Source organism: Stegostoma tigrinum, unplaced genomic scaffold (genome assembly GCF_030684315.1).
Source record: "Stegostoma tigrinum isolate sSteTig4 unplaced genomic scaffold, sSteTig4.hap1 scaffold_333, whole genome shotgun sequence".
NCBI lineage: Eukaryota > Metazoa > Chordata > Chondrichthyes > Orectolobiformes > Stegostomatidae > Stegostoma > Stegostoma tigrinum.
This window is the reverse complement of record NW_026728261.1, coordinates 1-72,089: the sequence shown is the minus strand read 5'-3', so window position 1 is coordinate 72,089 and position 72,089 is coordinate 1. Positions and strand designations below refer to the sequence as shown.

Here is a 72,089-nt window from a genome sequence, read left to right as displayed (position 1 = left end):
TTGGGAGTGAGAGACAGACTTGCAACAGGGAGAGGGACAGGGGAAAAGGGAGAGGGACGGAGAGAGAGGCATTTGAGATTTTTAAGTATCTGTCATGGTAGTGCCTGGGGATACAGAAAATATTGACCATTTAACCAATATTCCATTACAAAGATTGGGTTTATCTTGTTCCTGACACATTGCTGGCAGTGGGATCTTGCTGTGCCTCATTGGCCTGCAGCAATGCGACTGTCTCGATAATCTCCTCCTGTTAACCTTGCCTGATGGGTCTGGGATTGAAATTTCCCAAATTTTTCCCCAATTCAAACAGAGCCTGGCATTGATAAGGGATGGCTTGTGTGAAGGAGAAACATCAAACCCTCACCTCTTGCCGTGAAATTTCTTTAACAATGCCCTTCCTTTCCAGTTCCAATAATTTCTCCCCTCTTGCTCTGTCCATTTATTTTGAAACCACAATGGGACAAGAAATCCTTCCCTTGGACACAGGTTTCCTCCAGAGCGAGGAGGGGTGGGGTTCAGGCATTGGCCAGAGGCCTGTTCAACAGGCTGCACACCGCGGGGCACATGTGAGTTGTATTTGTTTGTTGTCAAGGTTTGAATTCCTCTGGTGTACCCTGGTTTTCTTTTAGGAGCCTCCAGGTAACTTTTAAAACCTTTTGAAGCCTGCGGTTGAAGAAAGAAGCCTGGGATTTGACACAAACATGTTAATTCTCCTCCCAGTGAGTGTCTAACAGCAGGATTCCCCATGGAGGAAATTAAAACCATAAATGTGAAACTCTTTGCAAAGACTCATTCTCACTTCAGAGTAACATGTGATGTGTGTAGGCCAGGATGAAAAAAAACTGATAACCACATAACTAAAACTTTAGAGATAATGAAATGTGAGGCTGGATGAACACAGCAGGCCCAGCAGCATCTCAGGAGCACAAAAGCTGACGTTTCGGGCCTAGACCCTTCATCAGAGAGCCTGAAACGTCAGCTTTTGTGCTCCCGAGATGCTGCAGGGCCTGCTGTGTTCATCCAGCCTCACATTTCATTATCTTGGATTTTCCAGCATCTGCAGTTCCCATTATCACTAACTAAAACATTATTTGGACATTTTACTTCAATCCCCTGAGTAACTGCGAGGGCATCTCAGTCTTTCTCTCCCTGTCTCCTCTCCTGAACCCCCTCCAGCTTCCTCCAATTGTTTTTTTCAAACAAACAGAAACAGTGGGGGAGTTAGAAATAATTTGCAACACAAAAGTTTTCGATCAACAAAAAAAACACAGATGTAGACAAAAAGACTGAGCGGGAGGGTCCGAGGGATAAAGGGACAAGATGTGTCTTTGTATCTGTGCTGGGAAAGGGAGACAGGGTCTGGGGGAGGGGGCATGTTGTGGGGGAGAGAACTGGGGTCTCCAATATCTCTTCACTGCCCAGCTCCAATCACTTTGTTCTAGAAAGTGCCACCCACCAACTCAAATCCTGGGATGGAGGGGGTGTTTTTTGTCCCAAAGAAACTGATAGCCTCTTCTCTGAATGGAAATTGTGATTTCAACACATTGTGGAGCAGGAAGGGGTGACCTGTGGGATCACACTGTGTATCAATGGCCTGCAGCATTACTGGCACAGAATGCTGGGAAACAGTGCCCCCATTTATCAAACAGAATATCCTCAAATATCAATGCCACAGTCTTTTTAAAAGATAAAGATTACGATGCTCAAGATTAAATCTGGGAGAGCGAGAAAAAAAGATCAGAGATGAGGGGCGGGGGAGGGAAGAAGTGAGAGAGGAAGAAAGATCGAAAGATAAGAGATTTAGCAGGGAGAGAGAGAACGGCACACAAAGAGGTTGGAAAGAGAGAGTGAGAGAGAGATATCAGAGGTGCAGGGGAAAGAGGCAGAGAAAGAAAGAAGTACTTTAAATTTTGTAAATAGCAGGATTGGTCCCTCTCTGTCAATATGGAGCCAGAATTGAACCCTTACCCAGCATCAGTGAGACACACAATCTGTCTGCAGCCACACTGCTGCCTGTGGGATCTTGCTGTGTGTCAAATTACCTGCAGTGTGGCCTACATTGCAACAAGATGCTCAGTGTCCAAATGTTGTTTACAGAGCCTTTGCTATTACATTTTCTTTGTCTCTCTGTCTCACTCTGCCCGTCTCCTTCTCCACGCACCTTCCTCAGAATGGGGTCTTCCTCCCTTTCTCTCTGACCATATTCTGGCTCTTTCTTTCTCTCTTACTTTATCTCTTCCCCCTTTCCCTCTCTCCATTGCCATTCCTCAGTTTAGGGCTTCCCCACTCCCACCACTCTCTCCAGACCGTTCCACCATTTTAGACAGTCAATGCTGCAGTGTGACAGGCCAGGGTTACTAAATGGCAGGGGTGACAACATTTCAGACACAGAGGTATAATTCAGAGACAGTGTTGGGGGGAAAGGGAGATGGAGACAGAGAGGAAAAGCTTAGAAAGGCGGGGATGGGAGTGAGATCGGAGGGCAGTGGGAGTGGGAAGGTGGGGATGTACGGGAGGTGGGGAATAGATACAAGGGCTGGGGGTGGGGATCTCTAGTCATTGGGATCTTGCTGTGCTGTTGTTTGGTCATTCCAACTTTAGCCCCTTCTGGGTGTTGTATATGGGATGGGGAGAAAGGAGGGCTGGGGGAGATCAGGAATCCTAACCCTATATGAAGCTTTGTGAGTCATATCTGTGTTTCAGATGGGGCCACGTGGCAGCAAGCAATATATGGAAGGTACAGGCACCACTCGAATGAAGTGTATTGGCGAGCTGAAGGCAATAGGAGACGGGAGGGGAGGGGTGAGCTGGGTACTCCTGTCCATCCGTCAAACTGTTTCCTCTCCTGCATTTCATCTTGGAATATCTGGGAGAAACTCTGCTGGGACTTATTGTCATTTTAATGGAGAGGTGCGTGGGTAGGATGGGGATGCCAGGATGTGGGAAAGGAGGAGTAGGATCCCACGACCTCGCCCCACTGCCCCATGTCCCAATCCCACCACTTGGCCCCTCTCGGCCTGTCTGTGAGGTCTGGGGGTGAATGGAGGGAATAGTTTCCATTGACTGGGACCTTATTCTGATCTCTGGGAGGAGTGGGAGTGAGGGAGTGGGGTCAGTGCAGGCTCTGGGACAGGGGGAGGGCTCAGCATTAGAAAGGGGCAGAAACTGCAGGGTCTGATGTCCCACCCCCAATCCCTCTACATCAGTGTTCAGGATGAGCTTAACCTTCTCCAGTAACGTGTGGCCATTTTCACATTTTGCTGTTTGTGTGACCATGCACAGCGGGGAGTGTGGAGGTGGGGTTGGGATGAAGATGGGAGTGTTGGGGGGAAAAGGAATACAGCTGAAACAGGTAGAGGTGGGCATGTTTGTGGGGGCTAGGTAGAGGATCTAGGGAGGTGGTGGTGAGGGGTTAACTCCCTTGTTCAGTCTGAGCCAGCTCCAAGTTGAAATGGGGGAGTGTAATATTTGCTGGCGGGTTCAGTGGGGGAGAGGCCTGTTTTCACATTGCAGCCCGTGGAGGGGGTGGGCCGGGCTCCGACAAGGTGTTGAGGGAAACCCTCAGCGGTCCCACACACAGCTGCCGGTGGGATCTTACTGTGCACCACTGCAGCCTGTAGGTCACCCTCACATGTGATGCAATGCTATCCACAGGGCCCTGGGCTGAGTCTGCTGATGGCCTGATCGTGACTGTACTGAGTGGGTGTGTTGTCCCTCTATCACCCCCACTACCTCAGCCGAGACCCACCCCATCTCCCATCACCCCCTCAACCTCCAAAATGTGACATTGACATTGCAGATATCCATGAGACACAGCGGGGAGATGGGAACACATGGCAAACGTGAGGCAGGAGAGGGCATTGCTACTGAAACATCGAGGAAATGGGGGGAGTGAGGGACATTGATCATTCTCGAGCAGGAGACAGTCAACAGAGATGGATCCATGGATAGGGGCAGAGACAGAGACGGGGAGGGAGAGAGACAGGCGACTGGACACTTTGAAAGGTTCATCATTAATATTTCATGTAGAAACAGCACCAATCCCAGGTGGAGTGGGCAAGAGGTTTGTGCCTGGTTAATGGGAGTGGGCAGAGGGGAGCATTGGTCATTTCTTCGTGTTTTTTTACTGCCTCGCCAGAGTGTCAGAGAACAAGCTGGTGGGGACAGGTTAAACTCTGAGTGGGGAGATGGAGATGGACAGAGACACAGGCTCCGGGGAGTGACTCCCACCACTGAGTCTCTGCCCAGCCTCTCAGGAAATAAAGCCTGGGGGCAGTCAGAAAGCATCTGCCCCTTGATCTCAGTTGAAATCTCTTCCATTTCTCTGGGTTCAAACCCAGGGGAAATGCTGATAAAATGGGGAAATGTTGGAGGTCAGTCAGTGGCGGGATTCCCTTTGTTTCTGTTTGTTTTTATTTCCATTTAATTTGATCAATTTCTGTCTGTCTGTTTTTCTCTCTCTCTTCCCCCACATCCCCTCCCAAAAAAACAGGGCACCTCTGTCTCTGTCTCTCTGTCTCTGTGCTGGGGCAGGCGGGGAGATATCTGACACTGAAGCTTGCAGACAGAGTGAGGCACACAGATTCTGGGAGTGGGGATGGCGGATGTGTGAGGGGTTGTGAATCTCAGCCCTGGAGTAAATATCTCTCCTGCCCTTCCCCTCAAACAGAAACACTGGGACAGTCCTGAGGCAGTTTGAGACATCTTCCTGTTCCCCGTTCTCTGGGTTTAAAATCAGGAGCTGTGCTGGTGTTAGGGTGGGGAGGGCGGGGTGAGGTGAGGTGAGGAGAGTGTGAGGTTGTGGGTGTTCAGGCATGTTCAGCAGTGGGATCTTGCTGTGCTGGGTGGGGAATGTCTCAGATTGCTGAAGTCAGCAAGTGGTGAGATTTTGCTGTGCTTTCAGTGCTTTTTAAAAATATTAGTCCATTTTCATTTCTCTCTGTCTTACCTCCACTCCCAAGGAGATTTTATTCAGGAGCTGAAACTCGGGATGATGCAGAGACAGAGAGAATCAAATCATTCTGCAGTGAGGAATCGTCAGACAGGAGCTGGGACCAGAGAGAGCGAGACCGAGAGAATTATAATAAACCATCCCGTGTCCTTGTCGTTCAATTCCACACTCACATGCTCACGGGGGAAATGAATTATGGGGTTCAGGCAGTCTCTGGAGTTTGGACCACAAGGGCGTGAGACCTGGGCTGGGGCTTGGGGGAGACAAAGGGATAAAAATGGGGCTGCTGCACAGTCTGATCCCACAGATTTCACTGCCTTCCTCTGCCTCCATATTCACAGCTTCTTAAATCTCTCACAGCTTTCTATAAATCTCCACCTCCCCCACATCCTTCAAATCTCCCCCATCTGCTCTCCCCCGACCCTCTGATATCCATTTTTCAAATCATTTGCTCTCTTCCAGTTCCATCGTTCAATCTTTCTGAACTCTGACCTTCCCCATTCACCTCTCTCTATACTTTCACTCTCTCGCTGTTCTATGGGATCTTGCTGTTCCTGCCTGACGGTCATTCTATCTGCATGCTCCCTCACTGTCTCTCCATTACCTACTCTCGATGGTATCTCTCTGCCTGCTCTTCTTTCACTCGATTTCTCTCTGTCCCTCTGTCTCTCTCTCTCTCTCTCTCTCTCTCTCTCTCTCCCCCTATCCTTTCCTATTTTCTCCCTGGGATTTCTCTCTCTCTCTCTGTCCGTCTTTTCTTGTTCTCTCCCTCGGATTTCTCCCTCCCTACCTGTCCTTTTCCATTCTATCCCTGGGTTTTCTCTCACTCTAAGTTGCTTTCTGTTTCTCTCCCTGAGTTTATTTCTCCCCCTCTCTCCCACTCTCTCTCTGCCCTTTTTCTTGTTCTCAGTGGGATTTCTCTCTCTTCCCTGTCTGCCCTTCTGTCTCTCCCTGTGGTATTTTTGTTCTCTCTTGCTCTGTCTCTGCCCCTGGGTTTCCTCATTATGTCTCCCTCCCTGGGATCTTTCTGGCTCCCTCTGTCTCTCTCCCTTTCTGTTCCTCTGTCTCTCTCCTCTATCTTTCTCTGTGTGTCCTCCTTTCCCAGCCTCAGGTTTCACTGTCTCTCGGTCCATGTTTCTTTCTCGCTTGTCTGTCCTTCTGTCTCTCTCTGGGGTCTCTCTGTCCCTCTGTTTCTCTCTCCCTATCTTTCCATCTCCCTCTGTCTCTGTCCTACACCCTGGTATCTTTCTCTCCTTTCCCCTCCCCCCGCTTCTCTCTGTCACTCTCTCACTTTCCCTCCCTCCCTGGGTTCATCTGCCTGCCTGCCCATTGGTCTGTCTCCATCCCTGGGGGTGTGCCACTCTGACTGCCTGCATCTCTCTGTCTCTCTCCCTAGGGTGGATTTGGGCCTTGTGCCAGAGAGCAGAGGGGTGAATAGTTGTTGGAGTGGGATCCTCCCTGTTTTCCTCTCTCCCTCTCTCTCTTTGTCTGTCCCCCCTCCTCATGACCTCATTCTTCTTCTGTCTCTCTATGCCTCTTCTCTCTCTCTCTCTGTCACTCTCTCGCTCTGTCTCTCTCGCCCTGTCTCTCACCCTTCTCCCTCCCTCTGTCTATTCCCACCTCTCACTCCCCATGTCTTGTCTCTCCCTTGGCCTGTCTGTGCCTCTTTTCTCCTCTGAGGTTCTCTCCCTCCCTTTCTATCAATGACCTTCTCTCCCCATCACTTGTCTCACCCTCTGATCTTCCTGTTCCCTGCCCCACCTGAGTTTCACCCTTGCCTGCTCTCTCTAAACTGAAAGGGTGGGGGGTTACCTGTCTCAATGAGGGGGGCAGGGTCTGCCTGGGGACCAGGATCTTGCTGTACTGTAAGGCAGTCAGTGAAAAGGCCCCTGAGTGTCTCGCCCTATGCCCTATGATCTCTGCCCCCAGGGTGGGTGCAACGACTTGGTGATGTGGAGGGGGGAATTGTCCACAGAAGGAAATGCAGAGGGCCATTTATATACAGTGGAGTTGTGGTCACGAAGGAACTGGGAGGGGAGAGAAGCTCTATGGCGGGGTGGCAGTTACAAACTGAGCGTTGAAACATTTTGTGAAGGGCAAAATATTTGTGGGGTAAAACTCAAGATGGGGAATTTTGAAAGGGGTTGCAAACATTTGTTGAGGGGACAATATTAGAAGGAGTGCAAAGTGGGGGAGTCCCAAAATTGGGAAGGAGGGCAAGCTTTGGGGGCAATATTGTGGAGAGTAACTGAAATGGGGGAAATAACAATATGAGGGAACAATATTTGACAGGTCGGGGCAAATTACTTATGGGGGGGGAGTGCAATATTGTTTTGGGGAGGCACAGGATTTGGAGATGGGGTACAATATTGTGATGGTAGGGAAAAAGTGGAGGACACATTTCTGGGGAGGTAAAAAGGGGCAAAACGTGGAGGCTGTGAAACATGTTGGGCAGAAGATTTGGGCAGGAGGCAGAAAATGGAGGAGAGGAGAATGTGAAATGAGGATGGTTCAAAATTGCATGCCACAAAATTCTAGGGGTCATTTTGGCAGGGGTCATTTCAGGGGAGCATATTGGGAAGCATACATTTAAGGAAGGTGTTTGATAAGGTTCCCCATGGTAGGCTCATGCAGAAAGTAAGGGGGCATGGGATCGGGGGAAATGTGGCAGATTGGATTCAGAATTGGCTGACCCTTAGAAGACAAAGGGTGGTAGTGGATGGGAAATATTCAACATGGTGCTTAGTTACAAGTGGTGTACCTCAAGGATCTGTTCTGGATCCTCTTCTATTTGTGATTGTTGTGAATGATTTGGATGAAGGAGTGAAAGGGTGGATTATTAAGTTCACAGATGACATGAAGGGGTGTTGAGTTGTGGATAGTGTGGAGGACGGTTCTAGGTTACAAAGGGACATTGATAGGATGCAGAGCTGGGCAGAAAAGTGACAGATGGTGTTGAACCCTGAAAAGTGTGAGGTGATTCATTTTGGAAGGACAAATTTGAAAGCAGAATAAAGGGTTAACAGAAAGATTGTTGGCAGTGTGGAGGAGCAGAGGGACCTTGGGCTTCATGTCCACAGCTCCCTGAGAGCTGCCACCCAGGTGGATAGAGTTGTTAAGAAGGCACATAGTGTGTTAGCTTTCATTAATAGAGGGATTGAGTTCAAGAGCCGTGAAGTTATGCTCCAGCTGTACAAAAGCCTGGTCCGGCCACATCTGGAGTATTGTGTCCAGTTCTGGTCGCCTCATTACAGGAAAGATGTGGAATCATTGGAAAAGGTTCAGAGGAGATTTACCAGGATGTTGCCTGGAATGGAAGGAATGTCTTACAAGGAAAGGTTGAGAGAGCCAGGGCTTTTCTCTTTAGAACGAAGGAGAATGAGAGGTGACTTGATAGAGGTGTACAAAATGATGAGCGATATAGATAGTGTGGACAGCCAGAGACTTTTTCCTAGGGTGGAGGTAGTTGTTACAAGGGGGCATAGATTTAAAGTGAGTGGCGGCAGATATAGAGGAGACGTCAGAGGGAGGTTCTTCACTCAGAGGGTGGTTGGGGCATGGAATGCATTTCTGGAGCAGAGAGTGGAGTCGGCCTCAGTAGGGACATTTGAGTGGCTATTAGATCGGCATGTGGATGATAACCTCAGGTAGGGTTGGAGGTTAGATAGGCCTTGGTTTTCGGGTAAACTTTTGGCACAACATCGTGGGCCAAAGAGCCTGTACTGTGTTATGTTCGAGGTACACTCGAGGGGGTGCCATATTGGAGGGGAGCTACTTGTGGGATCTCACCGAGCTGAGTAGGGTAAGGGGAGGATGGGGGTGCAGGAGGGAAAAGGGAAACAGCTGAAAGAGGGAGAGGTGGGTGTGGTGGGGGGGTGATAGGTACAGGATCTGGGGTGGGGGGATAGGGGAAAGGAGGTTACTCCAGTGTTCAGGCCGAGCCCAGCTCCAAGTTGAAATGGGAGAGTTCAGTGTTTGCTGGTGGGGGAGACCCTTTTTGCACTTTGCAGCCTGTGGGATCTTGCTGTGTGGGGACAGCCTGCAGCTGTTTCTTTACAGTAGCGAGGCTACACTTTCCAAATTCAGATGTGGTGGGGCGGGTGAGGAGGGAGGGCTTCCGAAAGTGGGTGGAAATGATGCAGAAACGTTCAGGCTTCTTCAGTGTGGGGTAAGGGCATTGCAGGGGACAGCAGGTGGGATCCTGCTGTGCAGAATGTCCTTCATTCCTATGTCAGCTCCTCTCCTTGTGGGGGGCGCTGTGGGCGTAGGGGGATGGGCTCCAACAGGTTGTTAAGGGAATCCATTGGAGGTCCTGCATACTGTAGTCTGTGGGATCTTGCTGTGTATCCCCTTTGGCAGCATGTCACCCTCAGGCTGTCTGCAGGGACCCAGGCTGAATTTTCTGACAGTCTGATAGTGGGTGGGGTGTAACATCCCTCCCTTTTGCTGTACGCCCCCACCCGTCAGACACGCCCCTCCCCACCACCTCTCGTCACCCCCTCGCCCACCAACATGTGACAGTGTCATGCCTCCCAGACACAGCGGGGAGATGGGAACACGTGGCAAATGTGAGGCAGGAGAGGGCATCCCTGTCAAAACAGAGAGGAAATAGAGAGAGAGGGAGGCATTGAGCAATTATCGAGCAAGAGAAAGCTCAACAGAGATGGAGACATTGATACGGACAGAGAGAGAGTGAGAAAGGGGAAGGGATGGAAAGGAAAGAGAGAGAGAGAGAGGTGACTGTACCAGCGGAAGATCCACGTCTAATATTTAAGATAGAAACAGCACCAACCCCAGACAGAATGGACATGGGGGCTGAGCCCGGTGAATGGGAGTGGACTGGGGGAGGGGTATTGGTTTTGTTTTTCAACACACCCCCCCACCCCATAATGTCAGAGAACCAGCTGGAGGGGGCAGGTTAAACACGGAGGGAGGGAGAGACACAGGCCCTGTGGGGTCACTCCTCCCACTGAGTCATTACCCAGCCTCTCAGAAAATAAACCCTGGGGGCAGTCAGAAAGCATTTGCCCCTCGAATCCAGATGAAATCTGTTCCCATTCTCTGGATTTAAAAGTCAGGGGGAAGTGCTGAGAAATTGGAGAGCTTTTGGAAGTCAGTCAGCGATGGGACCTCGTTTTGATCCTTGTTATTTTTGTTTCAAAATATATTGGTTTTGATGTGATCAATTTTCATCTCTCTCTCCCTGGGGGATTTCTGAGAGACTGAAACTTGGGCACAGACAGAGGGAGACAAACAGAGTCTGGGAGTGAGGATGGGGGTGTGAATCCCAGCCTCTGGAGTAAACATTTCTCCTGCCCCCTCCCCTCAACCAGAAACACTGGGACAGGCCTGAGACAGGTTGAGACACCGTCCTGTTCGCCGTTCTCTCAGGTTAACATCAGGGGCTCTGCTGGGGGAGTGGGAAGATGTCAGGTTATGAAGTCCAAGCAGCAATGGGATCTTGCTGTGCTTTTGATGCTTTTATTTATTTTTTCAATTTTCATTTCTCTGTCTTTCCACACCCTGCCCCTGAGGAGATTTGACTTGGGAGCTGAAACTCCAGACAATGTGGGGCTGCTGCACAGTCTGATCCCACAGATTTCACTGCCTCCCTTTCTCTCTGCCTCCATACTCTCAGCTTCCTGTACCTCCCACAGCTTTCTATAAATCTGTCTCCCCCACATCCTTCACATCTCCCAGTTCACCAATACCCCACCTCCTCAAGTCTCTCCCGCAACTCTCTCACCCCTTTCCCCAGTTTTTGCAGGAACTGTTTTAACGTTCAGCCTTTCTCATTTCTGAACTTCCCAGTCCACCTCTCTGCCCTTTTCCTTTCTCTCTGCCTGATGGTCATCCTATCTGTGATCATCTGTATCTCCATCACTCACTCTCCATGGTATCTATTTGCTCTCCTCTCCTTCGATTTCTCTCTGTACCTGTCCTTTCTCGTTCTCTTCCTGGGATCTCTCTCTCTCTCTCTGTCAGTCCTTCTGTCTGTACTCTGGATTTATACCCCACTCCCACCTCTCTGCCCTTTTCCTTGTTCTGAATGGCATTTCTCTCTCTTCTCTCTCTCACCCCGTGGCTTTATTGTTCTCTCTCTGCTACTTTCTTTGGGTTTTGTCTTGTCTCTCTCGCTGGTTTCTTTTGCTCTCTACTCCCTCTCTGTCTCTGTCCCAGGCCTGTGCCTCACTCCCTTCTGTCCTCCCAGGTCCCAGTTCTTCCAGTAAGTTCCCAGCTCTCTCTACCTGACATATACCTCCCGAAGGTACAGAGCAGAGTAAGAGGCTTCTTTGTGAGATTAAAGCAGGATGTGAGGTGGTGTGAGAAAAAGCAACAACTCAAAAGTTCTGTCCAGTGGCTCCTGTCTGTCTCTCCCTTAAACAGTCACTCCCTTTCTCTCACACTCCTTCACTCTCTCTCTCTCTCTCGCACACACACACACACACACACACACACACACACACACACACCAGGCCTGAAATCCACATAGATACAAAGCTACTATTCAAACTAGCTACAACACCCTTTCATTCAGACAAGGGAACAGAGTTTTCTGCAGCCAGGGAACCCAGATTTATCCCACAGGGGAACACAACACTTTCACACAAACACAAGATGAGAGTGGGATTGAACTTAACCAGTAGAGTTGGCGAGTTTACTTTGAATGATTTTCTGAGAATGAACATCAATCAGTTTCACAGATGGACATCAAATGATGCCATGGATCTGTTGCACCATTGGGCGTATGTACATTGCACAAATGATCATGTGTTTCTTAAACACATTCACCTTCTCCCTGGCAGTAGCCAAGGGGCATCACAGCACTGTCCCACTTTCTCATCGGCATTTCATTCATAAAAGCTGGGAATTATCTGATTGACAAAAACTGTCTTAAAGGTGGTTAATCTCAGGGCTGTGCCTGCTACTGCACATGGAATCTGTGTGTGTCATTTTGTTTCTTTGTGTCTGTGTTTGCGTGTGTTTGTGGTGTGTGCTTTTGCGTTTGTGTGTGGCTGTGTCTATCTGTGTGTTTCTGTCTTTGCATGACTGGGTCTGAGTGTACATGTGTGTGCATAAATGTATCTGTGTGTCTCCATGGCTGTGCCTATATGTGCATGTGTCTGTGTGTGTGTATTGACGCTGCTGTGGGCTACTCTCTCTCTCTTTGACTGAGCCCCTGCTGGCTTTCACCATCGATCATCCCTGTGCAGTGGCGTGAGGAGGCCAGCAGAGGGGGGTATTGTTTCACTTAAAACACGAGGGAGCAATCGGGATCAGAGGTAACAAAGTGTGGAGCTTGATGGACACAGCAGGTCAAGCAGCATCTCAGGGGCACAAAAGCTGACGTTTCGGGCCTAGACCCTTCATCAGAAAAGTGGGATGGGGAGACGATTCTGGAATAAATAGGGAGAGAGGGGGAAGCGGACCGAAGATGGTTTGCAGTGGGAGAGAGATCCCCTGAGGTTGGTCCGGAGGGAGGAGGGTAACTTCTTCAGGTTAGGTATCCCAGGAAGAGGCTTCACAGTGAGGTTAACATTGTATCAGAGATCATGGGAACTGCAGATTCTGGAGCAATCGGGAGTGAGACATAGATCCCCCTCTCTCTCTCTATATATATATATCCCCCACCTCATTCTGTCTTTGCCCCCCCCTCTCTCTGCCTCTCCTGCTCTCTCACTCCATCTCTCTCCTCCCTCCCTTTCTCTCTCCCTGTCTGATCCTTCGAGTTTGGCCCACCATGAGGAAAGCTCATGTTTGATGTGATGGTGGGTGAACGGAAGGAAGGTGATAAATCTGATGCGAGAAGCAAAATGGGACTATGGACAAACAAAGACTGCGAACATTAGAAGATAGTGAGTGTCAGTGAGCAGCTTATTGTTGAGAATGTGATGCCTGAGAGCCCTGTCCGCTTCCCTTCCATCACTTCACTGAACATTGAAGATAACTCACTGGGAGACAGTAGGAACTGCTGATGCTGGAGTCTGAGATAACACAGTGTGGAGCTGGAGAGACACAGCAGGCCGGCAGCATCAGAGGAGCAGGAAAGCTGCTGTTTCGGGTCAGGAGCCTTCTTCAGAAATGGGGTGGGGGGGGGGGAAGGAGGCTGTAAAATAAATAGAGAGGGGGCGGCAGTGATAGCAGGTACGTAGTAGAGCGATACGGTGGGAGAGAAGACGGACAGGTCAAGAAGGCATGGATAAAGCCAGGAGAGGTGAGTGTGGGTGGTGGGGATGGTCAGTGAGGTGGAGGGAGTGGATAGGTGTGAGGAGCGGGTAGGTGGGAGGAGCGGATATGTGGGAGGGAAGATGGACCGGTCAAGGAGACAGGGATTGGGGGTTGCTGCTGGTCTTGGGATGAGATCTGGTGAGGAGTGTGAAGGATATGAAGGATATACTTCCCTCTCCACCCCTATCTGCCTTTTGAGGAACTGCTGTCTCCGCGATTCCTTCGTGCGCTCCACACCCCCCACTAACCCCACCAACTCCGGCACATTTCCTTGCAACCGCAGGAGGTGCTACACCTGCCCCTGCACCTCCCTCCTCACCCCCATCCCAGGCCCCAAAATACCGTCCACGTTAAACAGATGTTCACCTGCACATCCCCAAATGTGGTTGATTTTATCCGCTGTTCCCGATGTGGGCTCCTCAATGTCAGGGAAACCAAACGGAGGCTCAGAGACCTCTTTGTGGAACACCTACGCTCGGTTTGTGACAAACGACTGCACGTCCCAGTAGCGAACGAGTTCAACATTCCCTCCCACTCCTCAGACGACATGCCCATCCTGGGCCTCCTCCAGTGTCACATTGATGGCACCCGGAAACTGGAGGAACAGCAACAATAATACAGTTCTCTCTGCTGCTTGGCTCTCTTTAATGTACATATTTATCAATTACAAATTGAAGTGATAGGTACAGTCAGTGGGATGGTGCCTTTTCTCACTGGCCCACTGAATTGAGACAATCATCGAAATATTTCCCTGTAACCCCCTGCAAGATGAGTTTGGACCAGCGCTACCTCCAGTCTGTTACCATAGCGACAGGCTGCTTCATTGCTGAAACATTGAACTGAAATGAGAAAATCCTGGATGGATTGATTAATGAGTGAATTTGATTGATTGATGAATTTGGGGAAAGGGATATTTCAGCACATTCTTCAGCTGCTGCCTGAACTTAGTCTGGGTCACGGCATAAATCGCGGTGTTTGTGCAGCAGCTGAGGAGCTGCAGCATGAAGCCCAGTTCCTGCACAAAGCGATCTAGATACACAGAGTCATACCCAAGTGTCCACATCCGGTACCATATAGAATACACCATTAACATTGACCATAACAGGATGAAATTGGCCGAGATCACAAACAGGAAAATGATGGATTTTTTTCGATTTCTCATTTCTGTGTCACACTGACCGTCCCCATTGGTGTGAGCCCGGAGTCTCCTGCGGGCTCTGCTGGTCACTAAAATGTGTCTGACGGTGAAAACATTGAGCAGCAGAATCAGGAGAAATGGGAGAGTCGGGGTTAGAATGTGGTGGAGGAACTCGATTGTGACCCAGGCACGAGATGATTCAACATCGTCTGTTACATCACAAAACCAGGGGGCGTTCACCAGCCAATAGCGAGCTGTGAGCATAAAATACCAGAAAATGTTCTTTAAACAGCTCAGCACAGTCACTGTTCCCAGAACCACAGCCGCCGTTTTCTCACTGCAATATTTACTTTTCAGCTTCTGGCAACAAATGGCCACAAATCGATCAAAGGTGAAAGTGACGGTGAACCAGACAGAACAGTCAGTGGCTGCATAAAGCAGGACGGCGTGGATATTACACACGGGGATGGACCGCATGAAATCAAACTGTGTCCAATAAACAATGGGAATGTGTCTCAATATCAGATCGAGGATAATGACCAGTAGATCCGCCACTGCCATGGCCCCCAGGTAACGTCTGACACATGGAGACAATCCACAATCTTTATAAAGCAGGACGTAGATCGTCACTACATTAACTGTGAGGAAAGAAAGTAAATAAATTATACATCAGCCTGGAGGCAAAGTTACCAGTTTGATTGAGGACCGAGTGACATTTTCAAATGTGTCACTGATTTATTGCGGGGGAAAAAAGCTGAAATAACAAATAGTAATTTCTCAATTTTGTTTATGAAAAACGCAACATGAAACACAAGAAGCACTCCCACCCGAAACACACAGACACACATCCATAAGAACGGATGTTTTCTGGAACATTCCCACCTGCGCAGTCACAGGTCACTTCTTCACAGTTCCTGATACAGAGGGTGAAGACATTGCATTCCTGAAGGATTCTTTCCCAGTTCCTTGAAGACAAACAGAGTATAAAAAATTCTGTCTGTTTGTCTAAATTGTGGTCAATTTTCAGTTGTGAAGAAACATGAACACAGGGAAAATGTATTCACCCCTTTAACTGCCTGAGGAAATTTTGAAACAGTATCTCCTTCTCCCTGGAAAGGGATCATTTCCCTCAGGATCTTATCTTTTGTTCAATTAACTGACATCCAAACTTTCACAAATAAATTCGGTTACAGAATGTTCCGGGGAAGGTCGGTTACAGAATGTTCCGGGGAATGTCGGTTACAGAATGTTCCAGAGAATGTCGGTTACAGAATGTGATGGAGCCATAAAATACCCACATCACAAAGGCCCTTCTGTCCGTCGGTTTTGGTGAGACCCACACAGCCTCGCGGTGGAAATATCTCCCCAAACTCAACACAACTGGCAAACACAAATTAAAGGCGTTGCCAGATCAGCTGAAGAGGTCAGTTATCTCACATTCTCAATCCACCTCACAGAACCAGCCCAGACACCACAAGCCCAGATGGAATATCTGTTCAGCATGGAGCACTGTGCAGACCAGGCTAGTGTCCTGCTCAATACAACCCGGCAATTTGCCCAGAGTGGGACACTGTGCAGGCCTCACCAGTCAAATAGATATCAGTCCAGCACGGGGAGCTGTGCAGACCACACCAGTGCATTGATCTATAACCCTGGATCAGGTACCTCTCCAGCACAGGGGCCTGTGAAGTGAACACCACTGAACTGATCTGTAAACCCGGAGCAGTTACCCTCCCAGCGTGTAGATCTATACAGACCACCCCAGTGCAGTGCTCAGTAATGCTGCATTGAATCGCTGCCCAGTTTGGGGAAACTTGCAGCCCATGCTGGAAGTGACAGGATGTGCAGCTCCCATCCATCTACAGCTCCATATCTCCAATGTGCCATGACAAGGGGTGCCATGGGTGTGAAAATCACTGCTAGAGAGAGATGGTGGGGAATCAGTTTAAATACGAACAAATGGGATGGGTTGGATTTCTAGACAGAGACGGGGAGATTGAGAGACTGTGTCATGGAAGGATGTACTCACAAGTTTTAGAATGCTGACATGTAGACATTTTGATGGCATCTTGCAACATGGGTCAGTGTTTCAGGAATGATGTGTGAATAGAATATTGCTGTGAGTTCAGATGATGGAGAGTTTTGAATGAGCATTTGTTCTGCATTTGTGACAGACAGTGTGGTGAGCACAGTCTTTGACTCATTGGGCTGAATCTAACAATAATTTGTCTCAGTGACATTTCAATTGAGTTTGACAGAAGGATAGTCTGCAGGAGGCCGAGCTAGTTTTCTGATGCTATCTTATCAAACTCCCCTCATTTTCTCCCTCACCCAGCACATGCCATTCCTCTCATTCAATGCCAGCTTGACTCTCCCACCCATCATGGCTGGTAATAGTTCCCATCGCCTGGATGGTCCAGGTATTCCATCCCTGGTGCAGGTGCCATTCTTTAAAAGGCCAATGGGCACACATTTGAACTTTCTTAGTTTGGTGCCAGCCTACACGGTTTACGCCGAGCCTGGCAGATCAGGAGCAATTGCACCAAGATTTATCGAAAGGGACACGGAGATCCTGGTGCATGGGCGAGTACAAAGGAGGACCATTCTTTTAGCAGAGGAAACCACACCACCAGACCCACCGAGCATGGCCTGAGCTCACCACACAGCCCAGTGCAGTACCTGCAGTCTGAAGAAATGTCCAGCAACACAGGGCAACAATAGCCTTCCCCGCTCCGTCAGGATAAACAACACCGTATTCTCACTGCTCCATCTCTCCCTCTCTCTCTCTGCCTCTGTCTCTCTCTCTCTCTCTCTCTGTCTCTCTCTCTCTCTCTCTCTCACACACACACACACACACACACACACACACACACACACACACCACCTCCGCTACTCCCCTACACTGAAAACATTGCATGGAATCAACATTGTCAACTGATTCAATCCGGATTCCAAACCACTTCCCCCTGACCTACACCATCATTAACAGCAGGGCCATACATATTCACCTTCATTCCCTCCTTCCCTTTCCCTCATTCCAGGAGAAACAGCCTGGGATAGGACAGAAAGGGCCAAGCAGGGCGGTGGTGTTCCCCACATCAGTTCCCTCACCCACCTTCCCCCGCCGCATGGGGAGGGCCCTGGAATGAGCCGGAGAGAACCAGGACGACCCGTGTGGAGATTCCAAAATATACACGTCCCACCGACCGAGTAAGGAGCAATGTTCAGTGAAGGGTAATTCTCACTTTAACCCCACTGCCAGTTCCATTCCCACCTGGCACAGCTTAGAAACCGTCCCCCTGATGCCATCTCCCTTTTATATCGAGCCGGTATAAATGGAATCCCCACGGTCTCGGTGGGCAGGAGGGTGGGCTCACAACACATCGCCTCCACCAGCTCCCAGGAAGGGAGAACGGAGTCTCCCTTCTACACCTCCTCCTTCAGACAGCTCAGATACTGAAACTAACCTGTAATATTTACTAGTCTCCCAACTTGTCCTTACATCTTCAATAATCAAGCATTGAAAATCTCACAGAGTCACAGTCCCCATGGAACAACTGAAATACTGTCACGCTCACTGGAGAGAGCAAATACTGATGTACTCTCATGGAGTGACTCAAATAATGAAATGCTGTCCACGGAATAACAGGAATCCTGACACACACCAGATGGAATGAATGAAATATTGACAAACCACAGAGCCAGAGAAATTCCGATAGGCTCCCCTTATTTGTGTAAGTATCAGTGTATTTGTGTGTGTATCTGTGTGTCTCTGTGTGGGGCAGGTCTGACAGTCTCGGTGCTGTTTGATGTGATGCAATGCCACCCTCTGCTGGCCTCCACACGCCACTGCACAGGCAGCAGCAGAGGATGAGGACCATCAGAGAGGGCCTCGGAGAGCAGCGGCTCACAACACCATCCAGACTGATTTCTTCTTCATGTACTTATCTCAATGTCTTTTAAATGGGTAACTGTCGGCACATTCACCATTTTGTCTGGAAGTTTGTTCCATACACGAACAACTCTGTAAAATAATTGTTCCTCATGTCTTTTAAGATATGTGTTCCTCAAAAAATTAAATATCCCCATCATCTTGAAATCCTCCACCCCCGAGAAAAGATTACTGACTTTCAACTTATCTGTGCCCCTCAAGCTTTGTAAACCTCAATCAGGTCTCTCCTCAATCTCCAAAGCACAACTGAGAAAAGTCCCAGCCTGTCCAGCCTCCTTATAACTCAAACCATCAATTCCCAGAGACATCCCGGTAAATCTCTCCGAAACACTCTCCAGATTAATAATATCCTTCCTGAAACAGTGCGACCAGAACTGGACACAGTACTCCAGAAGATGCCTCACCAACGTACTGTACAATGTGAAAATGACATCCCAACTCCCAAACTCAAAGGTCTGAGCGATGAAGACAGTAAACTGAACACCTTCTTAACCAGCCTGTCTATATGTGACACAGACTTCACAGAATTATACCTGACAGTCTAGTCTCTGTTCTGCAACACTACCAAAGGACCTAATTTAAATTGTATCAGTCCTGCCCTTGTTTGTTTCACCAAAAGCAATGTCTCGCATTTATGCAAATTAAACACAATCTGCCCCACCAAAGCCCAGTGAGTGATAGTCCCACCACCCCCCCCCCACACAACACTGACATGTTTTGAGAGACCCTCCCATCTCCAGAATCTCTACAAACTCCGGTCTGCATTTTCCCAAAGACCCTGAGCTTGGTTTGCCTTGTGTGGGCAGGAGGAGATGGGTGGAGGGTGGATTGCTGACCAAATGAGGAGACTCATTTTCTTCAGGAAAGAGGGGTTGCCATGGGTACCCAGATGGGCCCAAGTTTTGCCTGTCTCTTCATGGGGTACGTGGAACATTCCTTTTTCCAGTCCTATTCTGGCCTCCACCCGCTAATCTTTCTCCAATGCATCAATGATATCATCGGTACTGCTTCTCTCTCTCATCTGGAATGAGAAAACTTCAGATATTTTGCTTCCAATTTCCACCCTGGCCTCACTTTCACCTGGTCTATCTCTGACCCCTCCTTTCCCTTCTTTAACATTTCTGTTTCCATTCCTGGGGAGAGACTGGCCACTAATGTCCATTACAAACCCACAGACTCCCACAGCTACCTGGACTGTACCTCCTCAATCCCACTTCCTGTAAAGACTCCATCCCATGCTGTCAGTGCCCCCGTCTCGGTCGCATATGTTCAGATGAAGCCAACTTCAACAAGGGAGCGTCTGACATGTCCACCTCCTTCCTCAATCGAGGATTCCCCAGCTCCGTAGTCGACAGGGCCCTCAACCAGGTCTGACCCATCTCCCACACTTCTGCGCTCATCCCTTCTCTTCCCTCCCGCAACAGCGATAGAGTTCCCCTTATCCTCACCTACCATCGCACCTGCATCCACATCCAGGAGATCATCAGAAACCATTTCCGCCACTTTCTGCAAACTGCCAGCATCAAACTCATATTCCCCTCCCTTTCCTTGTCTGCCTTCTGCAGGGCCATTCCCTCCGGGACACCCTGGTCCAAACCCACAACAATTCCCCACAGCCCTACGGCACCTTCTGCTGTAACCGGTGAAGGTGCAACACCTGCCCATTTACCCCCTCCCTCCCCAGTATCCAAGGGCCCGAACATATCTTCCAGGTGAAGCAACTATTCACCTGCACTTCCCAGAATCGTGTCTACTGCATTTGCTGCTCACAATGTGGTCTCCTCTACACTGGAGAAACAAAGTGTAGACTTGGAGACTGCTTTGTAGAACATCTACATTTTGCCCCCAAGAAAAGTCCCTGAATCACCTGTTGCCTGCCACATCAATGCACCATCCAGCTCCCTGGCCAACATCTCTGTCTCTGGCTTGCTGCACTGTTCCAGCGAAGTCCAATGCAAGCTGGAGGAACAACACCTCATTTTCCACTTGGGGACCCTGCAGCCCTCTGGACTCAGTATTGAGTTCAATAATTTTAGGGCCTAAACTCTCCCATGTCCCAGCACCTCAACCCACACACCAGGCCTTGTTACCACACAGCCTGCCATTCCACACCCCTGTTGTTAGCCACTAACAGTCCCTGTTAACAACTACTCACCCTCCCAGCCTGATTGTTAGCAACTCCTTTGACTGTCCAACGTCTTTCTCTCACTTTGCGCCCTATCGTACTGTTTACTCCCTACCCCACCCACCTCCCTATTTTCGGCAGACAAACTGACATTTTCCCAGCAGCCATAACTTCTGAGGAAGGGTCACGGGACCCCAAACATTAGCGCTGTTTTTTTTTCCTTCACAGATGCTGCCAGACCTGCTGAGCTTTTCCAGCAACTTTGCTTTTGTTCCTCGAATATAGTTTGTTGCTGTGTAACATTTAATGGTTTTACGGGAGGGCAGTCACACATTAGAGGCAGGAAATCGTGATCTGCAATATGCTCTTTTGGGGTTGGAAATTATGCTCTTTGGTCATGTCTGGTGTTCAGTAATGTCTAATCGAGATTCTCTATAGTGCAGAATATGTCTGCAGAGTTTGTTTCGCTAACATTGAAGTTTACAGACATAGTTGGAACTGCTGCTGCTGGAGAATCGGAGATAATAAGGTTTAGAGCTGGATGGACACAGCAGGCCAAGCAGCATCAGAGGAGCAGGAAAGCTGACGTTTCAGGTCTGGGCCCTTCTTCAGAAATGGGAGAGGGGAAGGGGATTCTAGAATAAATAGAGAGAGAGGGGAAGTCACATGGGGGATGGATAAAGGATCAGATAGGTGGAGAGGAGAAGGACAGTTCAAGGAGACAGGGATGAGGGCGGTAGGTATGAGGTGGGGGTAGGAGTTGAGTTGGGAGGAGTGGATGGGTGGGAGAAAGAGCAGACAGGTTACAGGGGCAGGGACAAGCTGGGCTGGTTTTGGGATGCAGTAGCGTGAGGGGAGATTTTGAAGCTTGTGAAGTCCACATTCATGCCATGAGGCTGCAGGGTTCCCAAGCGAAATATGAGGTGCTGTTCCTGCAGCCTTCAGATGGCATCGTTGTGGCACTGGCGGAGGCCCATGATGGACATGTCGTCCAAAGAGTGGGAGGGTGAGTTGAAGTGGTTTGCGACTGGGAGGTGTAATCGTTTGTTGCAGACCAAGCTTAGGTGATCCACAAAGTGGTCTCCAAGCCTCCGCTTGGTTTCCCAACGTAGAGGATGCCCCATCAGGAACAGGGGATACAATATACCACATTAGCAGATGTGCAGGTGAACATCTATTTGATGTGGAAGGTTTCCATGAGGCCTGGGATGGGGGTGAGGCGGGAGGTGTGGGGGCAGCTGTAGCACTTCTTGCGGTTGCAGGGAAAAGTGCCGGGGATGGTGGGGAGTGTGGAGCGGACAAGGGAGTCGGGGGAGCGTGGTCCCTCCGGAAAGCAGATTTGGTAGTGGGGTCCGATTGCAGGTGGCGGAAGTGCCGGAGGATGATGCAATGGGTCCGGATGTTCGTGGTGTGGTACTTGAGGAGAAGGGGGATTCTGTTTTTGTTGTTATTGCGGGGAGGGGGTGTGAGGGATGAGTTGTGGGAAACACGGGAGGTCAGAATGACAGGGTTTACGAACACTTGGAGGGGAGGTTGCAGCCCTTGATAAACGAGGACATCTGAGATGTACGGGAGTGGAATGCCTCATCTCGGGAGCAGATGCGGTGGAGGCGAAGGAATTGAGAATAGGGGATGGCATTTTTGCAAGGAAGGTGGGTGGGAGGAGGTGTATTCTAGGTAGCTGTGGGAGTCAGTAGGCTTGAAATGGATATTGGTTTCCAGGTGGTTGCCAGAGATGGAAACAGAGAGGTCCTGGATGGAGAGAGAGGTGTCAGAGATGGTCCAGATAATTTTAAGGTTGGAGTGGAAGGAGTTGTTGAAGTGGATGAACTGTTCGAGTTCTTCGTGGGAGCATGAGGCGGCACCGATACAGTCATCAATGTAACGGAGGAAGAGGTGGGGGATAGGGCCAGTGTAGCTTCAGAAGAGGGACTGTTCCACGTACCCTACACAGAGGCAGGCATAGCTTGGGCCCATGCGGCTACCCATGGCCACCCCCTTTGTCTGTCGGAAGTGGGAGAAATTGAAAGAGAAGTTGTTAAGCGTGAGGATGTGTTCAGCTAAACAGACAAGGCTGTCAGTGGAGGGGGACTGGTCGGGCCTGCATGGGGACTGCAAGTATGTAGGGATTGGACGTCCATTCTGAAGATGAGGTGTTGGGAACCAGGGAGTCGGAAGTTTTGGAGGCAGTGGAAGGCGTGGGTGGTGACACAGACATTGGTAGGGAGTTCCCGGACCAAGGGGGAGAAAGTTGAGTCTACATGGGTGGAGACAACGTCGGTGGGGCTAGAGCAGGCAGAGACAATTGATCGACTAGGTCAGTCAGGTTTGTGGATTTTGGGAAGGAGATAGAAGCGGGTGGTGTGGGGTTGGGGAACGATGAAGTTGGAGGCTGTGGGTGGGAGGCCACCTGAAGCGATGAGGTTGTGGATGGTCTGGGGGATGATGTTTTGGTGGTCGGGGGTGGGGTCATGATCCGGGGGTGGTAGGAGGAGATTTTAGAGAGCTGGTCCTGGCCTCGGTGATGGAGAGATCAGTGCACCATATTACAACTGCACCTCCCTTGTCCGTGGGTTTTATACCGAAGTTTGGATTGGAGCGGAGGGTGCAAAGGGCTGCATGCTCTGTGGGGGAGAGGTTAGAGTGGGTGAGAGGCTGGAGAGGTTGAGGCGGTTGATGTCTCAATGGCAGTTGGAAATGAAGAGGTCAAGGGAGAGTAAGAGGCCTTGGGGTGGTGTCCAGGAGGAGGGAGAGAAGGGGTCAGTGGAGGGACGGTTTCAGATAATAACCATGAAAGTTGGAAATCATAGCCAAGCAATTCAAGATGTTATTAGTTGATCTCAATGGCACAGAAATGCACTCAACATGCTGTAGTTGAGGCAAGTACCTTGCATTTGTTCAACACTGAAAAATCTTCCCTGTGTAATTCAGTAAAGTTAACCAGGATTTGATAAACCCAAACTCAGTTGATAATTGGCAGGCAAAATGTGACTCAAAATCTGGGCATGACTTAGGTCTTGTGTAATGAGTAGTGCCAATGCCTCTGTGCTACAGCTCTGGATTGGATTTCCATCCTTGAACCTGTGGCAATGTCACTAGCTCTGGACCAAAAGTTCTGGATTCAAGTGCTGCCAGTCACAGAGGTGTATCACGGCCTGTCAGAACAGGCTGATGGGCGACTATGCAGGAGAATAATGTTGCAGAATCAGGGGCCATCGCAGTGTGGTGCTCGTGGCTCCACCTTTGGGCCCAAAGGTCTGGGTTCAAATCCCACAGATATGTCTCATAAAATGTCTGAACAAATCGGTGAAACTTTTTCTAGAATTGTGACTTGATCGAGAAGGAAGCGGTATCAGTGTTGAATTACAGAATTCAGGCCCGGGATAACAGAAAGCACAGCCATTCGTGTTGATTCAAGTAAAACTTGCACTTTGTATGTGTGTATAAAATCATGAAGGGCATGGATAGGGTGAATAGTCAGGGTCTTTTCCCAGAGTATGGGGAGTCAAACATTAGAAGGGACAGGTTTAAGGTGCGAGGGGAAAGATTTTTAAAAAAAATCTGCATGAACTGCCAGATGACATGCTGGAGGCTTGTGCAAACACCATTTTAAAGGTATCTGGATGGGTATATACATTGGAAGGGTTCAGAGGAATATAGGCCAAACAGTGGTAAATGGGACTAGATTAATTTCAGATACCTAGTCAGCATGGACATGTTGGGCCAAAGGATTTGTTCCCATACTGTACACCTTTATGATTCATTCATCCACTTGATCAGGATCTCTTTGTAATCTTGGATAACCTTGCCTGTCTACGGCTCAAATAATCTCAGTGTCATCCATAAACTTGCTAACCATACCTTCTATAATTTTCATCGAAATCATTTATTTAAATGAAAAACAGATGTAAATCCAGCACCGATCCCTGTGGATCACCGCTAATCACAGGCTTCCAGTCTGAAGGACAATCCTCCATGAACGCCCCGTCTCCTGCCATAAAGCAGAAACACACACACACACACACACACACACACACACAGCCATGTCTTTAAGAGTGAGACAGATGCCCTTCAATTAATAAGCAGATGAAGGGTTAGGGTGAGAAGGCGAGATAACTTTTTTTTGAGAAAACTGTCAAGCATAATCGAACAGCAGTGCAGACTTGATGGCCATATAGCTAATTCTGCTCCAACTTCTTATGCTGTCTGGTCTGAAGGTATCGGGAATGTTTTCCCAAGAGAGCAGTGATGGCTGAGATTGATAAATACTTTACTGAACAGAGCCAATCGGAATATGGAATAGGTTTGAGGGGATGAATGGCCTACATCTGCTCCTATTTGTTGTGCTCTTTAAAGAGGAGGTAACTTGCTGTGAGGTAACCCACTTTAAGGAGTCGCCCAATTAAGATTGAGATAAGAATTTATCTTTCTCTTTAATATTGTGCTGTCTGTGGTGTTCTCATCCGCAGGGAACAGTGAAGACTGGGTCAGTAAAGATATTCAAGGCAGAGCTCAACTGACCTTTAATGGACAAGAGAGTCCATTATTGGGAATAAACAGAAAACAGATGTTCAGCCACAAACAGATCAGCCACGATCTTTCTAAATTGAACAGCAGGCTCGAGGGTCTGAATGGCCAACTGCAGCTATTATCCTGTGTGTTGTTCTCTCACTCCACCCCTCAAAGCTGTTACAGAGGGAAAGGAAGTTATAATGAGATAGGGGATCATTGTTCCCCTCTCAGGAGTTACACAAATGGAGCAGTCAAACATGGATTCAGCGTGACATCGAGATATACAGCATCCAAACAGAAGCTTCGGTCCAACTCGTCCATGCCGTACAGATATCCCAAATAAATCCAGGCCCATTTGGCAGCATTTGATTCATACATCTTTAAACTGTTCCAAAACATATACTCATCCTGATAATTTTAAATGTTGTAATTGTAAAAGCCTCCACCACTTCCTCTGGCAGCTCATTCCATAAACACACCGCCCTCTGCATGAAAATGTTGTCCCTTAAGTCCCTTTTAAATCTTTCCCCTCTCTCCTTAAAGCTATGCCCTCTCGTTTTGGACTCTCCCACCCCACGGAAAAGACCTTGGCTGTTTGCACATCTGTGCCCCTTATGACTTTGCAAACGTCTGTAAGGTCACTCGTCAAAGACTTTATTCTATTTTATTATGGGAAATTTTCCACACAGCACCTACAGCCAGAAATGAAATTAATTATGAAGATTATCTGTATTTGTGGTGTTTGTAAAGGGGCGAATGTTAACCAGACTGATAGGAAATCTTCCCTCCTCCTCAATATGTGTCCGGGGAAAATTGAGCTCCGGACTGAGAGGGCAGACTAGATTTATTGCTGCATCTGAAAGACAGCATTTTTGACCGGACAGCATTCTACTCAAATGTCAGTCTATATCCTGTGCTTGTTTTTTTAAACGCTCAAGGATCAGAGTCATTGACAATACAACCTCTACCTGATGATCCGACAATAAATAGCCCTAATGGTGTGTTTCTGAGCTCAAATACACCTCGTTGACCAGTTACACACTGCAGTAGAGGCCCTGCAACCTTTCCCAGCTGCTACACAGCGAGTCCTGGTTCGCTAACAGGAAATGCAGAGTAGAGACAATTATTTATTTTCAGTTTGGAAAGCTGCAACGACTGGAATTCCTCGGGGATGAGTGCGAGGTCATCAACAGTTCACAATCTAGATTAACGATTTGGACGAAGGTCTGACAAGATTGGAGCTCAATTTGCTAGTACACCAGTACAGTCATTCAATAAGATGTCAAGTAGAGGAAGAACATCTATAACGGGCTGTAGACAGGGGATGATAATGAGCAAACTTTCAGCATTGCAAATAAAACAGTACAGTGTGGGTTATGGGAAGTTTGTGTTTTGCGGAAAGGGTAAAACGGCGGTAAATTATTTAACTGGAGGGAGAACACAGAGCTTGCGTGTGAAAGAGGCAGTTGTGGGTCCTGGTACATAAATCAGATAAAGTTAATCTGAAGATGTCACAAGTGATTTGGAAAGGAAACAGAATGGTGCTGTTTCCTGCAAAGGCTGCTGGGTATGATCTTAGGCATATTTCCCTGCATTTCAATAGAACATAGAACATAGAACAGTACAGCACAGAACAGGCCCTTCAGCCCACAATGTTGTGCCGACCATTGATCCTCATGTATGCACCCTCAAATTTCTGTGACCATATGCATGTCCAGCAGTCTCTTAAATGACCCCAATGACCTTGCTTCCACAACTGCTGCTGGCAACGCATTCCATGCTCTCACAACTCTCTGCGTAAAGAACCTGCCTCTAACATCCCCTCTATACTTTCCACCAACCAGCTTAAAACTATGACCCCTCGTGCTAGCCATTTCTGCCCTGGGAAATAGTCTCTGGCTATCAACTCTATCTATGCCTCTCATTATCTTGTATACCTCAATTAGGTCACCTCTCCTCCTCCTTTTCTCCAATGAAAAGAGACCGAGCTCAGTCAACCTCTCTTCATAAGATAAGCCCTCCAGTCCAGGCAGCATCCTGGTAAACCTCCTCTGAACCCTCTCCAAAGCATCCACATCTTTCCTATAATAGGGCGCCCAGAACTGGACGCAGTATTCCAAGTGCGGCCTAACCAAAGTTTTATAGAGCTGCAACAAGATCTCACGACTCTTAAACTCAATCCCCCTGTTCATGAAAGCCAAAACACCATATGCTTTCTTAACAACCCTGTCCACTTGGGTGGCCATTTTAAGGGATCTATGTATCTGCACACCAAGATTCCTCTGTTCCTCCACGCTGCCAAGAATCCTATCCTTAATCCTGTACTCAGCTTTCAAATTCGACCTTCCAAAATGCATCACCTCGCATTTATCCAGGTTGAACTCCATCTGCCACCTCTCAGCCCATCTCTGCATCCTGTCAATGTCCCGCTGCAGCCTACAACAGCCCTCTACACTGTCAACGACACCTCCGACCTTTGTGTCGTCTGCAAACTTGCTGACCCATCCTTCAATTCCCTCGTCCAAGTCTTTAATAAAAATTACAAGCAGTAGAGGCCCAAGGACAGAGCCCTGTGGAACCCCACTCACCACTGACTTCCAGGCAGAATATTTTCCTTCTACTACCACTCGCTGTCTTCTGTTGGCCAGCCAATTCTGTATCCAAGCAGCTAAGTTCCCCTGTATCCCATTCCTCCTGACCTTCTGAATGAGCCTTCCATGGGGAACCTTATCAAATGCCTTACTGAAGTCCATATACACCACATCCACAGCTCGACCCTCATCAACCTTTCTAGTCACATCCTCAAAAAACTCGATAAGGTTTGTAAGGCATGACCTACCCCTCACAAAGCCTACAGGACATTGCTGAGATTCTACCCAATGCACTGTCTGTAGGTATCATGCCCTAAACTAATAAAAAAATGATGGCCTTTGAAACTTTTCAAAGATGGGTCTCTATATAGAACAGAACAGTGCAGCACAGTGTAGGGTTTTCGGCCCACGATGTTGAGCCAGACCTTTACCCTAAACCTAAGGTCTATCTAACCTCCACCCCTACCTTATACTATCACATTTTTACGTGTCTAATAGCCACTTAAATGCCCCTAATGAGGCTGACTCCACTACCCTCTCTGGCAATGCATTCCACGCCCCTACCATTCTCTGAGTAAAGAACCTACCTCTGACGTCTCCGCTATATCTACTTCCACTCACATTAAAACTATGTCCCGTCATAAAAGCCACCTCCACCCTAGGAAAAGTCTCTGGCTCTCCACTCTATCTATCCCTCCGATCGTTTTGTACACTAATATCAAGTCACCTCTCATCCTTTGTCATTCTAGAGAGGAAAGCCCTAGCTCTCTCAACCTTTCCTCAGAAGACCTTCCCTCCATTCCAGGCAACATCCTGGAAAATCTCCTCTGCATCTTTTACAATGCTTCCAGATCTTTCCTGTAATGAGGTGATCAGAACTGAACAGGTTACTCCAGATGTGGCAGAACCAAGCTTTTGTACAGCTGGAGCATAACTTCATGGCTCTTGAACATAATCCCTCGATTAATGAAAGCTAACACACCATCTGCCTTCTTATAAAACTCTATCCACCTGGGTGGCATCTTTCAGGGAACTGTGGACATGAAGCCCAAGATCCCCCTACTCCTCCACACTGCCAAGAATCTTTCCGTTAACCCTGTATTCTGCTTTCAAATTTGTCCTTCAGAAATGAATCACGTCACACTTTTCAGGGTTATAATCCATTTGCCACTTCTCAGCCCAGCTCTGCATCCTATCAATGTCGCTTTGTAACCTAGAGCAGCCGTCCACACTTACCCACATTTATATCATCCACAAACTTACTAATCCATCATTCCACCCCTTCATCCAAATAATTTACAAACGTCACAAACAGAAGAACACCCAGAACAGATCCTTGTAGTACACCACTCGTGACAGAGCACCATGTTGAATATTTCCCGTCCATTACCACCCTTTGTCCTATAAGGGTCAGCCAATCTGCCACATTTCCCCATATCCCATGTCTCCTTACCTTCTGCATGAGCCTACCATGGGGAACCTTATCAAAGGCCTGGGTCAAATCCGCATATACCACATCCACTGCTCCACCTTCATCCACGTGTTTGGTCACCACTTCAAAGAATTCAGTAAGGTTTGTGAGGCATGATCTAACCCTTACAAGTCCATGCTGCATATCACGAATCAAACTGTGCCTGTCCAAGTGATCATAAACTTTATCTCTCAGAGCCCTTTACAATAACTTGCCCACCACTGAAGTCAGACTAAGTGTTCTGTAATTTCTGGGGTTATCCCTGTTCCCTTTTTTGAACAAGGGAATGATGTTTGCCTCTTTCCAATCTTCCAGCAATATAACCATGGACAGTGAGGATGAAAAGATCATTGCCACAGGCCCTGTGATCTTGTCCTTCACTTCCCACAGAATCCTTGGATAAATCCCATCAGGGCTGCATGACATATCTACCTTCAACTTCCTCAGAATTCATAGTACATCTTCTTTACGAACATCCACATCCTCTAGCCTACCTGTTTCACAATGTCCTCCTCTACAATGAGGTCACTCTCAGTTGTGAATACTGAAGAAAAGTATTCATTAAGGACCCCTCCTATCTCTTTCGGCTCTGTGCACAAATTCCCTTTACAATTCTTGATCGGCCCGACCATTCCTCTGTTCATTCTCTTGTTCTGCACATACGCGTAAAAAGCCTTGGGGTTTTCCTTGATGCTATCCACCAAGAGTTTCTCATGCCCCATTATAGCTCTCCTAAGCCCTTCCTTCAGCTCCTTCCTGGCTAACTTGTAGATACCGTCCTGCGATGAAGGCATTCAGTTCCTGGAGGATTAACAGTTTAGGCCTGAGAACGAGAAATGTTCTTGACTATGTAAGAGCTTGAGGTGAGTGTAAATGGTGAAGACCTGACTGATATTTCCTCTTGTATGGGAGAATAAAACTGGGGAAATAATTTTTAAAATAAAACAGTTTCTGAGGAAGGATCACTGAACCTGAAACATTAATTCTCATTTCTCTTCATGGATGCCGCCAGGCTGCTGAGCTTTTCCAGTAATTTTTGTATTTCTTTAGGAATAAGACACATTCTTGTTAACACAGATTAGATATGTATTAAACATATATTAAACATGTTATTTTTATATTATGCAGGCACATATAAACATACCTTTATAACGAGTGCGGTCATATGTGGCTCTGTGTATTACAGCAGCAATGATACATCTGCATGGAGCAGGGAATGTGATGTACGCATATAGTGGAGACAATGTTGAAGGAGACCTCACATGTTCCAGTTTGGGGGTTGGATAGTGTTATTGTGCGATTCAACTCAGAGGAAAAAAAAGTAACCTGCCTCGAAAGCAACAGCCTATTGCTCCGTCTCTATTTCCTTGTTCCTCATCGCATCAATGTATGAGAGCTGAAAATGCACCGATCATCTTTACCACTCATGGAAGATTCATGATGAGGATTAATTGGAATCTCCCACTGCCTGTAGCAAAGGGAATTCAGCCAAATCTAAGGGCTGCAGGAAGTAATCCCGTTGCCAACAACTTGTGCGAACAGAATAAATTTTGAACCAGAATAACATTTGTGAGAAATTTGTTTTGATCATAAACATGTTGTTTTCGCAGATCAAAGGAAACTGCCTGACTTGCTCCTTACACTGACGCTGACACAGTCTGAGCCCTATATCATCGGCCACATCACCAACCTGGTTACATTTAAAATTTGCTGTGACCAGTGGGACTGGAAAAGGAAACAATGACCAGCCAAGCCAGGGAATCATAGACCAGAGAGGCTGACATGAGAGCTGGGTAAGTTGTTGGAGGGGATTCTGAGGGATAGGATTTACATGCAGTTGGAAAGGCAAGTATTGATTACGGATAGTAAACATTGCTTTGTGCAGTGAAAATCGGGTCTCACTAACTTGCTTATTTTGAAGAGGTGACAAAGAAGTTTGATGAAGGCAGTGTGGCAGACATTTTCTATATGGGCTTCAGGAAGGTGTTCGGTAACGTTCCGAATGGTAGGCAGATTAGTAATGGGTAATCACATGGGATCCAGGGGGAGATAGCCAATTGAATTCAAAATTGGCTTGAAGGCAGAGGATTGTTTTACAGACTGGAGACCAGTGACCAGCCGTCTGCTGCAAGTATCAGTGCTGAGTTCCCTGCTTTCCATCATTAATATAAAGGGTTTGGGTGTGAATATCAGAGGCATGGTTAGTGAGTTTACAGATGATATTAAAATGTGATGCAGTGGACATTGGTGAAGATTATCTCAGAGGGCAATGGGACATTGATCAAATGGGCCAATGGGCCAAGGAATAGCTGATGGAGTTTAATTTAGATAAATGAGAGGCTTTGCATTTGGTAAGGTGATGCTGGGCAGGACTTACACAGCCCTGGGGACTGTTGCTGAATAAAGAGACCTTTAGTGCACACACATAGTTCCTTGAAGGTGGAGTAGCATGTGAGACAGGTTAGGGAAGGACAGTGATAGTGGGAACTGCAGATGCTGGAGAATCCAAGATAATAAAATGTGAGGCTGGATGAACACAGCAGGCCCAGCAGCATCTCAGGAGCACAAAAGCTGACGTTTCGGGCCTAGACCCTTCATCAGAGAGGGGGATGGGGTGAGGGTTCTGGAATAAATAGGGAGAGGGGGGAGGCGGACCGAAGATGGAGAGAAAAGAAGGTAGGTGGAGAGGAGAGTATAGGTGGGGAGGTAGGGAGGGGATAGGTCAGTCCAGGGAAGATGGACAGGTCAAGGAGGTGGGATGAGGTTAGTAGGAAGGAGATGGGGGTGCGGCTTGGGGTGGGAGGAACAGATGGGTGAGAGGGAGATCAGGTTAGGGAGGCAGAGACAGGTTGGACTGGTTTTGGGATGCAGTGGGTGGAGGGGAAGAGCTGGGCTGGTTGTGTGGTGCAGTGTGGGGAGGGGACGAACTGGGCTGGTTTTGGGATGCGGTGGGGGAAGGGGAGATTTTGAAGCTGGTCAAGTCCACATTGATACCATTGGGCTGCAGGGTTCCCAAGCGGAATATGAGTTGCTGTTCCTGCAATCTTCGGGTGGCATCATTGTGGCACTGCAGGAGGCCCATGATGGACATATCATCTAAAGAATGGGAGGGGGAGTGGAAATGGTTCGCGAGTGGGAGGTGCAGTTGTTTATTGCGAACCGAGTGGAGGTGTTCTGCAAAGCGGTCCCCAAGCCTCCGCTTGGTTTCCCCAATGTAGAGGAAGCCACACCGGGTACAGTGGATGCAGTATACCACATTGGCACATATGCAGGTGAACCTCTGCTTTGTATAGAAAGTCATCCTGGGGCCTGGGATAGGGGTGAGGGAGGAGGTGTGGGGGCAAGTGTAGCATTTCCTGCAGTTGCTGGGGAAGGTGCTGGGTGTGGTGGGGTTGGAGGGCAGTGTGGAGCGAACAAGGGAGTCACGGAGAGAGTGGTCTCTCCGGAAAGCAGACAGGGGTGGGGATGGAAAAATGTCTCACATTTGTCATGGTTGCCTAATCAGTCAGAGCATTGCGTATAGGGGTTGGGATGGCATGTTGCTTCTGTACAGGACATTGATGAGGCCACTTTAAGAATACTGCGTACATATCAGTTGGCTCTGCTAAAGGAAAGATGTTGTTAACCTTGAGAGGCGTAGAAAAAACAGATTTACAAGGATGTTCAAGGACAGGAGGGTCTGAACTGTAGGGAGAGGCTGAACAATTTGAAGTGTTTTCCCCGGAGTGTGGAGGCTGAGGGGTGACATGACAGATGTTTATAAGATCATGAGGGGCATGAATAGCCTGAATAGCCAAGGTCGGTTTCCCAGGAGAGAGGAGGCCAAAAGCAAAGTGCTGATGTTGAAGGTGAGAGGGGAACGACTAAGAAGGGAACTTCGGGCAACGTTTTCACGCAGAGAGAAGTGTGTGATCAGAAAGTGCTGTCAGAAGTGGTGAAGGTGTGTGCAATTACACAGCTAAAAAAGTATCTGGATTGGTACATGAATAGGAAAAGTTGAGGGGGATAGGGACCAAATATTGGCAAATGGGAATAGATCAGATTACATATCAAGTCAGTGTGGGCAAGTTGTACTAAATGATCTGTTTCTGGGTTGTGTGACTTTCTGATTCCATCAGGTAGATGAGAAGAAATTTGAAAAGGGCATTTGGAGTGGGAATTCTCTTCCCTAGAGGTCTGTGGTGCCTTTGTGTTGACATTTATTCAGAGATACATTAATGTAATAGTTGACAGATGTTAAACAAAACACGATTTATTTCAACACTGTAGTCAAAGTAGAACCAAAAAAAAGGAATTTAGAATAACCTCGCTCTGATGGATGAACTTATAGTATAATAGCTACAGCAAATATAACTAATTAACTGTTCCAGCATAGTAGCAGCCCATAAACAGACACTTTGGTCAGAAATAAAATTCAGAGAAGGTTCTAACATGCGGTTCTCCAATTCAGGAGGAGAAAATAATCATCCAAAGAAAATTCTGCAGTCAGGAGACATTCACTGAAGCTTCCAACTCCATTGAGACACCAATAGCTTCTGATGCAACAGAAAAGCAAAACTCAGAAATTCTGATCTGTGAGAGCTCGTCGCACTCATTCAGGCTGCATTAAAAAAAAACCCAAACCCTCTCAAGACTGTTTACTCAATGGTCTTAACTAGACAGCTTTGTGCCTCTCGTTCAATCCTTCTCTTAAAAGAAACCAAAATAAAATAATATCTTACAGTTACAGCAATGTCACATGAACACATCGAACTGTTCCTTAGGAGCCCAGGGTGGATCAATTCAGCATTTGGCCCTGCTGTACAGCCCCTTGAGTCCCTACATATGAAAAGGAGAAGGCCATTGAGACCCTACAGTCACTTACATGTAAACAGACTGAGGTAACATGACAAGCAAATGGAGCTAGGCTGTACAGACAGTCTACTTCACGCTGTTCAACATGCCTCCGTTGTTCATGGTACACATGCAGTACTTTAATGCAGTTTTACAGTAGTGTGGTGGGAAGACTAATGTTTTGTGCAAAATCACAAGTGGCATCCTCTGAAAAGACATGCTTCCGTTCTCTATGGAGATCAGAATCTGATTGGTCTGGCTAATGTCACAAAGAGGGTATTTGGGCTGCTGTCAGGATTGTGAACAACATAGGGTTCAGTGTAGGGTCACCGATTAATGTGGGGAGAGTTCATTCAGAGCCTGTGCTTCTCTCTGAATCACTGTGGGGCTCTATGTCATTTTACATGCAAAATCCACATGTATTTACATGGGTCACGTATGGGATTTCTCACCCTATCAATTTCTTTTGTGGATATAAGAGTTCATCACCAACTTCGTAATTTTAATGCAGTAATCTCTGATTCTCTCACAGCACAACATATTAAACACTCACTTTCTTCACTCGCTCCTCATGGTACCATCATCTCAGGGATTAGACTGGTGATGACCATTTGTACCGTGTCTGTGGCAAGGAGTTCTTTCATTACAAAAGGGATCAAGCCTATGCACAGTGCCCATAAATACTCTTTCATCAAGGCTGTACATGTGCAGACATATGGTTTTATTCATGTACATGAATCATCTTACAATGAAGGACAACATAACATTTACTTCCCACATGACTGATAGCGCTGCATGTACTAATTTTGGTGACCTATGATCAAGGACATGCAGGCCCTTTCGTGACCACACCACTTCCCAACCTCACATCATTGAATCATTACAAAATGAGATGTATGCTGTTGCTGGCCACATCCAAATAGTTTGTATGCCTTTTAAATTACTGTGGTCCAAACACTGATTCATGTGATACCCCATAACTAGCAGCATTCAGCCTGGAAAAGGGCTCCACTCTCTGTATTGTCTCAACTAAACAATTCTCAATCCATGTAGTATATTCCACCTTACCTCTCAACTCTAATTTTATTCACTCACCTGTGTGCAACCATATCAAAAGTATTCTGTAAATTCAAATACACCGCTCTCCCTGGTTCTCATGTGTGGATACTTCAACTATTATATACATATTACTCAGTCGTACATGCACTGGGCAAAGGATCACAACACACAGGAATTGCCAAAACAAGTTGGAAAGTACATCAACTTCAGTCGATAATGCAGTTTTCTCTATTTTTACATCTCATCACCCATATTCTCTCTCTCTCTATCTCATACATACATGACATAAGTCAAGTTAATGAATACTCCAATCTTTCTCCATGTTTTATCTCTCAAAGCTCCTTCTTTCAGTTTAAATGTATTGTTTGCATTTGGATGTGACACAATTACAACTGAGTGATGAAACTAAAAAAACATCATGAGGAAGGAACTGGCTAGAGTTAATAGGAATAGAATCTTAGGGAAGATGGTGGAGTAGCAATGGAAGACATTTCTGGGGATAAATTGGACCACATCTGAAATTTTTGGATGTTTCAATTACATAAACTGCACAGGTTTACCAAAGATAACTTCCCTTTCCTGAATCGAAGTTGACTCTGCCAAGTCATATCATGATTTCCCAAGTGTCTAGTTGTTACAGCCCTCAAAAAAGGTTCCATATTTTCCTCATAACAGATATCAAGTTGTCCAAAATTTATTTTTATTTTGATTCCCCTCTCACTCCAGTTTTTTTTTATGTGCGTTACAACAGCTACTTCCATTCTGCAGGAACTGGCAATTCCTGAATCTGAAGAATTTTGAATGGTAATCAATAATTCTTTCTCGTAGTTAAAAGTTTTAAATGACATTTGGACAAGTTCATGAACAGGAAACAGTTGGAGAGATATGGGCCAAGCCCAGGCAGGTGGGACTAGGATAGTTTGGGATTATGTTTGACACGGTCTGGTTGGAATGAAGAGCTGTCTGACCCTGTAACTCTTTCACAAGCTCTATTCCCACCTCCAAGTAATCTCTGGGACATACCAGAGCAAAGTACCAAACTTCAGTTCAATTAGTTTTGAGCAGTTCCGCTTTATTAATTCTAATCTCCCACAGTTTCTCATTTTCACAGTCACAGTCCTGTAGGATTTCTGGAAGATTTCCTATATCTTATTCTGTGGAGACAGAGTAATGTATCCCACTCAGCAGTGGGTCAGTGGGGGTTGGGGTGAAGAGACACAGCCTCTGTCAACAAGTGAACACATCGGAGCACTGCACTTAGGAGATGATGGACATGGCACCACTGCTACTTGGAAAGTTCTAGAATCTAAACAGTTCAAGGAAACTGTCATTTGATGGCCATCGACGGGTTATGCTGAAACCACTGACACAAAGCTGTAACCTCCTCATTTTAGAATCAAACTGGCTTCACACTTTGCAACTGGCATAGGTCGAAGTAGAGATAAAAATAAGAATACAATCAAAATATTAATAACTGCAAGTGTGGCCAGAAGAGAGCTGCAACTGGAAAGGAGCAGATTATGATTTAATCAGAAACAGCACTGAGGCGGAAGTGAAAACTGAGGATATTATTGGTGATAAAGGGAATATTGTGATATAAATCAGATCAGGACAAAATGGGCCAATGGTGGTTATGAACACTTTTCTTCCTCCTCGGGTGTTTGTAAGTGAAGGTGAAAAAAACCCTGGAATAAGAGTTGAGTTTGTAACTGAAAGTGAATACAATAGTTTCCTTCGTTGCCAAATACAGAGCTTAGAAATTGGGTCGCTGGTCACAGAATAAATGAATGGACAGAGATAGAGAGACTTACCGGGAACACCAACAATAGCAAGGATGGGATAGTAACCCGCCTGAATAACCATCAGGACAGCTTCTATCCACAATGTTAATGGCGCCCAATTGATAGAAAGATAGTAAAGGCCAGAGGATAAACTCCTGTCCATTGTTGGAACATTCCAATCTATTCCTCTCAGTTTCTTATACATTGTTGTCACATTCCCGGCTGTGGTTCTGAGATTCTGATCCATAATTTGGAACATCCCAATCTGCTGTTCACAGATTCTGATCTCCCTCTCTCTGGAGCTGCTGATCCCAATTGTGTTGAATATGCCACAGCCACAGATACTGTGGGATAACGCATTGGGAGAAACCCCTTATTAATAGAAGAGGAAAACCCTCCAGTGACACAGTTAGTATCCATGGAGACTGACATTAATTCAAGTCACTGAACAAACAGTTCCAGTTAACCCCTTCCACTCTGACACTTTTAATGTAACAACAATACCTGGTTTGGGTGACATTGCCTGCTATTGGTCTCAATGCCCATCTCCAATTCATCTCACAATGATAGAGACAGAGGAGAAAGTTGATACTTTCTCTGCACAGGCTCGATGATTCTGCTGTGTTATCCACATGTGATGACGTATGTAACCATTTTCCTCAGAGCCAAATGAGAGGTTGTTATTTCACCGAAGTCTCCTCCACCACAACAACTGCCAATCCAAACACATCTCTGGCCACAACTGCCTGGAGAAAGGCAGGAAATGTGGGTTTTGCTGAACTTTCCTCTCACTGCACTAATAAATGAACATTTTATCCTTAACACAATATTTTCAATAATTTGCTTCTAAAGTTGCAAACAAATTTTTTGCAGTTTATACAGCCTTTCCTGACCAATTTTTTAGCCTGAGCCCAAAACTAAACATTACATTTCCAATTGCTTTGCTTATTGGGAGTAAAGGGTCAGAGACAATATCTATGTGAGTGATTAAGGAACAGTAAGGAAGAGGGGACAGTGGCTGTGCAGACTGGACAGGACTAACATGATATCGCCCATTAGGCAATTTCTTCTTCATATATGGAATAAAATAAAATGCAGAGAAAGAGACAGAATAAATTTGGCTGAAGGAATGGCGACTGACAAGGTGAAAAAAACACGATAGGTTGCAACGGAACGGAGGAGAAATGATTTTATATACACTGTTTAATCAGCGTATGTGTGTAGACATATAAGATTGTTCACATATGCTCAACACATTCAGGGTTATTATTGGAGATATGATGAACACAATATGGCACAGACGATGTGACCTTGTCTTGTTTGTGTCTTGTTAACATTGCATTCAGTGGAGGGAACCCATCTCCCCCATTCACAACTTTATTTACTCTCATTGTACATCTGCTTCTCTTTCAACACAATTAAAAGCCCATTTGTATTTTGCACCGCATCCCAACACCCTCTGTTTTCTGTTAGCCCTCCTCCACCTCTGGTAAGGTATTAAAAAGGCCATTTTCTGAACCTGTTCAGTTCTGAAGAAGGGCCTCGCTGGACTTAAAGCCTTAACTCTGTTTCTCTGTCTCCAAAGATGCATCTAGACCTGCTGAGTTTCTCCAGAAATGAATCAGCACATTACACCGAAAGCCAATTCTCAAATTAGCCAGACCAATAGATATTTGCAGATCTAGCAAAATGAGCCAGAGTGAAATAAAAATGTTACATCAAGATGCAGAATTGCCTGTCCACAAAGTACATTCTTGCTGTCAGAACTCTACATGCTTTTCAGCACCTGAGGCATGTTCTGCTTAGGGCCTGCCACAATATCTCTGCCTTTCCCTGGCATTTTAGCACTTTGATGTCTCAACTAGAACCTAATGTCTCACAGTGCTCCTGTCTTGCCTGGCTGTTTACTGCAGGCATAAGCCATGCAGCTTATCACTGTTATTACCAGCAGTCAGTCAAGGGCGAGTCAGCAGATGGTCACCAGTTACATCTTCAAAATGCTCCAGTAGATTTGTTGAGCCTGAATTATGATCATCAATCCAAGCTGACCCTGTCCATTCCTGCCATTGGAGGTCAGTTTGATGAAATTCTCAAAAAGTGTTCGGGAGTTTGGGAGGTTCAAGTCCATAGCTCTCTGAAATTGCAACACAAGTAGATAAGATGGTGAAGAATTTTGCTTTCGTGGTACACAGCATCAGGATATGGTCAACGTGGATGTCTGGTTCATAAGTGGCATGTCAGAGCATGCACTGTTTGTACGAGAATAACTATGGTTTCAACTATGAAATGGCCACAACTTGATCAAAAGAGAAAGTGACCATCAAGCAGTTTGAACTGTCAGCTGTCAAATAAATTAAGACAGTTTAACGTATTTGCAGGAGTTTTTAATTTTTTTAAAAAATTCATTCATGGGATGATCACATCACTGGATAAGAATGGCAGTTTCCTTCCCTGTAGGCCATCGGTGAACAGATGGGTTTTTCCAACAAAGGCAATGGATTGACAGTCATCATCACATTCTTATTTCCAGATGGATTCACACCTAGGTCCCCAGACCAGTATCTCAGCCTCTAGGGAAGTGATGGACAGAAGACTAAATAGAAAATATGTACTAGAAATCACACAATGTTTTGGTTTATGTTTCCGTCATGAGATCCATCACTGCTATGGACACCAGGTAAAGAGCTGACGAGACTGCAATGCTCCCAGGCAGAGTCACAGCGGTCACCAGGTTTCATAGCCGACGGGGAAAATGCAAATCAGGGATTATAGGACATGACTCAACCCAATCCTATGTTTGGATTTAAAACATTCCTTTGATTTTTATCCACAAACTGAAAGATTACATTGTTTCCAATAAACAAATGTCTGTAGGAGAGCAACAGAATCTGTCATTGTAAAGGTGTGCAGACCTATCTAACAAATAAAGGGCCATCGAGATCATCACAGAATTCCTACAGTGTGGAAGATGGCCATTCAGTCAATATCAACCCTGCAAAGAGCATCCCAACCAGTCTCACACCCTACCCTATCCCTGCATTTTGCACACAAGATACTATGGGCAATTTAGCATAGTGAATCTACATAATTTGCACATTTTTGGACTGTGGGAGGAAACCAGAGCATCTGGAGGAAACTCACGCAGACAGTGTCTAGGTAAGACAATCTTCGTCAGGTCAGTGCGGACTTGATGGGCTAAGTGGTCTGCTCCCACAGTGGAGGGATTCTATGATCTCCAGAAACAAGCCCAAAACACATGGTTTTTGAATCGACTATAACAAAGTGTGGAGCTGGATGAACACAGCAGGCCAAGCAGCATCTCAGGAGCACAAAAGCTGACGTTTCAGGCCTTGACCCTTCTCTAGGCCCGAAAAGTCAGCTTTTGTGCTCCTGAGATGCTGCTTGGCCTGCTGTGTTCATCCAGCTCCACACTTTTTGTTATCTTGGATTCTCCAGCATCTGCAGTTCCCATTATCACTGATACTATTTTTGATTCTACTGTTAGCTATATTCAAACCAATCAACTTATTCAGAAATTTGCTGGTCGTTAACCAGGAACGTACCAGGAAATCCCTTTTCACATATCATGCAGGTGGATAGTCTTTAGTCAGTGTGAATGTGTCGATGTGTTGTGACAACGTGACTATTTCCAAGCTCTACCTTACACAACTGTTAGTGTGACATTTTATTCACAATACCAGCACCTTTAATTGAGCAGGTATCGGTAACATCTGTACAAACAGCCCAACACCATGGTTTATTTGATAGTGAGAGTGACAGCAATGTTCTTCAACTGTGGTTGTCTGCGAACTCGCTGGTGTGTTAACAGTTTGGATGACAATGAATCCCTTCCCACACAGAGCTCATGAAAGGTCTCTCCCCAGAGTGAACTCGCTGGTGTATCAGCGGGGAATTCGAGTCAGCAAAGCCTTTCCCTCACGCAGAACAGGTCAATGGTCTCTCTCCAGTGTGACTCTGGTGGTCAGTTTCTAGCTGGGATGGATGAAGAAATTCCTTCCTGCAATCTGCACATTTCCACACTGTCTCCCAGTGTCACTGCACTGGTGTTTGGACATTTCAGATGAATCTTCACAGACTCTTCAACACACACACCATGTGCATTTCTCCCCAATGTGAGTGCTGCTTTTTCCTTCAATGTTCAAAATCCTGAGAAAATTGGGTTGTGATAAACAAAGTGACCGTCAGACCTGGATGTGGGCCTGTTTAAATTCTCCAACTGCAGACTATACTTTCAAAGAGAAAGTAAGTAAGAAACCAGAAGGACACAGATTGTGAAACTGAGAAATTCTCTGGACATGTGTACAGCAACACTTGGGGAATATGCTGGATCACCATTAGAACAAATTCATTCATAAATATCCTCCAGGTAAGGGATCCAGTCAGTGTTTGCATCAAACTACCAAAAGAGAGAATTGGGAGAGCCAGCGAGGAAGGACAGTCATTGTATAGATCTGTAACTCCACCTTTCAATCCCTCTGAAAGAGTAAGAGCAGTGCAGAAGTAAAATTGTGGAAATCTGAAATGAAAACAAAAAAAATGCTTCATCAGCGTTGTACAGCACAAAACAATCCCTTTGGTCCCAGTTGTCCACGCTGACCAGATATCCCAAATTAATCTAATCCCATTTGCAAGCATTTGACCTATATTCTGCTACACGCTTCCTATTCACATACCTTTTAAATGTTGTAACTGTACCAGCTTCCTCTGGCACCTCATTCTGCACAGGCACCACCCACTTTCCCTTTAAAAAAAAGGAAATTTGCTGGAAAAGCTCAGCAGGCCTGGTGGCATCTGTGGAGGAGGGGGAAAAAAGTTAACATTTCGGGACCGGTGACACTTCCTCAGAACCCGAAACTCTTCTCTCCTCCACAGATGCTGCCAAACCTGCTGAGCTTTTCCAGCAACTTTGTTTTCTTTTCAGATTTACAGCATCTGCAGTTCTTTTGGCTCCCTTTTAAAGACTTTCCCTCTCAGCTTAAGCCAATGTTATTAGTTCTAGTCTCTAATTCAGGTTAGTTCTTCCCTAACCTGGGAAAACAATCTTGGCCATTCACCCTACACCCACCATAATTTTATTAACCTCTATAAGGTCACCCCTCAGCCTTCAATGCTCCAGGTAAAATAGCCCCAGCATATTCAACCTCTCCCTACATCTCAAAACTTCCACCTCCTGCAACATCCTTATAAATCTTTTCTGCACCCTGCCAAGTTTAACAGCATCATTCCTATAGCAGGGAGACCAGAACTGAACACAATATTCCAAAAGCAGCATAATCAATGTCTTGTTCAGCCTATAACATGACCTCCCAACTCCTACACTCAATGCACTGACCAATAAATGCCAGCACAGCAAATATCATCTTCACTACCTTCTGTACCTGCAATCCACCTTCAAGGAACTGTGCACCTGCACCCCAAGGAGTCTCTGTTGCATAACAGCCCCGAGGGCCTCATCAGTAACTGTTTAAGTCCTGCCCTGATTTGTCATTGCCATAATGCAAATCGCTCACATTTATCTGAACTAAGTGTATTTCTATCACTCCTTGGCCCATCAACCCATTGATTACGTTCCCATTGTACTTGGGAAGTAAACTCCTTTGCTGTCTACTACAACAACAATAATTTTAGTGTCATCTGCAAACTTACTAACCATTCCTCCAATATTCATTCCACATGATTTGCATCAATGATAAAAGAAGCAGTGGACCCAGCACCAATCCTTGCAGCACACTGCTGTTCATAGTCTTCCAGACTGAACCCGCTCCCCGCCCCCCACCATGATCCTGTTTCCTACCTTCAAGCCAATTTTGTTTCAAATAGCTAACTCTCCCTGGGTTCCATTTGATCTAATCTTGCTAACCAGTCTGTCATGTGGAGCTTTGGTGAATGCCTTGCTGAAGTCCATAATAGACAGTGTCCACTGCTTTGCCTTCTTCAATCTTCTTTGTCACTTCTTCAAAAAACTCAATCAAGTTAGTGAGACAAGATTTCCTACTCACAAAGCCATGTCTACCATCCCTAATCAGTCTTTGCTTCTCTAACCACATGCAAATCCTGTCCCTCAGAATCCCCTCCAGCAATTTACCCACCACTGACATCAGGCTCAACGGTCGATGGTCCTCTGGCTTTTCCTTAAAGAATGGCACCACATTAGCCACCCGGCCTTCTGGCACTTCACTAGTGTCAGTGATACAAATACCTCAGCAAGGGGCCAGCAATTACTTCCCCAGCTTCTCCCAGAGTTTGTGGGTAACACCTGATCAGGTGCCAGGAACCTATCCACCTTTATGCATTTTAAGACATCCAGCACCTAGATCTCTGTAATATAGACACTTCTCACGACTCATTATTTATGATTCCAAGCTCTCTCACTGCCATATCCTTCTCTGCAGTAAATACTAATGCGAATACTCATTCACTATCTCAGCCTGCAGTTCCACACAGACAGCCTTGTTGATCTTTAAAGGGGCCCCTATTTTTTCCCTTGTTGTTTTTTTGTCCCAAATGAAGTTTCAGAATCTCTTGGGATTCCCCTTAACTCAATTTGCCAAAGATAGCTCATGTCTCCTTTTTGCCGTCCTGATTTCCCTCAAGTATACTCCTACTGCCCCTATACTTTGAAGGATTGACCCAAATCCTGATGTCAGTACCCAACATGTGCTGCCTTCTTTTTCTTGACCAGAGCCTCAATTTCTCCAGTCAGCCAGTATCCCCTACATTTACCAGCCTTGCCCTTCACGTGAACAGGAACATGTGCCTGGCTCTCCTTATTTTAGTTTTGAGGGCCTCCCACTTTCCAAGCATTCCTTGACCTACATATTACCTCTCCCGATCATCTTTTGGAAGTTCTTGCCCAATAATGTCAAAGTTGGCCTTACTTCAATTTAATGCATATTTAGAATTTTGAAATGTATAAGTTTTATATGTAAACTGATCACATCTGCCTGCATCTGGCATATACTCCTCTAAAGCTCTCTTATCTATGTCCCTATTCAAGTGTCTTTTAAACAATGTGACTGTACCTGTATCTGCCACTTCCTCTGAGTTTGTTCCACACGTGGACAAGTTCGTAAAAATAAAAAAATCCATGTCTTTTTAAATATGTATTTCTCCTCTCACCTTACATACATGTCCCCTTGTCTTGAAATCACCCAACCTTGGGAATAAACCCTTGCTATTCGCATAATCTGTGCCCTCATGATTTTATCAACCTCTAAGGTCACTCCTTAACCCATTATACTCCAGTGAGAAAAGTCCTAGCTTTGTCTGTCTATTTGATAATCAAGCTCTCCAATCCTGGCAACATCCCAGCAAGTCTGTTCTGAACTGTCTCCAGTTCAATAATAATGTCCTTCCTGTAACAGGGCAACCAGAGCTGCACACAATACCTCAAATGAAGCCTCAATGTCCTATACAACCTCAACATAACATCCCAACTCTGAGACTCAGAGGTCTGAGCAATGAAAGCAAGTGTGCTAAACAACATATTAACCACCCTGACTACTTGTCTACATAAACTTCAAAGAATTATGTACCTGAATCTCAGCATTTCTCCGTTTCACAACTCTACCCTGGGTGCAACCATCAATTGTTGGTCCTACCCTGTTCATTTTACCAAAATACAATATCTCACATTTATTCAAATTGAACTTCATCCTCCACTTCTCAACCCATTGACATAATTGATCAAGATCTCACTGTCATCTTAGATAACCTTCACTAACCACTAATTCTCGTATCGTCTGCAAACTTACTAATCTTGTCCCTTAAATTCGCATCCAAATCATTAATATAAATGAGAAACAAAAGTGGCCCCTGCACAGATTGCTGTGGAACACACTGGTCACAGAACTCCACTCTGAAAAATCCCCAACACCACATTCTCTCCGACAACTAAGCCAATTCCGCTTCCAATAAGCGAGCTCTTCCTGAATCACGTGTGATCTAACTTTACTCATTAGTCTACCACGTGGAACCCGGTCAAAGGCTTCACTCTCACTCTGGGAGGTGCTGCAAATCTGACCCAATTCCCCCGCTATTTGTCCATCATTCCTTGAAAAGTTAAATCCCAACTCTCTTCTGAGAATAACTGCTAAATCTGCATCCAGCTACCATTCAGACTGTTCCAGATCCTGGGAACTTGCTGAGTCAAACAAACAATCTTCACATTTTCACCCTGCATTATTTGCCAATTAGCTGAATGTTGTATTCTACGGTTACCAAACATTGCTACAATGGAGAATTATCTCGGCTTCTGTTAGCTCTCTCCAAGCCAGAGACCCACCATAATTTTAATTGACTTATGGGATGTGGTCTTTCCTGCACAAACTAATATTGATTGCCCATTTTTATTGGATTTGGAGAAAGTGGTACTTTCTATGACTGCTGCACTCCATGTGCTGCAAGTACACCACTGTGTTGTTATGATGATAATCCACCCTGGAGCCTCACTACCCTCCCGATTGCAGGAATCATACCTCAAACTTCACTACCCACCTGATCATGCCCTCGAGCCTCACTACCTGCATTACTGCAGGCATTACCATCGAGCCTCAACACGCTTCACATCTCTGGAATCCCTCTCCAGCCTCACTACCTGCCTATCGTTGGAATCCCCCACTAGCCACATAACTCACACCATCTATTCAGATTCCTCCAGTCTCACAAACCACCTTATCTCTAATCTCCTCCAGCCCACAAACTTCTTTAGCTCTATAATTGTCTTCAGCCTCACAAACCTCCCTTTGTCTGAGGTCTCCTCCAGCCTCACAATCTTCCCCATTTCTGTAATCTCATCCAAGCTCACTTTTCCCTATTTTTGGAATCTTCTCCGGTCTCAGAACCCTTCCTGTCTCTAATATCGTCCAGCCTCACAAATGGATGATACAAGAATGATATTTCTTTCCTCTAATACAATCCTTATTTTTATACATCCACTTGATGGCGGTACTTTCAATTTCCTGGGCTTCAGGCCCCTGAATTTCGAGGTAAACCGCATTACGTCTATACCTCACTTTTCTCCCGAAAATACTGACCAATCATGAGTCATTTGTTCTAATATCTCATATTCTGAAATGACTTGACATATTGCTGGGTATCCTCCTATGTGAAGAGTCTCGGAGGTCTACAGCACAGAAAAAGTCTTTGTGGCCCATCCAGCCTGTGCCAGTTAAAAACCACCACCTAACTATTCTAATCTAATTTTCCAGAACTTGGCCCATAGACTCTGCATTGGCATCACAAGTGTGCATCTATATATATCTTAAACGCTATGAGGATCTCTGTGCCTACCACCCTCACAGACAGTGAGGTTCAGTGCCATTGTCACAGCATGATGACATTACAGACAGGAAAAGAGACGAGCTGAGTCTGTGCAAACCAAAGATCCCCCACACACTGTGAAAGACGGGAGGGTGCCTGATCGGAGGCAGAGGAGATTTAACAGAATGGTTTGTAGGGAGAGGGTTTTTAGTTGCATGGTTAGGGCTGTTTTTATTATAATTTTGTGTGACTTAGACATTTCTGGTACATATTGAGAATATCCATCTACAATAGATGGACTTCCTCTCAATCTCTCTCCTCGCCTGGGGTGCAGTAATCTTCAGGTTAAACCAGCCCTATGGTCAGGTAGGACAATGGTGACTTTACCTTAGGCATAGTGATGCCACTGTGCCTCGGTGGTGTAGAGGGGAATGTTGCATGTGGTGGATGGGACACCACTCTGACACTGCTTCATCTGGAGGATGTTACCTTTCTTTAATATTGTTGGGGCTGTACTCATGCAGGGAAGTGGAAAATGTTCCAACACAATCCGGATGAGTGCCTTACACACAGGAAACAAACTGTCATTGGGTAATCAGGTGCTTGGGGAAACTAAGATTGATCTCCTTGTAACAAAGGATTTTGAGGGGACCTTTGATAGGAGGTGTTTACAAAAGATAAACATTAGGACGGCAAAATGTACACTCAACTGGCCATAAAAAAGGGCTACAGGACATATATTAAAAGTCGTAGGAAAGATCTATTGAGAGAATGGGGTAATAAGAAAGAAATTTTACATGGCAAATGGGAATGAGCAGGAACACAATACTCACACACAATGCGAATATCCAGGTCCTGATTGAATTGAGTAATTCTGTCAGAGTTTGGTGTTACAATTATTGAGCTTCCTACCTGAAAGTCCACTTGTAATATCCTGTAACACAAATTCATAAAATCCATCACTGTCAGAGTAGGAATCCACAACATCCCCTCCTCCTGGCCGAGGGTAACTGTGCATTGTTCCTGCTGCACATTATTCCTTGTGGGAGTCAGCAGCTGATTCGAGGGATTTCTATTTGGGTTTCTAGGAATTTCCACATTGGGGCTTCATGTCACTGAACAGAACAACAGGTGTTTGACACAAGGCAAAGAATGGCCAAGATTTAGTGAGATGCAGGCAGCAGGATTTGCTTCCTTTTCTTTCCTTCTGTGCTGCTGCACTGCCACAATGAGACATCAGCTTTTCCGGCCCAATGCAACTTGATGAACAAGTTGTCTCGATTCTGAGAAATGGGCAGTAAGCTTCTCCCAGTCATTTGAAAAAACGCCCCTTAAAAAGGCAGCAATTACGTATGTGTCATGTTGCCCAGTGCTCCCAACAAAAAGATGAGAAGAATGAGGAAGGATCTCATAAAAAGGGATAACAGTCAAGTTCCATGAGGGTTAGAGTTTATGGAGAGATATTGATAAATGGGCGACAAGTCGGCAAATGGAGTATAATTTGGGAAAACGTGAAGTTGCTAATTTTTGAGGAGATGACCAAAGAACAGTGTTATTTAAAAATGTAAAAACTGTGGAAAACTGCAACACAAAAGGGATTCAGGAATAATTGTGCAGGAAGCATGAAGCGAGCATACAGTTGCAACAGGTAATCGGGAAGGGTCATGGGATGTTATCCTTATGTCAAGGTGTTTGCAGTAGAAGAGTTTGGAATACATGTCTTAGGACAAATGTACAACTTGCTGGCAAGACCACATCTGGAAGAATGTGAGCAGCTTTTTTGGTCCACTTATTTGAGCAAGTATATAACTTCACTGGAGGCATTTCAAAGAAGATGAACTAAGATGATCATTGGTTTGGAGGGATTATGTTTTAAGCTAAGACGAAACAGGTCTGGAATATACTAACTAGATTTTTTTGAAGAATGAGAGATGTTCTAATTAAAAATAGAGGATTCTCAAGGGAGTTGACAGGATAAATGCTGAGGAAATATTTCTCATCGTGGGAGCAGATTCTCGATAAGGCAGAGAAGAGAGGGTTCTCTTTTGGAATTGTCAAGCTTAAGGCAACACAGACATGGGTAAGGGGTTTCAGTCGCGAATGAGCTGGAGTGAGGTGGAGAGAAGGAGCATTTTAGAGATTGAAATTTCTGGCATTTGTGATTGAAATGTACGGTAAGATGTTCATCTTGAGACCAGATATGACAGCATTATTGAGAAGGGTGCAGTTCAGCCTCAGACAGTTCCCAATGAGAGGGATGGATTCAGTACAATAGTAAGGAAAAATAATTTGTAATAATAACTGAAGGCAATGTGTTTTACTATCATAAAGTGTTATTGGAGGAAATTTCAACTAATCAAGTAGTGGAAGCATGATAAGCAGTTTTATAACTGAGTAACAGTGGAGCAAAGTGATGGAGACGAGTTCGATCTGAACATTGTAGAATACATGTGAAAGTTAACACAGTGCTTGTGGAAGATCTCACCTCCTGGAAGTATGTTGGTGAGAAACAGCATGGGCCAAGGATAGATCCTGGAGGGACATTTACGACATGGATTTCAGACAGGAAAGAGAGATGGAGTGGGATTTTCCAATGACGGTGAGGTCGAACATTGGTTTTAAACAGAATGGGTGAGAAGGACATAACCGGAAAAGAGAAACAGACAGAACAAGTAACAATATCTGTGAATTGGCATGGGGGAAGAGGCAGGGAGGAGGAGGAGGAGGAGAAATAAGAGTTGGAATATTTGTAGTTTAGTGAGAATAGGGCAAAGTGTTAAGATGAGCTCTGATAAGGCTTGACATGAAACTGGACAAAGATGCAAGTTTAAGCCTAAAACGAGGAGCAACATGCTAAGCAATTTGGTTTGGTGGGCTTGTGGAAGAGAGGGAAGCAGCAGAGGCAGCTGATTGGATTGTCTCAATCTTAGTGACATAGAAACTGCATGTGTCTCCTTCACTTGCTGTTGGAGCGGAGGATGGAGGAGACAGGATGATGGACAGTGTTTTGCAAAGAAACAATGCCTGTGTTAGTGATATTTAAAAATGAGTGAACAAACCTGATGACTAACTTTTATCCAGAATGTTAAAATGTACAACAGAAGTCCAGGTTCAAATCCTATCTCAGCAGATGGTGGAATTTGAATTCAATAAAAAAAAAACTGGAAGAATCAACTGGTTGCCATGGCAACAATTGCTGATGACAGAGTGAAAAAAAAATCTAATGTCCTTCGGGGAAAGAAATTTGCCAACCTCAGCAAGCCACTCAGTTGCAAATCACTGCAAAGTTTCAACAAAAGAATGAAGCTGGGTGGCCCATTTGGCATCTACCAGGGAACGAGGAAAGACAACTGCAGAATCAGCCCTATCGGCCCCCCAAACTCCTGCTTAATAATATCTGGGGGCTAGTGGCAAAATTTGGAGAGCCGCTTCAAAGACGAGTCAAGGAACAGTGTCAGACTCATGGAAACATACCTGGCAAACAATGACACACACCACTATCATTGTCCTTAGTGAAGCCCTGTCCCAGCAGACGTGACAGCACAGTGCTATTCTGACCAGATTATTTGACCTGGGAGTACTCAACATTGACTCTGACGCCTGGAAGTCTCATGGCTCCTGCTGATTACCATGTACCATCCTCCCTTGGTTGATAAATCAGCAGTAGTATTATCGCTAGATTATTAATCCAGAGACCCAGATAACATTCTGGGGACCTGGGTTCGCATCCTGCCATGGCAGATGGTGAAACATGAATTAAATAATGATCTGGAACTAAGATTCTCATGATGACCATGAAACCATTGCCAATTATCAGGAAAGACCCATCTGGTTCACTTATGCCCTTTCCGGAAATGTGCCATCCTTACCTGGTCTGGATGACATGTGACTCCAAACCCATAGTGATGTGCTTGACTCTTAACTGCCTTCCAGGTAATAAACGCTGGTCCAGCCAGCGATTTCCACATCCCAAGAGGGAATTTTAAGAAACAAAAAACTCCATCATGTTGAACAGCACTTGGAGAAAGCACTGCGAGTGTGAATAGCACTAAATGTACTCAATGTCCACATCAGGAGTAGTTTGCAGGAGGATTACCAATCAGGCTGGTCGGGTCCTGAAGGACAAAGCTGCTTGGCTGGGACTGCAGCAGGTGCTGACGCACCAAACAGGGAAAATATAGCTGATCTCATCACCACCAATTTCCCAGCTGCAGAGGCATCTGTCCATGACAGGATTGTTAACAGCAACCACCGCACAGTCCTGTGGAGACAAAGCCTCATCTTAAACTTGAGAATACCCCCCATTGCGTTGGGTGGCACTAACTTCGGCTAAAAGGGACAGACTTGGAACAGACACAGGAGCTCAAAACCAGATATCTATGAGGCTTTGAGAGAGACTGCAACAGTAGCAGACCTTCTCCAGCACAATCTGTAACCTCATGGCCCAGCATATCCTACAGACAGCCATTGCCATTGATCCAGGGGACCAACACTGGTTGAACGGAGAGTATTGGAGGGCACGCCAAGGGCAGCACCAGGCATACCTAAAAAATAAGGTGCCAACCTGGTAAAACCACCAAACAGGACTATCTGCATGCCAAATAGCATAAGCAGCAAGAGTTAGAGCTAAGCCACCCCATAACCAATAGATCAGATGCAAGCTCTGCAGTTCTGCCACACCCAGTCGTGAACAGTGATGGACAATTAAACAACTCACTGGAGGAAGAATGCCAAAAATCCCCATCTTTACCCGACACAGGAGCCCAACCTATCCATGCAAAAGACAAGTCTGCAGCAATCTTCAGCCAGAAGTGCCAACTGGATGATCCAACTCAGCCTTCTCCAGAGGTCCCCAACATCAGAGATGTGAGTTTTCATCCAATTTGATTCATTTCACATAATATTAAAGAAATGAATGAACAGTGCAAAGGTTATGGGCCCTGGCAACACTCTGACTAGTGCTCTACAGCTTGCTAGCATCCAAGCCAAACTATTTCAGTCCTGCTACAGCGCTGGCATCTACTAACAATTTGGGAAACTGCCCAGGTCTGTTCAGCACAAAAACATTGAAAATCGAACCCGACCAATTTCCCCTCAAGCAATCTACTCTCTATCATCAGTAAAGTGATAGAAGGTGTTGTCACAGCAGTATTAAGCAGCACTTACTCAGCAGTAACCTGCTCAGTGACACCCAGTTTGGGCCATGGTGGGCACTCGGTTCCTGATCTTATTACAGACTTGATCCGCAAATTCACAAACAGCTGAATTCCTGAGGTGAGGTGAGGGTAAACAGCAGAGCCCTGCACAAAAACCACTTATTTCCACTTCAGTGACAATGACTGACAGTGACACCTTAGTTTCAGCTCATCTGCTGAACCTCTCATCTATTCCTGTGTTATCTCTAGACTTAACTACCCAAATTCACTGCCAGTTGGCCTCCCACATTCAACATCCCTGCAATCTCAAGAATACCTAAAATTCTGCTGCACACAAGTTCATTTGTACCAAGACCTGTTCACCATCACTGCTGTGCTCCCTGAACCACAAAGGCTCCTATTTATAAGCAACAATTTAAAATTCTCACCCGTGATTTAATTCCTGGCTGTGATGAGCCCTATCTCCCTGCACCAAACAACCTTCAAGACTTCGATAACTCATTTAGTTCCAGACTCCAACAATGCGTTTAATCATCCCTTCACTATTGGAGGCTGTTTCTAAAGTTGCCAGAAAACGTGATCTGGAATTCCCCTGATAAACCTCTTAGGTTTGCTTTCCTTGAGAGAGTCAGGAAAACCTGTAGATTTGGTAACTTTTTGGTCACCTGACCTAATATGGCCTTACGTCAAAAGTTTGTTGATAATATTTTTGTGAAATTATAAAACATGATAAAAATACAAATAGTTTGTTGATTTGGACATACACCATTAGCTCTTCAGTATCGCTAGATGAATGATCTGTAACTTCTCAAATGGAGCATTGTGAGAGCACCTTTATCATACAAACTGCAGTAGCACACGAAAGTTAAACATCACCTTCTCCACAGGTAACAGGGCTTTGGCAACGATCGCTGGTATCTGTGGAAGGAGAAACACACAGTAAATGCTGCAGAAGTGCAAAATGAATGACACAGATAAAAACGCTGTAGAATTTGGTGGTCTGAAATGGAAGAAAAATACACTCTCTTTCTGGGAAAATATTTCCTGACTGTGAAAGATACCATTCAAAAATTAATCTGGTAAGAGAGCAGCACATGGTCAGGGGGTGGGCAGCAGTGGAAAATTTATTTACAAAAAAGGTACAAGGAAATTACAGTAAAATACTACAGAGATCAAATCTATCCATCATTAGAGACTGAAGAGATTAGACACCGACAAAGGTGATCAGGGAGCACAGAAGTGAGCAAGAGCAGTGTGAGCTGCTATGATCCAACAGTCTGGGAAAAAAAATCCATAAGAAACAAACATTTCTCTTGGATAAGAGATAATAGGAACTGCAGATGCTGGAGAATCCAAGATAACAAGGTGTGGAGCTGGATGAACACAGCAGGCCAAGGAGCATCTTCGGAGCAGGAAAGCTGACGTTTTGGGCCTGGACACTTCATCAGAAATGGGGGAGGGGAAGAGGATTCTGAACGAAATAGGGAGAGAGGGGGAGACAGATCAAAGATGGAGAGAAAAGATATTTGGAGAGGAGACAGACAAGTTAAAGAGGCGGGCATGGAGCAGGTAAAGATGAGGAGAGGTGGGGAGGTAGGGAGGTGATAGGTCAGTCCAGGGAGGACAGACAGGTCAAGGGGGTGGGATGAAGTTAGTAAGCAGGAAATAGGGGTGCAGCTTGAGGTGGGAGGAGGCGATAGGAGAGAGGAAGAACAGGTTAGGGAGGGAGGGACAAGCTGGGCTAGTTTTGGGATGCAGTTGGGGGAGGGGAGATTTTGAGGCTTCTGAAATCCACATGGACACCATTGGGCTGCAGGGTTCCCAGGCAGAATATGTGTTGCTGTTCCTGCAACCCTTGGGTGGCATCATTGTGGCACTGCAGGTGGCCCAGGATGGACATGTCATCTGAGGAATGGGATGGGGAGTTGAAATGGTTCGCGACTGGGAGATGCAGTTGTTTCTTGCGAACTGAGCGTAGGTGTTCTGCAAAGCAGTCCCCAAGCCTCCGCTTGGTTTCCGCAATGTAGAGGAGGCCACAACGGGTAGAGGGGATGCAGTATACCACATTGGCAGATGTGAAGGTGAACATCTGCTCGATGTAGAAAGTCTTCTTGGGGCCTGGGGGGGGGGGGGGGGGGGGGGAGGAGAAGAGGGAGGAGGTGTGGAGGCAAGTGTAGCACTTCCTTTGGTTGCAGGGGAAGGTGCTGGGAGTAGTGGGGTTGGAGGGCAGTGTGGAGCGGACAAGGGAGTCACGGAGAGACTGGTCTCTCCGGAAGGCAAGCAAGGGTGGGGAGGGAAAAATGTCTTTGATGGTGAGGTCGGATTGCTGATGGCGGAAGTGTCAGAGGATGACGTGTTCGATCCGGAGATTGGTGGAGTGGTATGTGAGGATGAGGGGGATTCTTTTTCAGTTGTTATTGCAGGGACAGGGTGCGAGGGAGGAGTTGTAGAAAAATGCAGGAGACACGGTCAAGGGTGTTCTTGACCACTCTGGTGGGGAGGTGGGGAGTGGAGTTGCGGTCCTTGAAAAACAAGGGCATCATAGATGTACGGGAGTGGAATCCTGGGAGCAGATGCGGCAGAGGTGAAGCAATTGGGAATAGGAGATGGCATTTTTGCAGGACGGTGGGTGGGTGTGAGATGTTAATGTGATAACATCCCATTAATTTAAAGAAGTATTAATTTAAAGAAGTATAGAAATCAAAGTCTTTCATCTGCATTTGATTCCTATACAGAGACTTTGATTTATAGAAGTAAAGTCTTTTATCTACTCACATCGGTATGCAGACACTGCCCTGAAGCTTCCTGCCCAGCTAGGAATTCAGTGTAAAGCTTTTGTAACTCCTTATCTTCTCACACATCGGCATGCAGACACTGTCTTAAGTTTCCTGACTGAACTGAAATTAGAATCAATCTGTATCAAATAGGGTTAGGTGGGGAAATTTTGTAAAGGTGTGAAACCTCTAAAGCATGTAACTTCTGTCGCTGACTAAGGGGCCAGGGCACTGACTTTGTCCTAGCCAGACATACTGGCAACTTGAAATCACAATCTGTCCCGGACAACAACTCAAAATCACCTCCTGCCATGAGCAGCTACTTCACAAGCAATCGATACTATATCCTGGTCTTTTATGTTATCGATGTAATAATTGCTTGGTATCCTGTTTTTGTCTGTTGTAGTAATTGTTTTATGTATCATGTCATTGGAGGTTGTGAAATCGTTTTCTGTATCATGTCTTTTGTAAAGTATAAAAAGCAGGGACTGTCCGGAGAGAACTCCTTGTGAGACTTTGCACTGTGTGCCGGGTTGAGTACAGTGATTCTTCACAGCTTGTACTTGCTTGGTAAGAAAATGATTGGTGTTTTTCTAAACAGGTCAGTGTCTTGTTATTGCAGCACGTCCGTGAGGGTCTCCGAAAACAAACTTGACAGGTGGGAGGTGGTGTATTCTAGGTAGCTGTGGGAGTCAGTGGGCTTGAAATATATATCGGTTTTGAGATTGTTCCCCAAGATGGAAATAGAGGACCAGGAAGGTGAGAGAGGTGGTTAGAGATGGTCCAGGTGAACTTAAGGTTGGGGTGGAAGGTGTTGGTGAAGTGGGCGAACTGTTCGAGCTCCTCATAGGAGCACGAGGCAGCGCCGATACAGTCATCCATGTACTGGAGGAAGAGGTACGGAAGAGGGATTGTTCCAACAAAGAGGCAGGCAAAGCTTGGGCCCATGCAGGTACCCATGGCCACCCCCTTTGTCTGTAGGCAGTGGGACGAGTTCACCGAAGCACATAATGGCGTCAGTGGAGGGGAACTGGTCAGACCTGCAGGACAGGAAATAGCGTAGGGCTTTGAGGCCATCTGTATGGGGTATGCAGGTGCTAATGTGGTATACTGCACCGCTGCACCCGTTCTGGCCTCCTCTACATCAGGGAAACCAAGCAGAGGCTTGGGGACCGCTTTACAGAACACCTACACTCAGTTCGCAATAAACAATTGCTCATCCCCACCTCCCTAACCTGCTCTTCCTCTCACCTATCCCCTCCTCCCATCTCAAGCCACACCCCCATTTCCTACTTGCTAACTTCATCCCACCCCTTTGACTTGTTGGTCCTCCATAGACTGACCCATCCCCTCCCCACCTACACTCACCTTTACCTGCTCCATCCCCACCTCTTTAACTTGTCTGTCTCCTCTCCACTTGTCTCCCACTCTCTCCCTGTTTGTTTCAGCATCCCCTTCCCCTCCCCCATTTCTGAAGGGTGTGGGCCCGAATACGTCAGTTTTCCTGTTTCTCTGATGCTGCCTGTCCTGTTGTGTTCCTCCAGCTTCACCCCCGGCCCTTTTAAAGTTTCAAAGCTGTCGCGCATGCGCCCCGCGGATCACTGCCCCCAATAAAGATGGTGACGATCACACGGGCCTATCGCCATCTGAGGCGTTGATTTGTTTTCTGCAAACGTGAGTCTGGGAGTTTCAAATGGGTGTGTTTTCCGACGTGCACTAACTGTTTGTAAAACTTCCAAACCCATACGAATATCACTTCCCTCCAGCTTTCTACCGTTTTGCTTTCTTTACTGTGGCCTGCTCTTACCTCAATTGCACAAATCTTGGTCTCAGCGAGGGATCTAGGCCCGAAACGTCAGCTTTCCTGCTCCTCTGATGCTGCTTGACCTGCTGTGTACATCCAGCTGCACACCGTGTTATCTCGGATTCTCCAGCATCTGCCGTTCCGGTTATCTCAGCGACTCTGCACCGCACTCGTGGATGATCACGTGGTTTTCACTGATCCCGCCCTCCCTTCATTCTGATTGGGCGACATCCGTCCGGTCATGCACGGCACACCTGTGCTCCTATTGGTCGCGCACTGACATCAATCAGCCAGACTTCACTGTGAGCTGGAGCAGTGCTTTGTGTTATTGTTCGAAGCAAATGAACGTCGTCGCAATGTTTCATTTTGAGACGAATGAGACTGAAAACTGGATCTGTCTTTTTACCTTCACAGATGCTGCCAGACCTGCTGAGCTTTTCCAGCAACTTTGCTTTTGTTCCTGATTGACAACATCCCAGTTCTTTTGTTATTTTTTAATAAGTCGCGATTGAAAAGGCTTCCTGCAGCTCAAAGCTAAAGGTACTCTTGATACCGCTCTGTCAGCCAATAGAGAAATAGCGGTGAAATAAGGGTAATAAATACAGGTCTAGCAGTCCTCAGGTAAGATGTAAAGGGAATAATTATGAATATGAAGAACATCACGTGGTGAAGTGAGGTGAGTGTTGTTCATATGAACTGTGATTGGGCAGAGAGGGAGGTTAATCAAAAAAGAACAAGCAGAAAAGAGATTCTCAAGAAAGGTCTGTGCAATGGAAAGCAACGAGAATCAGAAGATAAAAGCCCAACACAAGAAAAAGTTTGAAGACCGCGGCTGCAGAAACTCCAATAAGTTGTTTCACTGCTCTACTGCCTAGTTATTGACTTAAGCAGTATAATCCACATTCAACTGTAAGTAGCTATCTGAGTTTGTCACTGTAGTTTACTTCATAACAGATAAACTCCACACTTTGTCTCAATAAAGCTGACAGTTGGTTCACCAATTAGTTCTGCTGCCAAGTCCGTTCTTGTTTGAAAAGGGGTATAGATCACATTTAAATAGACAATGAAAAATGTCAATCCAGGCTGGGAGCAAAATTCTACTCCCTCGCCACTGACTCCATCCCTGCCCCTGGTAACTGGCAGGTAACACACTGGTCACAGTCAGGGTGCAATATTTCACCCCAAGATGAGCTTCTAACCACATTACTCACCCCCACACTCATTATCACAAAGACCACATACAATTTCAACCTCAACAGCATCTCAGGTCATCTGCTGCTGAAACTCTCATCCATTCCTTTGCTACCTCTCGACTTAACTCCCCAAACACACTCCCGGCCGGCTTCTTAATACTACTTCCCTGAAATCTTGAACTGATCCAAAAATCTGCTGCCCATGTGTTTATTTTCACCGATTTTAACATCTTCAAGTTTTGCCATTCTGTGCTCACTAACATAAACATTTTCTGAGTGGCAAAGCACCAAGGTTTTGAAATTCATATCCTTATTTTGAAATTTTGGCATCACACCACTTTCGTTTGATAGTCCGTCCAGCTGCAAACCCCTCTGAGATATATCTGAAGAAGGGTCACTGGACACAAAACAGTAATGCTGCTCTCTCTCTCCACAAGCACTGCCAGATAAGCTGAGTTTTACATCAATTTCTGCTTGTGTTACAACTTTCAAGCATCTACTGTCCTTTTGCTTTTTCCTTCAAGACATTTGTTCTCCCTGACTTCCAACCTCCTGTGGATTTCTGGTTTTAACTCCCACCTTTTTCATGTTTTCAGTTCCTAAGGCCATAAGCTCTTGAATTTACTCCCTAAACATCCGTGGTTTTCAAAGTCCCCTTGTTTGTTCAGGATATTCCTTGAAACCTACTTCTTTGGCCAGTTTTGGGTCACTTGTCCTAATAAGTACCTGGTATCAAATATTGTTTTGTGACAACCTTGTGTAATATGTCAGACCATTGGATTGAATCAAATATGTGAAAACATTTAAATTGTTCTTTTGGAAAACATCACTAATCCTTCACGATCATTTGGTAACTCCTTACCTAATAGCATTGCAAGTGCGACTTCACCACATGACCTGCACTGGTTCAGAAAGGTCAAACATCAAGTTCTCCAGATGTAACTGAGGATTGGCAATAGTACTGATACCTTTGGAGAGTGATCCAACGTTCATGTATCTGGATATGGTGAATGAATAGACAATAGGTGCTGGAGTAGGCCATTCGACCCTTCGAGCCAGCACCACCATTCATTACGATCATGGCTGATCATCCACAATCAGTATCCTGTTCCTGCCTTATCCTCATAACCCTTGATTCCACTATCTTTAAGTGCTCTATCTATCTCTTTCTTGAAAGTATCCAGAGAGTTGGCCTCCACTGCCTTCTGGGGCAGTGCATTCCATATATCCATCGCTCTCTGGGTGAAGAAGTTTTTCCTCAACTCTGCTCTAAATGGCCTACCCCTTATTTTTAAACTGTGTCTTCTGTTCTGGACTCACCCATCAGCGGAAACATGCTTCCTGCCTCCAGAGTGTCCAATCCCTTAATAATCTTATACGCCTCAATCAGATCCCCTCTCATCCTTGTAAACTCAAGTGTATACAAGCCCAGTCGCTCCAATCTTTCAACATATGATAGTCCCGGACGCCATTCCAGGAGTTGAGCTCGTGAACCTACGCTGCACTCCCTGAATAGCCAGAATGTCCTTCCTCAAATTTGGAGACCAAAGCAGCACACAATACTCCAGGTGCGGTCTCACCAGGGCCCTGTACAGCTGCAGAAGGTCCTCTTTGCTCCTGTACTCAATTCCTCTTGTTATGAGGCCAGCATGCTATTAGCTTTCTTCACTGCTTGCTGTACGTGCATGCTTGCTTTCATTGACTGATGTACAAGAACACCTAGATCTCGTTGTACTTCCCTTTTACCGAACTTGACTGCATTGAGATAGTAATCTGCCTTCCTGTTCTTGCCACCAAAGTGTATAACCACACGTTTATCCACATTAAACTGCATCTGCCACGTATCCGTCCACTCACCTAGCTTGTCCAACTCACCCTGTATTCTCATAACATCCTCCTCACATTTCACACTGCCACCCAATTTTGTGTCATCAGCAAATTTGCTGATATTACTTCTAATGCCTTCGTCTATATCATTAATATATATCGTAAACAGCTGCGGTCCCAGCACTGAACCTTGTGGTACCCCATTGGTCACTGCCTGCCATTCTGAAAGGGACCCATTTATCACTACATTTTGCTTCCTGTCAGCCAGCCAATTTTCAATCCAACTCAGTATTTTGCCCCCAGTACCATGTGCCCTAATTTTATTCACCAATCTCCTATGTGGGACTTTATCAAAGGCTTTCTGAAAGTCCAGGTACACTACATCCACTGGTTCTCCCTTATCCATCTTCATATGGACATGTTGCAGAACCTGTTGGGTAAGAGAAGTTCAGAAACAGAACAGCGATGGCTTCCTTCTGACTCGAGAGGGTCTAACTTTACTTTTTAATTGAAAAATCTTCAGGTTCATTTATAGTTCCTCACGGAGTATGAATTGTTGAACTTATTCAGCTGCATGTGTACAATAAATTTCTTCAGATGTGAGGTCAAAGAAATTCAAAACTATTCCTCATCCTCCCTCAGACTTTCTCTCACTGTTAAGGTGCCTACTCATGGACTTAGGGGATCCAGGTACATGATTATTTGAAGTTTCCATCCCATTTAGACAGTGGTTAAACAGTCTTTTGGCACGGCAGCCTTCATTGCTCAATTGTTTCAGTTTAGGAGTTGGGAAGTCATATTGAGGTTGCACAGGATGTTGATGAGACCTCTTCTGGAATACAATGTGCGGTTTCTGTCACACAATTACAGGAGGCATATCATGAAGCTGGCGAGCGTTAAGAAGAGGTTTACCAGGATGTTGCCTGGTATGGAAGCTTTGATTTATAAAGAAAGGTTGGATAGACTTTGACTTTTCTTGCTGGTGCTTAGGAGGTTGAGAGGCGGCCTGTTAGAAGTTCATAAAATAATGAGACATGTAGATAGTATGAATTGTGGTCGTCATTTCCCAAGGATGGGAGATTTCAAGACTAGGGAATGTTTTTAAGTTGGGAGGAGATAATTTAATAAAAAAAAATGCAAGGCAGAACTTTGCAGTGACTGTGAACAAAGCAATGGCAAGTTCCAGCAGAGAAACAGGTGGCAAAGAAACAGGTGACAGCCAGGCATGTGAGGGCTAATGTGTTTCGTTTGCCAGTGACATTCACCGCTTCACAAAGTTGAAGTGCAGCAGCGACAGTGATTATTTTGCAGGATATTCACCTTGCAAATGGGTTTTCCGCCAGTATCCCTGATTACATCGCAATCGACAGGATGAAAGCTGCAGCAAGACGTGTGGAGCCAGTGGTGTAATTGATACGGCATCTGATTTTGAATTGGAAGTTTGGAATATTGTATCCTCTCTCACTCGAGTGAAGTTGACAGCTTTTCTACCCTTGCAAATTGACAGACACTCCCGAAGAGGAATGTCTGGCCAACGCTGTTTTTGTCAGGTTCCCAGCAGCTTAAGTGAATGGATTGCTGGGTTTTGGAAATTGAAAATTGAAAGTAAAAGGTAAATGAGTAACTTGAGTGTGGGGCTACTTCAGCTCATTGTATATTTCATATCCCAGCTCATGGCAACAGTACCTATTGTCAGGAGAAACTGCATGTGTTCCACACAAAGCTGCCTTTTGCTGGGAAACCTTGTGTACAGCAGGAGAAGCGGGTAGAACACTGTGTGTATAAGACTGACACTGAGCCACACATTAAACGGTAAAGATAACAAGTAAAGTTGTAAACTTGCTCGCCCAGCTGGCTTGTTTTCGTTCAGACTTTTCGTCACCACGCAAGGTAACGTCATGAGTGAGACTTCCGAAGAAGCGATGTTGTTCTCCTCCACTTGAAATTTATACTGCCCGGTCTGTTCCGGCAACTTGTGTCATTTCGCATTCTGTTCTGTATGGGTTGCATATGGGGTCCAATTCTATTTGTATGCCGACTGCATTATGGATTGAGAACCATGCCTCTAGGAATTCCCATGTGTGGCTATGTTTGGATTGCACTACTACGGTTATGTTGTCCCAGTTAAACTGATGGCCTTCATTATCCGGGTGTACTGATATTAGGGAAAGTTTGTCATGTCATTTTGCTGCCGGCTGATGTTCAAAATTAAAATTATCCGAGCCCCTCAAGGCACTGACCCGAGTTGTGATGTGCAAAGGACAACACAAAAAGGAGGATCCTTGTGTGATTGATCCAATGTGATCTGTATGCCAGGGTAACAGTGAAGACTGGTCTTCAACACCCACATTGAACCTGGCTCCACTTGGCCTCCAGTCACCTCTCACAAACTACCATGGCACTTCACTTTTCCTGACCTCCCCTCTATTCTTGTTTTAAACTGATTGCATGCCAGGCAGTTTCAGCTGGCATTGCTGCTGTGGAACTGTAACATGGAGTGAATCGATTTTGACTGATCAATGACATAATTCTCCTTCTCAAGATCAGTCAGTATTTCAGATTTATTACTTTAAATGATAACCATGAACAGGCTACGACAGTGAAGGCACTGAATCGTAATCTCTGGACCAGCAGGAAAGATCAGTTTATGGCACTCAGGACACTGTCTGATTCGGCCTTGCATTCTCCCAACCTTCTGCACATGATGCCCCTCTGCTCTGTTTCGGTTTTGTTACGTCTTGATATATAATAGTCTCCAGTTATCTATTCTTTTGCCATTTCCAATACATGAGACCCTCTTTCCATGTCTTGTGCCTGGCTGCACAGCTCAGTGGTCAGAGCACTGGTCTCAGAAACAAGTGGTTGTGAGTTCGAGCCTGTGATAGTGTTTGTACACCCCCTGCTTCAATGGTCAAAAAGAGCCCTTTAAAAATTATCTGAAATTATAACAGTATCATTTCCTCCACAGGTCGGAAATGTGTTTGAATTTCCACATTGCTGTTTGTCCTTCCACTTGAGGAGGAGCATTTGGAATGGCAGGAAGCAGCTGACATCAGTGATGTTTGGCTGGAAGTACAAGGTGAAGCAGGAAAACTGTAGGTGAGCAATGGGGGAGGAGCACAAACCCAGGGCATCCATCAAATACTTCCATTTGTTGCTGTAAATAGGTTCTAGTTTTGGAGTCTGGAATGGGACAGTAGAGCCAAGTGAGTGACGTTCTGCTTTCTGGGGGTTGCTCTCTCCGAAAGCCTCTGGCACTCTCGATGGAAGGTGTCCTTGTTAGTTTCCTTCTGTGGGTGAAAATGAGGTTCACTTCCCCGAGGGGGCATGAGCACAGTCTTCCCACCTCAAACTTCAGTTTTGCTTGTTGGTTCCTCAAAGTGTTGACCCAGAAACCCGCACAGCACACACTTCATTGGGGAGACAATGGCCTGAGGTTGTTATCACTGGACACTTAATCCAGAGACCCAGATACTATGTTGGGGACTTGTGTTTGAATCCAGTTGCAGCAGACGGCGGAATTTGAATTCAATACAAACCTGGAATTAAGCGTCTAATGATGAGCATGAATCTGTTGTCCTTTAAGGGAAGTAAACTGCCATTCTTGCTTACATGTAACTCCTGACCCACAGCAATGTGGTTGACTCTTAACTGCTCTCTGGACATTTAGGAATGTGTAATAAATGTTACCCTAGCCAGTGATGCCCTCATCCCGTGAATGAATTTAAAAAGTACGTCAGGAATTCCTCCTGTATGCAATGATAACTGATTTGCTTTGCCCAATCTTTATGCCAACTGAAGTCACCTGACTCTTGAAGTCAGTGACCTTTCATCGTAGTAGAGCTCTCCCTTTCTGCTGGTGTCTTCAATTTCCTTTTTAGTGCCTTCTGCTAAAAGTACCACGCGAGTTGACTGGGGTGTATATACATCGACCACTGTCAATTTCTGTCCCTTGATGTTTCTAAACTGTACCCAGACTCCATTTCACCAGAACTAATATCCATTGTCATTACCATATTAATTTTATTCCGTAACCAGCAAAGCTGACCTACCTCCTCCTTCTTGTCAGTCCTTCCAAGAAACTGAATACCCCTGGAGCCCAGCTTCAGACATCGTAGATATTTTGGTTTCTGGTTTACCAAAACATCCTGGATTCTGGAAAAGTCTGAGTTCAGTAGAAATTAGCAGTTGTAACACTGCTATGTAAGAAAGAAGGAGGAGCAAAAATAAGGAATAAAGCCAGTTAACATGATTTCAATCAGTTGGGAAAGTGCTTAATAATGTCTCTTCATTAAGTATGTTTCAGCAATGCTTTTAAAACAAAAATCGTATCATCTGATTAAATCAACGTGGTCAATCCAGAAGAAGACTTTCCATGATGGAGACAGGGCAGTTGCAGGTAAGTTCAAGGTCACCCTGGGGCCAGGCATGTTTGACAATTTCATTCCTTTTTGATAGTCAAACAAGTGAGGTCGCAAAGAGGAAACCAACAGCTGCATAGCACTTGGATTCCCAAGAGGCATTTTGTAGGGTGTCACACTGGTGGCTAATAGATAAGAGAAGGGCTCTGGAACTGAAGGTAATGTATGAGCATGAATAGAGAGTTGGTGAACATGCAGGACATAACAGTAAGTGTTGTTGTGACTGTGATGAGAGGAGTGCAAAGGATTCGAAGGTCAATGTAAACGTTGAATTAACCTCCAGGATGTTTCTAATGGACTTTCAGGACAGATGAGACCATCCATCCTCTTGACAGCTGACCAGCCAGTCTGGCCACCAAATAAATTAATAGACGTATTGGTCACATGTGGGCAGGCCTCCTGGTGCCTTCACCTCCATGGGCAATATACCAGGAAGGCTGTTCAGGGAAGATGGCGGAGATGGGAAACTGCATCCATGTTATGATGCCCACGTTTACAAACAAGCCCTCCCCACATGACAACCGCGTACATGGAGATGAAGTGGAAAACAGCAGGTAACTGCTCGAACAGGTTTTGTGTTCTTTCTCAGGAAGGTTTTCTTTTAAAAAAGAATAAGCCCAGTGACATCACAATGGTTTGCCTGTGATGTCATAAACACAAACAAGAATAAACAATAACTGCTGTGTGTCTTCACTTCATGTTGAGACAACGTGAGGTGAACATTGCAGACTTGTAGCTCTGCAGTTTCAAGTGTGAATCGCTTATTTCTTTTCTCTCCCTCATCAGTGTAATTAGAACTAACACGAATTGAAGCGGAGGGAAAGGAGCAATACCTTCGTGGTATCACTCTTGGTTGTGAGAAGAGTTTTGAGGTAATTTGAATTCAATATATACTGGACACTATTTGTAAAGAAATTGGATTTTAGTACGAATTTCAAAGACGGGAAAACTGGAAAAATGATGTGAATGTGGGGTAACCCGATTGAATTGATGCGTGTATGTTGTGGGTCACAATGGTTCCAGTACTTGCCAAAACCAAAATTATATTGGCCACATTTTTGTGTCCACTCTTTGATGGAGCAAAATGTTTCTTCTGGTCTTTGCTGAAGGTGATATTAGCAGGGAAAATGTTCATCTCGGATGACCACAAGATCCCATTATCACAACAATTCGCAAAAAAAACAAGAATGGAATTCTCCCGTATAAATCATCTACTATTTATCCCTCAGTGAATGTTGTTTCAATGGAGAAACTAGTCATTACCAATTGTTATTCATGGAAACGTGCTTTCTGCACATTAACCAGTGCCTTTCCTACATTACAGCAGCCAAAAAATAGTATTTGGATGAAAAAGGCCCTTTGGGAAATCATTCCAAATGTTCAAGGAGTTGAATTAGAGCACAGCTTCGTTGAGTTTCATTTTGAACTGAAGTATCTGAAGGGTGATGTCCTGGCTGCTCAGTTGACAAGTTAAAATGTTAAATTGTTGAAGGAAGACCAAGTAGACAGTGAAGAGGCAAATGAATATTTGACATATATAATGAGGCTGAAGTCAGCAGTTGATATTTTTTGGTCTAGTATTTAAGTGTGATCGTACTCTTTCTCTTTTCATGTTGAATTTGGCTTTTACTTTTATGGTGTTTTCATTTGTCTTTTAGGTTTGACGATACTTCACCTTTCTCATTCCTCAGACTCCAACCCACTTTGATTCTGAAAGGTATGAGTTATCATTAATTTTTCACAAAGCACAAGCTTCAATCCAGTTCCTTGTCTCCCTGTGTTCAGTCAGGCATTGACTCACTTATTCCAGACTTCACATGGAAATTTGCCTTTCGAGTCAATGGGGACTGCAGATGCTGGAGAATCCAAGATAACAAAGTATGGAGCTGGATGAACACAGCAGGGAACTGCAGCAGCTTGGCCTGCTGTGTTCATCCAGCCCCACACTTTGTTATCTTGGAAATATTCCTGCTCCTTTGTTCCATTTGCTCATACTCATCTCTGACATATTAAATTAGATTAGATTCCCTACGGTGTGGAAACAGGCCCTTCAGCCCAATAAGTCCAAACCGCCCCTTGAAGCATCCCACCCAGACCCATCTTCCTTTCACCCACACACCCTTCAACACTACGGGCAAATTAGCATGGCCGATCCACCTAGCCTACACATCTTTGGACTGTGGGAGCACCCAGGGGAAACCCATGCAGACACGGGGAGAATATGCAAACTCCACACAGTCAGCCTGAGCCTGGAATCGAGCCCGGGTTCCTGGCACTGTGAAGCTGCAGTGCTAATCACTGAGCCACCGTGCCTCCCATATCCGACGAGATTAAAACAGCAGCGGTCCATTGACACCTCTGAAAAGTAATAGTTGTCAGCCTTGCATCAATGACAGCAGCCTGACCCTGGAGTCAGACATTTCTCAGTGTAATATCACTGAGCACAATGAGGACTGATGTGGCAGCCCCCTTGAGCGACCTTGACAGACTGAGCAATAGGTGACCCGACATCTAACTGATGTCTCTACAGTTTCCCAGCTGTTTTCTCCCCACTCCCCACACTGGGTTCAGTCTCCCACTGGGCTGACTGAGTCCCACTCACTGGACTGCAGAGGTGTGGACTCTGAGAAGCTGACTGCCTCGGGTGTCCATCTGGCAGTGCCCATTACCCTGTATTAATGCCAGAGACTGCTCTTGGTGAACCTATCCTGCATGAAGGCAGCCTACCTTGCCTCGACTGTGGGTTACTCCCTTTAGATTCTGAGACAGTGCTTCCAGGGTGTGTAGAGTGATTTTTACTTATATATTGATGTGAAAGCTTTGTTGATTTTTATTTTGAGTGGCCTAAAAGTCTGAAACCTGACGTCCGTGTTGGCTTAGTTAGGATTTTAGAGTTGTGTTTTCTAAGCAAGAGCAATGTGATATCAGAAGAGCAAACAGATCATGGACAGATGTAACTACACTGAAGTCAGCATTTTATCTTTTTTGGTCCAGTATTTAATTTTTATGGCAGTCTTTCTCTTTACATGTTTAATTTTGTTTTGTCTGTCATGATGGTTTCATTTATCTTATAGATTTGACTGTTATTTCCGGTCAGTCAGCTTGCCGAAGCAGTCAGATTTCCGTCATACTACTCTGAATAAAAATGGTTTGTACTATCCTTGGTTTTTTACACATGACAAATTCCAATCCCCTGATTACTTATTCTTCATATTCCTATATACCATCCAACACTCACTCACTCGCACGTTCTTCCACGATGTGCAAGATGTTTTATATATTTGGTCACAGGTTTGTCCCATTTCATTCTGAGGGAGCTGAAATATTTGAAGGCTGATGCTCTCGTCTGCTCACTTGGCCTTTTAAAGTTTCAATTGTTCTAAGGAAGAGCAAGATGATATTGAAAGAGTAAACAACATTTGTGTTGACCATGAGGGATTGTCCTTCTCAACTTCTCCCCGTGCCTGACATGCTGGTTAAACAACCACCAGCTGTCTCTCTCTCTCACTCATGTGAGCACAGCCCTATGATGTGGTGTGATAATGGTGACTTTTTTTTTCGAAAGGTGGGTCACTTTGAAACAGACAAGCGGGTTTTTCTTGTGATAATCACTGACTGTTTATGTCAGGAAATATCTATTGCTGCACTTTTCAAATCCAAGCTATGTCCGTTGGGTGTGAAATCTGGCGACAGACGTTTTTCCAAAAATGTTGTCCGTTGGAGCTTCTGAAGTTGGAGTCTGTTGGGTTCATTCAGAACTTCAAGACTGCCATTTATGTTATGCCAGTGTATTCACGGTAAATGGATAAATGGTGGATAAATGGAGTTAAGAGAGAAACACATCATGATGTGATACAATAGAGCAAGCTCAAGAAACCTTATTCCTATGAATTCAGAAAATATCGTTTAAGTTCTGAGATATTCAGCAAGCAAACTGTAAGACAAATGGAGTAACAAAAGTATGCTGTGTACTAGGATAGAGATCTGTTCAACTTTTCTAATTGGTATTAATTAAGTAAGCGACGTGCAAATTCTTCTTTTCAATTTAAGACTGAGATAGAATAGTCACCCAATTTACATTCATGATGAACATAGAACAACGACATAATCATGAAGAGGAATTGTGTCCCTTGATGTAGTGTAGTGGGGGTGGTGAACATAACTGTCATGTTTTTCGTAAATTTTTGACAATCATCATGACTAGAACTAACTTATAGCCACAAACTGGAGTGTGTTAATAGGAGTTAAGTGTGGACATGAGATGGTGTTTCAATCACTGGCCACATTCCACCGCTCTGCCACATGCTGTGCCTGGCAACCTTCAGTTAACAAAGTCCAAATTTGAACCAGATTTGCAAACCAGTTCCTGAATTTGAAACAAGAAGAGAACATGTCATCTGTCAGGCAAGCTAGTGTGTTGTGGCATTTTGACTACGAGAGGTAAATAAAACAATGTTCATGTGGAACTCTACTTAATATTTGAAACCTGAATGTGCACACTTCAGTTGATTTTCTCCACTGCATAATTAACTTCAACTCTTCCATCCTGCTTTTATTGACATGTTAATATCTGCTTGAGAGATTTCCTCCATGCCTGTTGATTGCTTACTAATTGCATATGTTCAATATGCTGTGAAAATGCACCAGTTTTGAATTATCGCCGCAAAAACTGTGCGTTGAGGGACTGTGATTTACTGTGCTCGATTATTTTTTTTTCCTTTTTGCTGGCATTGTGAAAACTTAGAACACTGAAGGGCACATCCTTCCATAGATATCCTGCCCTTTCTTCTGTTACACCGTGCGATGAATGGGAAGGAAAGGAGCGGGAAGAATGATTATGAAGTAAATTTGAGTAGGGGAGCTGATAGCTTGGTACCACAACAGCAGAACAGATGGAAGGAATGAGAAGTAGGGTGAGAGAGGAAGGAACAGAGATTTCACCATTAAAAATGGTGAAAGCAATGTATTGACAGCTGGTAGCCTTTATTTTAGTAACGTATTGCAACCATTCAATAGTTTTGCTCTTGTAATATTTAAACATGGACATTACGTAATTTCTCTTGCTGAGATTGTCAGCATGGTCATAAAACATCAATTTATTTTTAATGTTATTTGTCTTACTGGATCAAAATATGGTGACACATAAACAATTTGAGCTTCAAAATCTCCCCTTCCCCTACCGCATCCCAATACCAGCCCAACTCGTCCCCGCTTCCCTAATCTGTTCTTCCTCTCACCTATCCCCTCCTCCCACCCCAAGCCACACACCCATTTCCTTCTGTCTAACCTCATCCCGCCCCCTTGACCTATCCGACCTCCCCAGCCTGACCTATCCCCCCCACCTCCCCACCTACACTCACCTTTACTGGCTCCATTCCTGCCTCGAAACTTGTCTGTCTCCTCCCCACCGAACTTCTCCTCTATCCATCTTCGATCTGCCTCCCCCTCTCTCCCCATTTATTTCAGAACCCTCTCCCCCTCCCCCTTTTCTGATGGAGGGTCTAGGCCCGAAACATCAGCTTTTGTGCTCCTAAGATGCTGCATGGCCTCCTGTGTTCACCCAGCTCCACACTTTGTTAGAGATAATGGGAACTGCAGATGCTGGAGAATTCCAAGACAGTAAAATGTGAGGCTGGATGAACACAGCAGGCCAAGCAGCATCTTGTGCTCCTAAGATGCTGCTTGGCCTGCTGTGTTCATCCAGCCTCACATTTTATTATCCACACTTTGTTATCTTTGTTTGAAGGTTATGCTTTTCTTCAGTCATGCTTTTTTATACTTGTGTGGGGTAAAGTTCTTAAAACGACAACTTCATTTAATTGAAACACATTTTGTACAATTTTCTATTACTTGGAACAAGTCTTGGAAATACATTTCCTGTGATTACAGACAATTCATCATTCTGACTGAACCGGCCAGCTACTCTGGCAAAGTTGAGAGGTTCACATTGGATTTCAAATTTCAAATCAGGCTCCTTAAAGAGTGCTCCAATTCCCTCCTTTGCTGACATGCTCCACCCTGACCCCTGCCCAATCCCAAAGGTATATTCATCTGCTGACATGAAGGAAACTGAATTTGATATAGGGGTGCTTGATGCGATTTGAACTATGAAGTTCTTTGTGAGAGTTCTTAGTTTCTTTTGCACACTCCACAGTATCAAGTATGATAACCCTTAGGCAGCACATTGGAAGAGACCTTGCATAGCACGAGCTGTGGAACAAAAAACAACAGAGGTTTCCTTTTTCTTCAGTTTCTCCCTCCTTCTATTTTCCGCCAAGTCAGCAAACATTTTACACCTCTCTGTTTTCCGACCAGTTATGTAAGCTTGCTTTCAAGAGTAATTAGATTCCTAAAAACAATATTGTTCAGAAATGTGAAGTCAGTGATATTGTTAGCAGAGAATTCAAACAGGATTGAAGCCAGACTGTCCTGTTTCCAGTAGCTTGCTGTGGCCTCGAGCTGTAGACAGAAGTTGCTGTACATAATTCCACATTTACTCTGTTGTGGAAACTTTCTGGCCCATCTGATGACTGGATTGAAGTAGAAATTGAGAAATAGTGGGTGGTCAGCTGAAGGGATTTAATATTAAATGTTTATTTACTTAAAATGATGGTTTAATATTCTTGAGATCGATACAAAATAACTCCAAGGCTCAAATTTCTGTTTTATATGAATCTAGCTGGCCATGTTTCTGTGATGTTTTGACTTTAACTTTGTATTTTCTTTGAATGGTTCAAGTAATACATGAAGTGACCAGCTGCTTTATCATTGGATTGAACATATTGTATCTCCTCATCAATGGTATTCCCCTCCAGCCCTTCAATGCTCATATCTTTGCACTTCTAATTCCGGCCACTTTGATCTTGCCTGCATGCTTGATCTTCTTTATTCTGTCATTGGTGTGTTCAGCTACCCAGTTCTGCGACACTCTTCCAAAACATCTCCGCTTTGTCCTCAAAACCAATCTTTCTGACCAAGCTTTTGGTGGCCTGTCCTAGTTTTAGCTTCATGAATCTTGGAGTGATTTTTAAATGATTATGTAAATGTGAAGCATTTTGAAATGTTTCTACCATGTCAGAGATCTATACAAATAAACGTTGTTCCTGCATCACATTTACTTTTTAAATTCGTACTCTCTGTAGGCATCAGGAGATGAGCTTCCATCACATCTCACTGTCGATACCTCCAACGTTCAAATTCTTAACTCTGAGACCTCAAAAAGACTCGTCGAAAATTTTGTAATCGCTCTCATGAACAAGGAGCGTTTCTACATCCGCACATTCTTTTCGACATACAAAGCATATACCACTGCTGAAAGTGTGTTGTACATCCTCCTGGACAAGTGAGCATAAATCTAATGAGCATCTCCTTTGTTTAATGGTAATGATAGAAAAGTATGTTCTGTCGAGTAATTTTTGTTATTAATCCTTCTGGCAATGAATCGCTGAAACTAGCCATATGGAAACAAACTCTCAGTAAACTGAGAATCTCCATCCAACCCTCAGTAAGGGAGACGATTTTTTGTTCATTGAAGACATGAACTTACCTGCACCCCAATCCCTCGGACGTTAAGCTCTGCAAATTTGGGCTTTAACTTTCATCCAGTTTCATCAGAAAAGTCCACATTTTTTAAAGTATTCTGGAGGATTTTATCCTCCACACAGATGGTTCTATCCTACACCTTCTGCCCAAAAGGTCCAGATTCAAATTCTATCTCCTATGTCATGTGTCATAATAAGTTTGAATAACTTGATTAAAAGTAATTAGACTTGAAGTCCTTCATAAAGAGAGACTGCAGTGGGACTGATGAGCTTGTTTGTTTACAACAAGGCAAAGCAGTCCTTCAGCCCTCCTGTTTTGTGCCCCCATCGCTTTCCAATATCCCTGATCCCAAATGGTGGCACAAATCATGTTTAAGCACCCGGCTAGTGATTTGGGACAGAAGTGAATAAAACATACTCACAAAACATAATGCTGAGACAGGTGCCAATGTATTTTTGATTATTTTTTCGCAATAATGAAGCGATCGAGAACCAGTACAATACAACGATTAAAAAGTGTGGTGAATGTATTAGGACAATGTCTAGACCTTGGTATTAAAGATAAACAGTGACGTTGACTTCCTTCAATGCTTTTTATGTAGTTTGGGGCTTCCTACAACTATGTTTGGAATGTTTAAGTTTCTGCATGTAGTGAATGGAAAAATGTTATTTTAATTGAAAGAAGCCTATCAATTGTCTGTAATAACAAAGTGTGGAGCTGGATGAACACAGCAGGCTAAGCAGCATCTTAGGAGCACACACGCTGACGTGTCAGGCCTAGAGCCAGCTTTTGTGCTCCAAAGATGCTGCTTGGCCTGCTGTGTTCATCCAGCTCCACACTTTGTTAATTCGATTCTCCAGCATCTGCAGTTCCCATTATCTCTGATCAATTGTCTGTAAGTCTGTGTTGGGCATAACAATCAAAGTTTGGAAGCTGAGTCCAGGGTGAGGAACCTTCATTGCAAAACTGAAATGTTGGTCAAATGAATGTCTGCTTCCAACTGAAATATGCAGGAATACCGCAATTCTGTAATAATGGGTGAAATGTTTTTCAAATGACATCAGTGATGGTTTCTCTCGTCACCTCAGTTTTTATACATTAGTTTTTTGCACGTTGGGTGAGCATTGAACAGTTTATGTACTTCACAAATGGTGTTTTGGGGTAACTTATCAAAGCTCAGTTCGGGTACAAAGCGATTCTCACCACTGCTGACCTTCAATTGATGTACCTCTGACATTAGAGGGATATCCCTGGGTAGGAAAAGTTTCCCAAATGTGCTATGGTTATAAAATTTGAGAAAATCAGCAAATAACCAGAGATGATTAGATTTTTCTTCAAAGCAGTAAGCTAATGAGCTGGCTTTCATGAACCCAATGGGTTGCAGAAATCGATCCAGCTGGACCTTTCAAAAGTGAATTTGGGTTTCTCTTTTTGCCTGTTGCCAAAAT

The 72,089-nt window shown here is 45.3% G+C and overlaps 2 long non-coding RNA genes across 4 annotated transcripts; one reads left to right on the top strand and one right to left on the bottom strand.

Annotated features, from left to right (window-relative positions):
• Positions 1-39,004: 39,004 nt before the first annotated feature.
• Positions 39,005-55,855, bottom strand: LOC132208247 (uncharacterized). Of its 3 annotated transcripts, none has more exons than XR_009444337.1 (4): positions 55,662-55,855; positions 51,913-51,998; positions 46,758-46,858; positions 39,005-41,179 (listed from the first exon to the last, which is right to left on the bottom strand). It is a non-coding gene; the product is annotated as an uncharacterized LOC132208247 (long non-coding RNA). The 3 variants fall into 3 exon arrangements; XR_009444335.1 differs by having other exon boundaries at positions 51,957-51,998; XR_009444336.1 differs by lacking the exon at positions 55,662-55,855 and having other exon boundaries at positions 51,845-51,956.
• A 7,148-nt stretch (positions 55,856-63,003) lies between these two features.
• On the top strand, positions 63,004-64,215 carry LOC132208248 (uncharacterized). Its single transcript, XR_009444338.1, has 3 exons — positions 63,004-63,077; positions 63,405-63,653; positions 63,886-64,215. It is a non-coding gene; the product is annotated as an uncharacterized LOC132208248 (long non-coding RNA).
• The last annotated feature ends 7,874 nt before the right edge of the window (positions 64,216-72,089 follow it).